This window comes from Condylura cristata, unplaced genomic scaffold (assembly GCF_000260355.1).
Source record: "Condylura cristata isolate star-nosed mole 26May11 unplaced genomic scaffold, ConCri1.0 scaffold00030, whole genome shotgun sequence".
NCBI lineage: Eukaryota > Metazoa > Chordata > Mammalia > Eulipotyphla > Talpidae > Condylura > Condylura cristata.
Genome location: NW_004567131.1, coordinates 1,796,631 through 1,868,719, shown reverse-complemented (window position 1 = coordinate 1,868,719; position 72,089 = coordinate 1,796,631). Strand labels below are relative to the sequence as shown.

At 41.7% G+C, this 72,089-nt stretch overlaps 1 protein-coding gene across 2 annotated transcripts; it reads left to right on the top strand.

Moving 5' to 3' along the window:
* Positions 1–44,374: 44,374 nt before the first annotated feature.
* On the top strand, positions 44,375–69,662 carry NTPCR (nucleoside-triphosphatase, cancer-related). Of its 2 annotated transcripts, none has more exons than XM_004691130.2 (5): positions 44,375–44,526; positions 48,820–48,982; positions 49,385–49,481; positions 62,899–63,108; positions 69,056–69,662. In XM_004691130.2, the coding sequence occupies exons 1-5, from the start codon at positions 44,493–44,495 to the stop codon at positions 69,122–69,124; spliced, it is 573 nt and encodes a 190-aa protein (XP_004691187.1). In that variant the 5' UTR covers positions 44,375–44,492; the 3' UTR covers positions 69,125–69,662. The 2 variants fall into 2 exon arrangements, with proteins under 2 accessions (XP_004691187.1, XP_012586859.1); XM_012731405.1 differs by lacking the exon at positions 69,056–69,662 and adding an exon at positions 63,675–63,859.
* The last annotated feature ends 2,427 nt before the right edge of the window (positions 69,663–72,089 follow it).

Genomic DNA, 72,089 nt, shown 5'->3' with positions numbered 1-72,089 from the left:
CCAGGAGGAAAACCAGAGGCTGAGGACTTGGCCTGAGTGATAAGCAGAAAAGCCATGTCCAGACTTACATGAGCTCCATAACTAGACTCCATCCTGACACACCTGATGCTTTCCCACTTCTGTTCACTTGCTAAACAACTTTTCTCCATCTGGAGAGGGTTTGTCTCTCAGCACCCACCTGCTACCACCTGAGCCAAATGCCGGAACTAGAGGATTGATTCCACCCTGGCACTGAGGGTCATTCAGGCACCTCCTGACCAGCAGTCCTGAGAAAAGTCACTTTCCTCTGCCTGGAGTCTTGGAAGGATATGACATCATGGCTTTCCCAGTGGGAAAGGAACTGCAACCTGTCAATTTTACACAGTCCTTGAGTGAGGTGGTCTGCAATTGGATCTTTTGGTGCAGGCACAAGGCAACTGGAAGCCACCCCCTCACTAGCCCGTGCAGGCAGGTGGGCCGTGCCTGATCATAAACTGATGAGAAGGGGGCTGTAGGCCTTGATCCCAACAACTGGCTTTCCGGGTCACTTTCCTTTATACTCTAATTCTGACAAAACCTGAAGAACCCCATCCTACCCATCCTGGGAAGTCATTGTTACAAACTCTAATTAAAGAGCTGAACTTTGTATAATCTTAGTGCCCAGAAATACCAAGATGGCTCATTTGGTCTATGCTCATTTAGTGAATGAGCAACTACCAGGAGCCTTAACCACAGTCAAATTTGACCTGACTCTTCATCAGGATCAGGGGATCCCTCTATCTCCTGGACTGCCAATTGACTCCAACCAGTGCCTCTGTACCCAAGATCAGATGACTCAAGAGAAAGGCACTGCTGACCTTGAGTGAGAAGGTGACATACAATGTGCTTGTATGATGTGACTTTCACCTCTGCCTATCCACATTTTACTTCAAACTCTCTAATGTCTAGCAGTTATCTTCAGTTTCATTTGTTTTTGCTTCCCCTGATCATGCCACTTACTTGGATGTAGCAGGAAATGCCCACATGTGATCTGCAGGTTGTGTAGGTAGATTTGAAGGACATCTGTAGGTGCTTTACACTGGAAAATGGCAAGCTACAGAGAGGCTTCCCAATCACCCCCTACCGAACCGAACCGCATGGACTGCCCTCTTGTGTCCTAGATCACTGTTCAGCCCAGTTAGACCTGAGGTCTGAGTCCCCCACATTCTCCACCATCACAGGGACTTTTCTCCCTGCATAGCTTTGTGCAGCTCTTTGCAATCATCTAAGTCTTTGCCCTGAGCAATGGGAGCTCTTGATCTGCTGTCAGTTAGCCCTCTTTCTATGTGACTGCTTCAAAGGAAGCTTTTGTCCCCTGGCTCCTACTGAAACAAGACTGCCTTCAGAGGTCCTTGCCTTCTCCTTAGCCCCCAAGTGGTATCTCCTTGTTTTTTACCCATCTCCTACTAATTGGACCTCGAGTAATAGAAGAGCCCTGCTGTCCTTCACTGCCACTTTCAGAACATTGCTTCCCTTTCCTCAAACACAAAAGCAAACCAACAGAACCAAACCGCCCAGTTCCTTGGCAGACGTGCCATCTGACTGGGCTTTCTGCCACTCTTCCATTTGTAGTCATTCACCACCATCCTATTCATAATGCCTTACACTTGGCCTGCTGTTCTCTCCCTGGGTTCCATTCTTCTTGGCAACTTCAAAATTCACAATGCCGCAGTGTCTCAGATCCTTCTCCTTACTCCTCTTCCATGCATTCTCCCAACTCATGGTCATAATCTATGTCTTCATTACCAAAAGCACATCAGCTCTAAAATCTTCATTTCCAAGATGCTGTTCTCTGACTACAGTTTCTCATCTTTTATGCTCATCCACCCGTGAGTGCCTCTTTGTTCTACTGGGACCTCTGATCAAGTGACTCATCAACTTTTCAGTGTCTGCCCAGCCTTCCCCCTCATATCTTCACCCTCTTACCTGGCTTAATTCATGGCTCATGATTATTACTTCAGCTCCCTTGTTACTCTCTTCTACTATCACACTCCCCAGGAAAATCCCAAATGTCGTTAAATCCATGGCACCTTAGATCTTCACCTGGGGCGATCGCTGTGCTACTGATGGACAAAGTAGCTTTTTCATCTAGACTCAGTACATGGAGTAATGACAGATTGTCATTAACAATAGTAGCAGAATAAACTTGGAGGGGAAGCACTGAAAAATCCATGAGCCCAGAAGAATATTTTGGAATAAATCATTTGGACCGCCCAATCAGGAGGGCAGGGAGATGGAGAGACACTGCCGCTAAGGCTCCCTTACCTAGAGTTGCACCCAGGTCCAGAAAAGCCTTGCACACTTCTTAGCCTTATAACACCGGAATTCTATTTCACATGGGAAAGGGTCACACCCATGAGACTAAAAGACATTTTCATTTTCCCCCACTGCAAAATTAAATCATCTCGCTGAGAAAGTTGAAGCCGACCATGACTTTGTGTGCCTCTTGTTAGACTGGTCCTCTGAACTCCCAGAGGTATAACTCTGGTTCTAGTAGCTTCCATCTCACTTGTAGGATTTGAGCTCTTCTCCTTCCTCCCCTTTCCTAGTGCAGAATGCCTGAATAAGAGAATCTTGGACATAAAACCTGAGACTCCAGTCTCTAGAAGGATCCCACAGAATCTCCTTCACCTTTTGGGAAAGTATAGAAATCCTCAAGGTGCAGCAAAGGCACCAGCTAAGGGGCTTGGAATAAAGAAAATCAAAATGAAAGGGAGAGAGGGGTTTGAATGGTGCCCTTTACTTCAAACCTGCAGTGTATGTAACCCTCTCTCATGATGTCCAAGGGAACTACAGTGGGTCATTTTACAACATCTGCTTAGAGCAGATGTTGGTTAGGAACTTTAAATCACCTCCATTGCAGTTGGCCAGCTACGGGGGTGTGGCAGACAGGGAAATGGCCAGGCAGCAGGCAACCAGGGAGGGAAGGTGCTGCTTATAGTCATTCTTAGTGGGGGAAGGCGTAGCTGGGTATGAAGTGATAAACTGTATTCCTCTGTCAGAGAACAGTGTAGTGTTAAGAAGATTCCAGAACTGCTGCTGATCCAAAGACTGTTGCAGAAAGTTAGAAAAAGGTGTCCCAAGTGGGGAGATCATTGGAGCCTGGATAGATGATGCAGCTCTAGCAATAGAGAGTGCTGGCTGGATTCCTGCCCCATTTGTGTAACCCCCAACTCTTGCTTGTTCCCTATAAATAACTGAGTATAGATAGAAAATGAGAAGCCCCTGTCAGCATTAGATTCTAATAATCAGAACTAGCTTTTTTTTTTAAAAGATTTATTTATTTATTTGTACAGAACTGGGGTACAGGCCAGAGATGCGGAGGGTGAGAGGATTCACCAGAGACAGAGTGGGGAGCAGAACAGGCAGATGATGAAGTACATTGCTGAGGGGAGCAGCGGGCGGGTCAGGAGAGGTCTGCCACGCCATATGGATTACCTCCGAGGCAGGGATCGAACTCATGCGGAAGTGGCTTTAGCTTCTTAGTGCTGTGCTTTAACCCGCTGTGCCAAAAGGGAGGACCAGAACTAGCTTTTTTGAGAGTGTCCTACAGGCCATGCACAAAACCAGCCTTCCCCCACACTACCTCATCAGTCCTCTCAATAAACAGGTTGTTCTTATCCTTTGCACCTATGCTTTGATAAGTGACCTGTTGCAGGACAAGTGGCTAGCATCGAGCTATCCCTGCTGATCAGCTGCTCTTTCCACAGACCTCTGCCTCCTTGCAGTCTCTGCTCTGGCAAGCTGATGCCTAGGTGTCTTGCTTGCTTTCCACTACTTTTAATTCAGCAGTTGTCATCCAACTGCCTCCAGATTTAGGTAAGGTCAGCCTGCTAGAAAATTGTAGTCCCCAAGCTCTGTCTCCTTAGCCTGGCCCTGCCCTCTCCCCTGCACTGCCTTGTTTCACTTTGTTCCTGCCCAGTTCTGGTGACCTAGCCAGTGCCATCCATTGGTGTGGTTGGGTAGGGCCAACCACAGGGCCATGCCCTCCTCCCTCCCTCACACCCTGGTCTGGCCTTGGCTCCCCTACTCTGGAGTGCAGCTGCTTTTCCTCCCAAACACTCCACTCTGTGTTCCCTGTGAGGTCTTTCATGTTAGTTTTACTCTCACCACTTTTGACCGTCGGAACTGGGGGGAGCCACAGACAGAAGCCACCTACTTTTCAGCTTCACTCCAGTTGGGTTGCTAGAACTTAAGTAGAGATGCTTCTCCTGAGTCCTTAATAACAAAGAAATAGTCACTGAGTTTTTTTTATTTTATGATCTCTAATCCCCCACTTTTTGGGAGGGGCACTTCCCTCTGGGAACTGTGGAACTGTGTGTGGCTTCCTGAAAACCCTATCAGTCTTTGTCTAGCGAGTGAACCATCAGAGAAGCAGGCATATATATGCACCTATGTCAGTTTGCATGTGCATGTGTGTTGCTTTCTACTGGTAAATATTATTAAACTGATGACTTTGTTTATGACACTTTAAATAAATACGTTATATAGATACTAAATTGGTAAAAATAATGCAGCTCCATAATTCCTTCCCAATTAGAAGGCAGAGTGACAAACCAAATTGTCTTTCACACCCTGCTCTCTTCTCCTGAGGGTGCATAATCCCACTGTCCTGGATTGTGGGGAACTTTGAGTCTCCTCAGCCTAGACCTGCAGGGCTCATGGTGTGATGAGTCTCTGGCCATGGGAAAAACATGCTGTATGTCTTTAAAAGTTCAGACACTTCTTGTCTCCTTGTGGTGTGTGCTTTCAGATTTAGAAAAAAGGAAACAAAGAGTATGGTGGTCAAAAAATCTAGTCAGGATGATTTATGTGTAACATTATGTTATTTAATGAGATGCAACTTTCATACAAATGCTAATTTTTAAAGGGCAGAAAAATCCATAGGAAAAGCAGAGTGATAGAAAGGAAGTGTTCTTCCTGGACAGGAGGGAGTTTTTCTAGGTGAACAGAGCCTCTGTGACTTGAGGGACCTCTCCTGCTCTGGGGGCTGAGGGAAAGCTGGCCACATGATTCTGAGGTGAGGCACCTGTGGAACTGACTGCAACCACCTTGATGGAAAACAGATTTAGCAAGCAAAAATATAGGACACCCAGCTAAGTTCTCCTTTTAACACACAACATGCTTTTAGTGTATATGTTCTTCGCAATATTAGGAACTGCTGACCCTACCAATGATTTACTATTGGAAATTCAAATTGAACTTGGTGTCACATTTTGTCTGTCAGCCCCACTAGGAAGGTTTATTCCCCACATGCCCATAATTATTAAGAGACAGGATAAGAGAGAGGTAATAAGGAAAATGTACCGGGAAAAGTGATGCCTTCTTTCTGGAGAGCTGAAGGTAAGGAATTCAAAAGGCTTTGATGTTAAAACGACCTTGGGGGAGGGAGAGTATTCAGAACTGAGTCCAGTCTAAGTTCAGTGGGCTTTCAACATAAAATATGGATCTTATTAAACTGAAATTTGTGTGTTTTTTTTTTTAAATAATGCAACAATTACATTAAATGCTGATCAGAAGATACTACATTGAAGCAGGAATTTCCCTGGTCCTTACTCCTCCCTCTTTCCCACCTGCTCTCTCTCCCTTCTCCATCTGTTTTCTTTAGTTTAAACTTTTTCTTTCCTTTTCTCACTTTCTTTCATTGAATAAATATTTTATTGAATAAAATGATTTGGGTTCAACTCTGTGAAAACAAATCTTTCAAATATTCATTTTTTCACTCTTACCCAATTACATCTGTCTTTAAGAGATGTTAAAACAATGAGAATCACATAAGTAAACTTCCATGTTACCCCGTGGGGCCTTGGAACCAAGGAACAAGGAATAAAAAAGCTGGTGTTGTTGATTCATACCAATCTTCACCAAGCAATAAGCTTCCTGCTCTTGTAATAATCTAACAGCGTTATCAACTACTAAAAGAACAGATGCAACTTTTTTCAAAGCAAAACTTTATAAAGTGTGTTAAGCTGTTTCCAAATTTCTCTTTGATACACCTCAACAAGAATGAGAAGCACCAACTTTTGTCACAGAAGAAGCAAAATTCCAACAATAGGGAAATATAGTTTGATTAATATACAATTAATTCTGGTGTGGCTGTGACTTTCAGAAGTAGTTTCTAATCAAACCTCCTATAATTACTAGCCATTAGAGAATTAGAAGATGTAGAGGGCAAATAAATGATAAAATTCTCTTTGCTTCTCTGTTTTACAAAATTTTGGTCCATATATTGGGTATATAATTTCCGATACCAGGGTCTCCTCACTTTGGGACACCCAGAGACAATACAACAATGTTGTCTGAAAATATTTATAACTAGTCTGCAAATACTCACCAACCAGCATCTGTATCACTTAAGAGCTCTGACTTCCCTAATTATTTAACTCCCACATTTACAGCTTCCTCACTATCTGTGGGTTAGCAGAGTTTGCTGGCTCTATTTTTAATATTTCACAAGCAGGTATTCGTCACCTTTTCCAGCCTCGTCTTCCCAGGCCCATCTCATTCTTCAAGGTGCTGTCTTCAGAGGCAGCCTCCAGTCAGTATCCTTCTGCTGTTTCTAGCTTGATCTATCTGAGGCTTGCACTTCAGCCCATTCCTCTGCATGAGAGAATGTTTCTGAGAAAGAGCATGTTTCCACCTTCACCCCTTTCTTCACATGGAAATTAGTTCCACGATGAAATCATTGGTTAACCTATAATTTGTTCTTTGCTGTGATCAGGTAGAAAACTGTACATTAAAAGAAAAGCCTGAATATGACAGCACCCAAGCTGAAATCCCCTGTTATTTCCCAAAGGGAACAAAAAAGCAAAAATGCATCAGAAAATATTGAGAACAAATTGAAGATTTTCATTAGTGTTAAATGGCCAGTTCAGCATTGCCAGAATTCCAACGACTATAATTTAGCTCCATGCTCATTCAATTGTATTAAATGCTTCCCTTTTGGCTCATTTTCATGCCCAGAGTGACTGCCTCCTATGTGTTTTCTGTGCAATTTTTCTTCAAATCCACAGCCTGCCATTTTGTTCCAGTTCACAGAGTCTTTTTGCCCAAAGATATGCTGTGAGTCCAAAGGAGACATTAAAAGTGATGTGTTTGAATGACAGTATGTTGTTTGCAAGGTCCTGAGATTGGTATTGGATGTGATAACTTTTCATTTCCTGCTCATGCCTATGGGGATTCATATATAGCCAGGACGTTCAACAGGGAAAATTATTTCATAGGTTAGCTATATCAGCAACAGCCAGAATGCTTCTAAAAGCCACATCAACCAACTCATCACTAGAGAAATTTTCAAAGATCATTTAATCTTGTTGATTACTTTTTAGATGAGGAAATTAAAGCCCAGGAAAATAAATTGGCAAAGAGCATGCACATGATTTTTGTTTGTTTCACTGGAAGTTTTTATCATTATTCAGCAACTACTTTCCATGGCACAATTGCGTTTTGTGCTTCTTTGTACCCCTTACAGAGACCAGCATAGAAGGTGGCCACACTCGGCAGTACACATGCATAATTAGAGGTTAAACGGTAATAATAGCTGCTCTTGTTAAGCACAGGTGATGACAAGTGGTCTGGGGTATCAGCTATTATTCTCCTAGCAGTTCTACCATGTATATAAAAACAGACATGTTACAGACGAAGAAACTGAGATTGAGAGTGTGTAAGTAGCTGACAAGGTTCACCTCATATAGGTAATACATCATAGAGATGGGTTTCAATTCAATTTTTCCAGCCTCAAAACTTTATGGTTTTTCCATAATAACATTCAGACTTGCCAGCATCGTAGTTTTTTAAGATACATTCAGAATTCTTGGGATTTCAATAGAAACTACCTAGTTTCAATTGTGCTTTCTACCAACAATTATGTAATTCACACTCCAATACTAGCTGGAGAAAGTTGAAGACTCGTAGCTTGTAAGCAGCTTGCAATGAAAGGGAAAAAAAAAAAGATGAACTTTAGTAAGTCTAGGCTCTGGCAGATTATGAATGTTGGAGAATAATACGATTTCTTCCATACTTGGGCAGGTAGTAATTCTCTTTCACTTGTGTTACTTAGAATATGGAAATCAAAATTAAATAAACTGAATACAAAATATATTAAAGCTTCTCTAGTATTTATAGCAGAGGCATCTTAACAACAATAAATTTTTTCTAACAATTAAAATTGCAAGTTTCACTACATAGAAGAAAGGAGTTCTCAAAACAAGTGTGCACTTGGTAGTATTCTATACAGAATAATGGTCTCCAAAAGTCTTCCTTTCCTGGAATCCATGGACAGATTAGGTTACATAGCAGAGGGGATATAACGTTGCAGATGGAGCTAAATTTGGTAATCAGATGACTTGGAGATGAAGAGATCATTCTGAAGAATAGGGGTGAGCCCAATGGAAGTCACAGGGTCTTAGTAGTGTAAGAGGGAGTCAGAAAAGGAGTGCCAGCAGGAGATGAGATGTTAGAAGAAAAGCTGGAGTGATGTGAGGTCTCAATCTGCCATTGCTGGTTTTGAAGAGGGAGTTTGGCTCTAGAGAGAGATGAAAAGCAGAGATGCTCTTGAAATAAAATAATGGGGCCCTCCTTGGTGATGCAAAGGTTTGGGACACAGCACTGCAAGCTAGCTGCAGCAGCTTCAATGCTAGTTCGATCTCCGGCTCTAGAGGTGATCCACATGGCGCAGTAGACCTCTCCTGTCACGCCTGCTGCTCCCCTCAGCAGTGTACTTTGTTGATCTGCCTACCAATTCTGCTCCCCACTCTGTCTCTGGTGAGGCCTCTAGCTGCCCCTGCACCTCTGGCCTATACCCCAGTTTTGTATGTATAAATAATTAAATCTTTTTTAAAAAAGAAATAAAATAATGGACAATCAAAATCTCTGTTCTTATTACTTTCCCCCTCATTTAATATATCAATCTACTCTTAAAAATCCCTGGGTCTCAAAACTTGGCAGGAGTGGAAACTTGGGGAGCCATTCCCAGGCTCAGGTTCAGCTTCAGCAATCTTGCTGGGTGAGACTCCCCACCTACATCTCTAATCTCTTTCCCCAGTTGCCAGGTTTCAGATAGACTTTCTCCTGATGAGAGAAGGAGAGCTTACCTGCAAACTGGCTGCCAAGCTCTGAATGTTTAGGTTAGGTTGATGAGAAATAGAATTGCCTGTCAAAACACTTAATTGCATTCAAGAAACCTTGTGTCCATCTCCCATTTTGACAGGAGTCTGGATTTCTTTTCCGAGGTCCTGTACTCTCAGCTGATGCTGGCTTCAGCCTGTGTGAGCGATGGACAAGCTGTCACTACCTATTAGATTTTGGATGGTACCTGGGGCCTCTACTAGGTCTGAGAAAAGTTGGCAATGGAAAAAAGAACATATGAGCAAGGAGTTGTCAGTGAAGTCCTGGGGTGAGTGAAATATAATTTATTCACACACCACTGTTCCCCCACAAAGAGGGGATTTCAGGTGACCTCCAAAAATATATGTATCACAGAATTTTTTAAACAATTCATGTGAAAGGAAATCAGGGACTAAAAGAAGTGGGCTAACTGGGAACAGTTTCCTTTTAGGCAAGTCAACTGGGAAAATACAGGCAATTTTCCGAGTCTCAGTATTTGTGAGACAAAATTCAATCAGATCTTCAGGAAAGAGCACTTCCTCCAACTAAGACTTTGAAACATGAACCATGTGTCTACCATTTTCTAACCCCCTCCTCACTGTTATAATAATGGGCAAACCATTTCTCAGTAATAAGAAACTCTAGTGAACGTTGGTTCACTAGAACGAATACACAGGAAAAGAGTAAATTTCAAGTATGTAGACTGCATCTATCCCATGCTGCTAATTTAGATGGTGAGATGCAAGTCAAAATAATGGCTGCCATTTTGTCTTCCAAAACATGGAAGCTGCCAGGACTAAGGGCCTGGAGCAGCCTCGCCATGTATCACTCCCAGGCATGTCTCTTCTCCAGTGTCTCTCCTTTCTCCTTTGTTCTGCTTCTAATATATTCATCAGTTTTGCCCCTTCTTCCTTCCAGTTTTATACCATTCAGGAAATTTGGTTCATGGCATGCTAGGAATTGCAATCCAAGGCAGTTACACTTAAGTGGGAGTGGGGGAAGTGACACTGATCCCAGAGCCACTGGTTTGTAATGCTCCCTTCCCTCTCACAGAGCTGTATCCCATAATATAAGCTGCCCTCATTTTGTCCAAAGCTAGAGTGGTGTGTGTCACTATCCTGATTATTAAAACTGCAGAGAGAGGCCCTCCCTGGTGGTGGTGGCTCAGCAGGTTAAAGCACAGCACTAAGAAGCTAAAGCCACTTCCACATGAGTTTGATTCCTGCCTGCCTGGGAGGAGATCCACATGGCGCAGCAGACCTCTCCTGACCTGCCCACTGCTCCCCTCAGCAGTGTACTTCACTGATATGCCTGTTCCACTCCCCGCTCTGTGTTTGGTGAATCCTTTCACCACCCCTGCACCCCAGTTCTGTATGCACAAATAAATAAATCTTTTTCTTTCTTTCTTTTTTAAATAAATAAATCTTTAAAAGAAAAACTGCAGAGAAAGAGAGAAGAAGAAAGGAAAAGAGAATGACAGACAAATCATTTCCTAGTAATAAGAAGATTTTACTTTAGAAAGAATGCACGAGAGAAGTAAATCTTAAACACCAAGGCTGCATGTATTCTATGCTGCTGATTTAGCAACAGAAAATCCTCAGTATCTGTACTTTCTGAGCCCCTTCAAGCTATTGTAACCCTTTCAGACATTACAAGCTGCATGTCTCTGACAGTGACAAGGGGGCCGGAAAATGTCACTTAAAAATACCACAGTCGGGCCTCCCTGGTGGCACAGGGGTTAAAAGTCTCAGAGCTATCAAACTATCACCAGCTACTCTGGCATGAGATTGATCCCTAGCCAGGGAGGTGACACCTATGGTGCAACAGACCTCTCCTGTCTCTCCCACTGCTCCCCTCAGTAGTGTATTTCAGTAGATCTGCCTGCTCTGCTCCTCATTCTGTCTCTAGTGAACCTCTCATCCCCCTATACCTCTGGCCTAGACCCCAGCTTTGCATGAATGCATAAATAAAATAAATCTTTCTAAAATTTGCCTCAGCTCCAGTCCCCTCTTTCTTGAAAATACAGGGAAGTGTCATCTCCAGCTACATGGACACAGTTCACCAGAGGATAATCACTGAGATACAGAACTGAGAAGAGAAAAAATGGAAATTTGGAAGGGCTGGTCTGGACTTCACATCTCCCTCAGTATTCAGTGACTCTTTGGTGAGAAAGGAAGGATGTCAACTAGGTAACCCCTTTTCCTTTAGTAATAAAATCTCTGAATCATACTAGCCCATATGACTACTGTTTACCTCAAACTAAGCAGCCAATTATTTCACCAGTCAAATGGGTTCATTCAGAAACAACAACCACTGAAAGCAACTTGGAATGTGTGATCTCAAGGGGAAAACACTCTCATGTTTTCTGGAGCAAAAACGAAATATACTTTTATGGGTTTTAGAGGAGCTGTTGTAAGAATCCACTGCAGGAAACGGGGAGTTCAAAGTACAGTTGCTTTACAGCTGTTGGGTCATGGTGTTCTCTCATTGGCTGAGCTGTTGCTGGGCAAAGGAGAACTTCCTCCTGCCTCCTGTTGTTGAGGCAGCAAAATTACATAACTTCCTGTAGGAAATGCATGGCCTATGTTTTGGATTCTGTAATATGCATGAGAATTCGCTTCCAGCCTCCAGACCTCATTCAAATCAGGTTTCTAATTTTCATATTATCTATTTCTCCAGTGTCTTTTGCTACTTTAAGGATCTGTGACTGAATTTCAGCTAATGGAATATAAACAACAGTAGTGTACATCTTCTTAAAAGGACCCTAAAACTGTAGAGGTATATCCTACTTTCCCCCTCCTTTCTCCTGTTATCTGGAGTGAGGTTGTGATTTATTAACTAGAGCTAAAAGAGGTACACTCCAACGACTTTGGGGTTGAGGGGTATGATTGATAAGGTGGCAAAATACAAGGACCTTAGATTACTGAGGATTTGAGGGAAGTGGAGGAAACACACCATATTGGAATTATCTGATTTCACATTTAATGTACGAGAAATAAGCTTCTATCTTATTTAAGATATTCTTACTGGCTGTTCAGTGGGAAAAGCAAAGAGAACAAGAGAGCCTTGGTGCTTGTTGGCACATCTGGCAGCTGCACCCATTTTGGATGACTTTCCTCCAAGCATCTGGGCAAAGAGATAGAGAATAACCCTCTGATTTAAGGCAGGAGAATCTGGTTATCTGTTACATGCTTTCAAACACATTCTTGAATTGTGACCTCCTAGTAGGATCCCATTTTCTTTGAGGCTAATGTCTTTTCATTGGGCTGAGACTTCCTGGAGGCCTCTATAGGCCCATTTCAGAGTTGTATGTTGAGTAAAGAAATGGCAGAGCTGAGACTTGTGCAAGTTTGCACAGGTGGGTAGTGGCAGTCAGAAGATTTGGGTGATCCTGTTGTGTCATTCCGTCACCACACAAAGCTTGTGAGAGTTAATAATCCAACTACACTCCAGGACCATCCAGAAAGCAGACTCCTGATCCTCTTCAGCCCTGATGAATCAGCACTGTCTGGCATGGGTGCTCAATTGAATTAGAGGAAGCCTAGTTTGGGAGACTTTGTTCTCAGTGACAGAATAGATTTTTCTAATTGTCATAATTTATCTATTGCCATATTTCTATTAGTCCATCCTATTGGTTGTAAACTCAGCAACAGTTTCCTTTCTTCTTTCCAGTCAGCACTCAGGTTTATGCTATCCCTTCCATGTTCAGTATCTTCCTTCTGGAGTGGCAGACTTCTCCCACATCCCAGCTTCAAAGAAAGGCCAATTGGATGTGAGGGCAGGATAGAGTCTAGACTGGTTATGTGATGACCAGTGAGAAGTGAGGGAAAGACTTCCACAGTTTCTCTCTCCTAGGAGAGAGAGTTAAGAAAATAGGCAAGCTTTTCCCTCCAGGCACTGCTGAGCCCGGATGCAGTATCTGGATCATCAGCAGTCATGTGGCTGCCAGTTTAGGGCACAGAGAGAAGTGAGGAACACCACTATGCCACTGAATCAGACAAGCCTGGAACACCTGCCCATTCAGCCCCCACATACATCACTTTGGAATTCCTGTTGAGAAAATAAATGTGAAGTGGGTTCAAGTTAAGTTTTTGTTTTGTTTTGTTTTTGCCCCAGAAGCATCCTAATTTATAGACTAACACATTTACTACCTGATGAAGTGACTTTTTCTCACTTTCAGTGAAATTCCCTTTTCTTGGAATATTTAACAAAGCCACAGCAGCACAGATGACAGACACAAATGGCTGCAAAGAACCTGCAGCTTCCTGGGAACAGGCCTTGGGCCTCTGGGCATTTCTTGGACCACTTTCTCAGAATGCTCATAACCAGAGGCATGTTGACTGCCTCCAAAATGAGGGGCGGGAAATATCCACTCCCCCGTGTTTATCCTTGCATTCCAAGGAATTTATTCAGGTGACCTGCTCCACAAATAAGATGGCTGCCACTGACAAGCTAATCTGTCATTCACAACTCCCAAGAGAAGGGAGCATGCCATCCATGAGAGCCCCTCCCCCACATAGAGAAATACCGAGATCAGTCTTGGAGAAGAGGAAGCAGAAAAACAGTAATAAAAATCTCTCTTGTGGCTTCCGTGGAAAGGAATGGGCAAGGCAGAATAAGCAGAGTAATTTGAATAATTTCAACAGATTCTGGGGCACAGGGTTATCCCTGTTTGTCTGTTATCTGACCCTGGGGTGATTATGGCAGAAGAGTAGGAACCCAGAATGAGAACCCCAGGGAGGAGGTGTTTGGGGTGTGGGCTCTGGATTGCTGAGTTGGCACATGAAAGACACATTCCCCAGGAATCATTTACCCTAGCAGGAAGTGGCTGGATCTGAGATGACTAGAATCAACCAGACCGTAGATGCCAAAGCATCAAATATAGAAATGAGGAAGTGTGGTTATTATAGAGAGACTAAATTTCCTTCTTGAGCAACTAGACTTGTCAAAAATTCACTTCCATCTCACCTCCCTTTGCTCATTCTGCCTCTCCCACAGGGCCTGTCAGATCGTTCTCCCACTGCACGAGATAGCCCAGGGGCACTGCGTCTCTGCATAGGGGCACTGCATCACTACTGGGCTGTGCCCACCCGCACACATTTCTTCCCTGTCCATTGTGAGCCTCTGGGAACTGGGCTGTGTCCATCACCTCTTTGTCCCTCCCAAGATCCACCAGGTATGACACAAAGGAACCTTCAGGAGGTGCTTGTGGAACTGATGAAAATCCTCAGCTGAGTGTTGGGCGGTGGAAGGGGGTGGTGCACGTGAGTGCCCCTGTCTACACTAACAGCAGGGTTTCCCTGGACTGTGGTAAATTCCAAGCAAAATCAGCTTACTCTTGCTAAGGCAATTCTCACTCAGTTAAGATAGTGCTGCTCTATTTCCCACTATTACACTTGAAATGCCCTGCAGTTTGGGGGGAAGACAATTTCATTAGAGAGTTTGGGAGCCAGGAGTTATTGTTCTTTGTTTACATGCATTTTGAGAATCTGCATTTAAGTGGGTGAAACCCACTATTTAATTTTGAATAAACCTGTATAGAAACAGCACACTTTTAAAAAAATCAGGGGTGGAGGTGGGGGTGGTTTGGGCCAGAAGAAGAATCATTCTATGGAAAATTTAGTCACAAATTAGATTTCCTTCTTTTTCTAGTACTTAATTGCTCCTCCTTTGCTTTTATTGTTTGACTTGAAGAAGCAGCTTTAAATGGTACTAATAATACGGCTAAGTTAACTGTTTCCTTTCCATTTGATTTTATCAATCATGATGGTGCTATTTTATTAGTAAATTAAACATTTCTAATAATTTAAGATGAGTCCCTTTTTCAACAGCTGCTTTATTATTTTCATATTTTTTCTTTGCAGCTCTTTAGAGCATTTTTGTCCCAATCAGATCAACATGTATTTTCTCTCCTCTCTCCCTCTATTTCTCCTCCTCATCTTTCTCTCTTTCCCCCATTTCTCCTTTCTCTCTCTCTGTCTCTCCCCATCTCTTTCTCTCAAGGGAAACCAACTTGAAGTGTTTTAACCTTCAAGTCTCAATAATGAAAACAAGGGTATGTTATCTGGGACAGCCTTTCCCAAAACTAATATTAAAACAGTTTCCTGTGTTCTGATGGCAGCCGGCAGGGTGAGTAGATACCAAGCTATGGGGACCACATCTTTCTGGTCTACTATCTGCCTACTCAGTCACTGAGGCTTTCATACAGGCAGCAGTGGAATCTTTCTTCTCTTAAAGACAGAAAGTGATGCCTTCTATCTTCTAAAATAACCAGTCAGGGACAAAATAGACCCAAGTCACCTAATTTTACCTTCTTGCTTTCTTTCCTTCTTCCTCAGAGGGAAAAGACCCTCCAAACACAATGGCAACCTTTGTGACTGGCCCTGTAGCCCAGGTGATCTGGGCCTGCATTGGTTGAGCAGCAGAGCACAGGAAGGACAGATCAACAGTGCAGCTACTTCACTTGGAAACCTGGAGATGGGGCTGGCACTCAGTAAGTCATTGCTGGGTTGGGTTACTGAAGTGAGTTGGTTCTCCCTCTAAGTAGGGTTTGAAATACCACTCCCATCACCACAGCACAGGGAGAAATAGAGATCTGGTATCAGATCATTACCTTTTTAAATAGACAGTAACATTTTCAAAGTATATTAGTGATAAGAAAACTTTCTGAAAATCAACTGGAAGAGACTCAGCTCATAAGGACTTTATTTTCAGGAAAGACAGATGCAAAGATAGAGTTGTAAAGGTAGACTGAAGCAACTGTCAGAACTCCTGGGGTCTATACCCACCCTGCTTTATTCTCAGTTCTCCTTGCTCCTTATTTCCATAAGAAAATGGAAATATCAGAAGAGAATTTTCATGCATCTTGCCATGAAACCCCCACTTGGTCTGCCTTCATATCCATTCTGTAGGTCCTAAGTGCAAAACCTGAATCCTTGATTCAGGGAAAGCATCCTTACTGTATTCATTTCTCCCTCTAAGGACAAATCTGTCCAAACAGCTCTCCTCTCCTGTAAACAACAACACAAGGGAGATGTTCCCATGGCTATATCTTTGCATCGCTCTGCAGCCACATCCCTAAAGAGTTACAACACCTTCGTGTTCCACGTCCTCTCTTCTCATAGTCTCGTAAATCTGCCCTGCCTGGACTTCATACCTACCATGTCTCTAACTCTGCTCTCATGCAGATAAGCCCTGAGCTCAACCATCAGTGTTTCAATCTTTGATAACTCTAATGAGAGCATTTTATTGTTCATATATTATACTATTTAACAAACTATGAATGAAATAACTGATGTCAAACAGAAAATGGAGCCACCCATTCAAAACACAGACCTGCTTTGGGGAAGTCAGACAACACCCAAATACACTTATGGACATAGTGATAAGCACAGCACTCCAGGGAACACATTAGGGGAACTTTCCATCTGAACACCAAGATATTGTGTGGAATTCAGAAGACAGGTCCAGGATGGAGGCAACAAACAAAAGAATGGCAACTGGACACCAAGCAAACCACAGACACATCTCTAGCCACTCAATGAGTTGCTGCTACTGGGTCCAGGCAGGGCTTAGAGAACCCTGCATCTCCAACTGCTGCTCAATGCTGGACATAACCCATGGGGATCCAGAAAACACCTTTGCCCAGACTGAATGAACATCTTCATTCACCTTGGAATTTTGTTTGTTACCAACTGACTATGTTTAGCAATGTTTGAGAAATTTCAACTTACAGGTACATGAAGGTGGTTGTCAGTCATTTGTACGCTGCTTGCTGTGGGGTTTATATGCTCCCAACTCTGACGATCAGGTTGGTGGGAGTTTACTTGTCACGGGTCATCTCTCATTTGACTGTTAGTTTGATAAGCTGCAAATAAACTGACATGGTAGAAAGACACAATTGTGTGTAGAACATTAGCTCTGTTCACAACATTCTCTCTTAGTCGCCTACTCCTTCTCAGCCTTTGTCTCATTTGCCTGTCTCTCCTTCTTCTTCTAGTTCCCAGCTCTGGCTTTCTGGGAATCCATTGTTCTTTGTTAAAGAGTCCTTTTCAATAAAGAGTCTTTTGTTCTTCTATGCTTACTTCCTGTCCCACAGTTTTAAAGGCACATAGAACAGGGAGACTTGGCATTTATGTCTCCGTCCTGGACCTGTCTTCTGAATTCCACACTCATATACTTGACATTTTCCCAAGGGTCAAATTTGATATATTCAAAACCAAACACATGATTTTTGTCCTTACACATGTTCTCTCTATAATCCTTTTCCATTTCAGTCAATGGAAAATTCCTCCGAGTTGCTAAGGTACAATTCCAGTCTCCATCTTCTTATGCCACTTTCTAACCATGAACAAATTCTGTCTATTGTGCTTCAAACTACATCCAGAATGTGATCACTCCCATAATCGGCACTCATCTCTGCAGGGATTATTGCTGTAGCTTTCTAACAAATCTCTCTGATTCTATAAGCTTCCTCTTCTTGACATTTGCTCTCAGTCAATGCTGGTCAGAGAGTTGAGATACTTTATAGCTGGATTTAATGAGGGTGACATACAGGGAAATTAAAAACACACCACTCCAGCTCACTTCTGACTTAAACACCAAGAGCAAAGTTGCTATGTTGTAAGTTTCCTATAACAAATGGTTCGATTTTCAGTTCCTCCTTCTTCACTCTCATTTTTGAGTCTCTAACCTGGTAAAAGGAAAGCTGTAGAAAAATACATCATTTCTTTCCTCCTTTTATCAGGGCCTAAGATTTTGAATATGGAGACATACAGTGTAGACAGGGAATGGAACAAATTGGAGAGTCCTTGTCTGGGTGACCAGGCAGAATACCCACCAGACACGCCACATGGCTATGGGTGATGTCTAAAGACACAGCCCCATGAGGTAGAACACAGATTTCTTGAGTTGTGACTTAGAAGAAAGACAAGAAATATTTGGAATTTTTCAAATTTAGGTTTTCAACAAAATTTTAAGGTGACTTCGCATCTGTAAACTTAGAGAAGACAACTTTCTGAAACTATGCAACATTTCATGAGATGACAGACATAATTCATACATAGAAAACAAAACAGGCCATGTTAAGGAGTGCCATCCAAGGGACCATCAACCAAAAGGAGAAGCACACCTAGAAGACATATACACAAAGGAAAATGAGAAGTACAATATGAGCAATACAGAAGAATCCCAGAAGAGAGTAAATACAAAAGAGAGAGAGATCATTAAACACTGGAAGAGTATTCTAAACAAAGGGAAGACTTCAACAGGAGTATCAAAGGGTTTATTGTGTACTAGGGGAAGAGAGACAGAGACTAATTTAGTCTTAACCCAGGGAAGAACTTGAATTTCAAGAATAAAGTTAAAAGGATTTATATATCCAGAGAAGATACCTAAGGTGATAAAATGAATAAAAGCCTACCTGCAAATGAACAGACTCCCTTTCAGCATCCTGGTCCAGAGCAATAGACTCTGTGCATCCACCTGTCTTATGTGTGAAGTTAGTAAGAAGACATTTCAAATCATGCAAGGATTCAGGAAATATATTATCCTTGTACTTTCTTCCAACCACCATCTTTTTCTACATACCAGCCAACTGATCAGTAAGCTACATGAACAAAAGATAAAAGACCTGTTAAGCAAACACTCATGAAAAAGGATTAGTCAATTGCAACCAATTCTTTAAAGTTGTCACTTCACACCAATGTCTATATAGAGATGCTGCAAAATTTTCAATTTTAAAATAATTTTGGTTGATTTTAGTCTATTGCTCAGATTGTGTTCAAAGTAAGGAAGGAAACACCAAGGTCAGGGATCTGGCTAAGCCGGAAGAGCTGCTCATGTCCCAGGAGCACTGCACAGAGGGCGGGGCATGTCATAAAAGATGCAATTTTCCATTCCTGGGTGCACAGTGAGGGTAATGGGCCCTAGGTAGAAGGAAGACACCCCCAAAACATGAGACAATGATGTTTTATGCCAGGGATTAGTAATAAAGAAAAAGTTATTTCTGATCTATTTCTTGACTATGAGCACTAATGGAATCAGAACAGAGGAATAGCTTTTAGATTCCTGGATGTAACGGCAGAAAAAGTTTCAGTAATTTTGCAAGAAGTGTCTACTGACTTCCATACAACAGGCTCTCATCTGAGTGTTGTTAGTTGCCACTTGAACCATGAGGCCACCTTGTGACTATATCCTTCCAGATTCCAGTAGCCTCTAAGGACAAACCTGGTGAACAGCACTCCTGCAAAACGTTACTTTAGCAAAATTCATTTCCATCAGGGGTTGCAGTAGTACTGGGTCCGAGACTAATCCAAGTCCACAGGTTTGTTTCTGCTCTTCTGGAGCAGGCATTGCCCAACTTTCTGGAAGTTGCAACATCCTGCTGTTTACTTGATTCTTGGACTTCCTCTCCAATCCCTTCCACCCAAATTAAACATGCTGTATTTATTTCAAATGTAATGGATGGGAACTTAAGCTGTTATTGTTTTGAAAAATTGTAGACTTTTATAATATCCTACATAATAGGCGCTATTCCTTAGGGTTGGGGGAGAAGAATCAAAGTACTCAAGAGACTGTGTGGAAAAAAAATCAACAGAGAACTCAGTCAATAAAAGACAATGGAGGGGCAGTGAATGTTATCCCTCAGAACTTGGGACTAGGGTTGGGGTTTATATTCACAGTAATGCCAAGGGAGCTATGTATACTGAATCCATTGATTCAGAAAGAAATAGTTTGAGGATTTGGGTATGTTTTAGGCATATTATTACAGGAAAAAAATCAAGACATATAACATAATGTTTATTCCTCTGCAAACTCCAAATCTATCGGGGAAAAGAACTGGTCAGAGACTGTTAGAGATCAGTTAACAACAATGCTCATTAAATCAGGACAGAAGTCAAAACCCTGTCTCATCAGGCTCCACCAGAATTAGGGTCCTTCTCTGTTCTCAATGCTGTTGGGTGACAGCAAGAACAGCTGCTCTATTTTAATTAACCTTGCTGTACAGAGCGCCTTGTGAATTTCTTGTGAAATAGAGTCCCCTGAGAGATGAACAAAGAGTGCCCAAGAGAGGCTTTTCTGAGGCGGGAAAGAATGTGCTTAAAGTGCTGCTGCTTAGCGTGCATTCACACCGATAAGGAAGGAGCAGGTGTTGGGAAGGGAAAGCCAGGAGCATCACATCCACAACAGCTCAGGTGATACTCTGATGTTAGCAAAAGATACTGGTAGTGTGGGAAGGATATTCAAGGTAAGTGGAAAGCTTTAGGTCCTAAATTTCATTTACCAAGGGTGTAGCACTCACCAAATGTTGACCTAGTTGTCCACAATGCAGGCTGAAGTACTTCCCCAGGTCGTAGATATGAGGCTCTTCTGAAACTTTGTTCAGACATGAGTTAGGCAGTAAATCACCCCACCTCCTAGAAGGATCCTGACCACGTGTTCCCACCACTGTCCTCATCACTTTCGAGTGATGCCCTTCAGGATCAGCCTTCACCCCACCACTCCCAGGGATGGTCAGACCTGTGTCTGAAGCTACTTCCCCCTTGGGAGTTTACCTTCTTTTGCTATTGATTCCTACTGGTAGAAAAACCACTTCTGTTCTCTACGTGGAGTCAGCTGCCATGAGCCAGAGGTAGCGTGCAGGCTTCTGCTTAGGCTCTCCAACTGTGTCTGCTGTGTCTGCTCAACAGCTCTTGTGACATGGCACGGAGGCTCCCAGCCACCTCTCCAGCGCAACTGTGAGCACCCTGCACCTCCTTTTCTTTAGGCAATGCCTCCCAATCTGTACTATAGCACTGAGAGCTGCTTGACCCAACTTTTAGACTTGTATCAGTCCTAAGGACTTCTGGTTTAGATGTGTCAACTATTTCCACAGAAAGAACCAGCAGTATCCTGTCACACTACACACCTTGCCCAATTTTCACTTCCCATATGCAAACTTTTAAGGTCTTTTTTTAAATAAATAAGGTAAAATCTTGAAGCTTCCAGGTTGGTGGACATGTGCAGATTTGGGGGAGAATGTGATCCTAGAGGGGACTTGGAAGCTCCATGCTTTCCCCCATAACTCGCCCTATGCATCTCTTCCATCTGGCTGTTGACACTTCTCTTTTGCAATAAATCAGTGACCTATTGTCTCTGGAAAACTGCAGTGAAACTTGTGCCCCTCTGGGCCAATGCGCCCTAGGAAGACTGACACTCAAGTGCCTGTGGAGGCACCTACGTAGCAACCACTCTACGATGGGATTCCTACGTGCACCCCGGTGCAGCCTACGCTAAACCTACAACTGTAAGACTGGCAGCAATGAGAGCTGAGACCACTGTTGCCTTATGGCAGACAAGCCTCAACAAGCCTGGATTTCCAAGTCAGTCTCTCTTCATGATCTCCTAGGGGTTTCCTTATGTAGGAGCCAATGTCTTTCTCTTTCTAGATTTACTCTTTTATTGTTTTGTTTTGTTTTGTTTTGTTTTTTTGAAGAAAGCCAAGTTGGAGTGGAAAACAAAATGGACTGTGGAACACAGGGATGCAAAGTCAAACTGCAGAAGGCAGACTACAGTTCTTTAATACAAGTTATAGAAGTCACCCATGCGTCCTCAGCAAAAACTATTGTGAGGATGCCTTCCAGGCAGATGCTGAGCTGTGTCCTCATGGTACCCCTCCATGTGAAGCTAAAATAAGTATTTCCATGGAGGACACAAAGTTTCTGTCTTTTGGAAGAGCAGCAAATCAGAAGAAAGACATGAGATGTCTGCCATGTCTATCCTGTGGCTGCTAATTACTAGTGGCTCTACGGTTTTTTTTGTTTGTTTGTTTGTTTTAAGATGTATTTATTTATTCATACAGAACTGGGATACAGACCAGAAATGTGGGGGTGGTGAGAGGACTCACCAGAGACAGAGTGGGGAGCAGAACAGGCAGATCAACAAAGTACCACTGCTGAGGAGAACAGCGGGGAGACAGAAGAGGTCTGCTGCGTGTGTGGGTCACCTCAGGCCAGGGATAGAAGTCGCATGGAAGTAGCTGTGGCTAGCTTACAGTGCTGCATCCTAACCTGTTGAGCCACCAGGGAGGGCCAGCTCCATCGTTTTTATCGCCCAGCCCACTACAGGGAGAAAAGGCTTCCTGTTCAGAGACCTAGGGGCTTGTTGGCAGACAGCTTCAAAACCAGAGTCCACTAGTCCTGCTGCTTGTCTGCTGGATTTCTCAAACACTTGGGAAACAAAAATGATACAGTTTCCCTATTTGGGAGTCAACTCACCCTTATGGCCACTATTCAATTGCATTTGTTTTAAAATCCTTGCAACCAATATATGCCATCTGGCATATAAACCAGGAAGTAAAATGGTGTTTAAGAAAGAAGTTTGTATGCATATGTTCTATATCCTGTTTTTTATTTTTCCTGGTGGATATGGTGGATATTTCATATTTCATATGGTGGATATTTTAAATTTTTGAAGACTCTTTTCCGTGGTGACTCTTTTCCAGTATATATTCCTAGAGAGGCACTATGTAATACATATAGAAAACACCATTGGTATTATAATCATTAAACTTGCTAAGAGACTAGACCTTAATTACACAAACCACCAAAAGAAATGATAATTATGTGATGGGATAAAGGTGCTAATTATGGCGATAGTGATAAAATTATACATATGTATATGTATGTATCATATCAACATTTTACATACTTTCATTTCACAACAGTGGTATATGTCAAATATATTTCAATAGAAATATATTTAAAGTCTTTATTCCTCATATGTAATGGAGTTTTGTCTGGGCATAGATTTCTATATTGAAAATTGTTTTCTCTCTAAATTTTGAAGGCATGTCTGTATGGATGGGAGAGGTTGGATATTATTTTTCTTTGAAAGAGTTTAGGATTTCTTTTTTTTTTTTTAGGATTTCTTTTTGTCCACCACATTCTTGGGTATAGTTATTGCTTTTTTTAGCCTTTTAACTGGACATTAGGAAGCTACTCTGAATTTCAGTTTCAGGGAGTTTTATTGAATAATTTTTTGGATGATTTCCTCCTGTACTTTCCCTCTGTAATGTTTTTCTGGAACTCTTAGTAATTGGATATGGATCTCCAGAGTAATCCTTTAACTTTCTTAGATTTTTCTATTTAAAACTTCTTTGCCATTTTATTCTCTACTTTCTTATTTTTCCCTACCAAATGCTCTGAAGAGTTTAATTTTCATTTTTATTGAAGTCTGACACACCAGCATAAGTACACAGCTTGATGGGTTATCTCCAAGTGAAGAGACCTTGTCAACATCATCCATGTCAAGAAATCCAACTGCTTTCCTACCCCAGTAATCTTGGATTTCCCTCAGGCACTGTGCTCCCCTTTACTCCAAAATTATTGGTCATCCTGATTTCTAAACCAGAGTTCAATTTTGCCTGTCACTGAACTTTATATAAATGAAGTCATACTGTGTGAAGAATTTTGTCCTGAGCATCAATCCTTCATTACTTATAAATGAGTCCACCCTTTCCCCAGTGCTCTGTAATAAAATACTGGTCAGAAAGGATTCACACCTGAGTGGATCTTTTTATGGATTCACTTTTTTGGTCTGTCAGTGCATTCATCTCTTCTTGGCCACTTTTTTAGCTTCCTGTAGGCCAGCCCAACAGTAATAGCCCACCCCACCTTCCAACTCTATAATTCTCCAAGATTCATCTTGGCAATGTTGGCCCTTTGCATTTTCATGCAAATTTTAGAATTGGCTACTAAAATTTCACAAAATCCTACTGGAGTGGTAATTGTGATGACTGGAGTTGTATTGAATGTAAAGAATTATTTTTTTTAAGTCCACGTATTTATAATATGCTATCTCCTACTTCTTGAATTTGGTTAATTTCTTCATTTACTTGGGTCTTCATTAATTTCTCTTAATAATGGTTTCTGTTTTCTTTTTGTTGTTGTTGTTGAAGTTCTGTACATCTTTCAACAGAGTTGTTCCTTTGATACAATTGTAAATGATTTCAATTTTAAGAGGTTTACTTTCTAGTCATTTCTAATTGTTTATGGTAGTTACTTAGGGACACAATTGAGCTTATGTTCACTGTTTTGCTACGTTCAAGCCTTCTATTTTAGCTGTAGCTCCTTGGGATTCCCTACATGAACAATCATGCCCTTGTGAGTAATGGCTTATTGATTTCTCTCTTCCCAATCTCTAAACCCTTGTTTATATTGCTGTTATCTTTTTGTGTCGCCCATTCCACCTCTATTTGCAATCCTGTTGATAAAGCAAAGAAAACTTTAAGGAGAATATTTCTTAAGAAAAGTTTCTCTCTAAGGTCTAGAGCAGAGCTGGCCTGATTTTCACAGATTAAACCTCCCATGAGGAATATTTCTCGAGAAAGACTCTAGGGAAAAATTCTTCTCTGGGGAAAATAAAGACCCCAATAAAGTAAATTCCAAATTTAGCTTTAGCTTCTAACTATTATTGACTGTAGTTTAAGGGCATCAGCACAACACAATTGTTATGTGTTGAACTGTGTGTCTCCCAAAACATATGTTAAAGTCCTAACCCACAGTGCCCCGAGAAAGTGACCTTATTTGGAAGCAGGATCACTGAAGTTGTGCTTAGTTAGGATGAGGTTGCTAAGGTAGGTTTTTATCAGATATATTTTGTTCTTATAAAAAGAGAAAAGTTGGACATAAAGACAAAAACACAGGAGAATACCATGGGGAGATGATGAAAGCTGAGTTTGGAGTGTTTCTACAAGCCAAGAAATATCAAAAGTTGTTAGAATCGAGGAGAGAAGTTTGGGACAAATCCTTCCCTCAGATTCACCCAAAGAAACAAACCCTGTTGACATCCTGATCTTGAACTTCTGGCTTCCAGAAATGTAAGACAATAAACTGTTGTTGTTTAAGCCACACAGCCTGTGGGTTTTTTTTTTTTTTTATGGAAGTAACTAATGCAATAATGTTTTAATTTGCTTTTTTTATTACTAATAATAATGTTACATGGTTTTATTTCCTGGTTGTAATTTAAAAGGTAACTTATGAGTCTTAAGAAGTCACTGAGATAACAAAATCATGAGTTTATAATGTGGTGTTGTACCTTGTAAATTTTGAAGAAGTGTCTTTATTACTTACCTGGGCTGCTTTAATGCCTGGGCCCCAACTGTGAGCTACACAGAGATTCTCTATAGAATCATAATCAAAATTGTGTCCCAGAAATATGCATCCTTATTCTGCTCCCCTGGTGATTCTGATGTACACTATAGTCGCAAACCATGCTCTAAAGGTGAACTTTTGGTCAGTGGTGAAGAGATATTTCTCACAAGGGGATTGTGCTTTAACAACTCAAATCACACTATGAGCTAATTCTAAGTGTCCACTTGGCTAGGCTATGGTGTCCAGATATTTGGTCAGGTAGTCACTGTGAAGGTTTTTTTAAAATGAGAATTACATTCAGCTAAGACAACTTTGAGTAAAGCAAATTCATGTGGGTGGGCCTCATCCAGTGCATTAAAGACTTAAAGATAAAAGGCTGACATTCCTAAAGGAGGAAGAAATTCTGCCTTCATATTGACTGACTGCAGTCTCAGGCTGCAATATCAGCTTCTTCCTGAGTCCTCAGCCTGCCTACCCACGCTGGAGGTTTCATCTTTGCCAACCCCTACAATCATGTGCATGAATTCCCTCTCTCTCTCTCTTCCTGTGTGTGTGCTCCATACACACATATATGTATTGCATATAGACATATATGTAATTTACTAGAAGTTGTATTAATATTACACAAACAAACCTGTCTGTGTTTTGGAGTCTCAATTTCACCTAATAGTAAAAGTAGCATTTACGATCACACGGGTTTAACGTGTCTGATGATTCTTTTGAAAGAGGAGTTTAAAAAGTCTCTCTCTCTCTCTCTCTTTTTTTTTTTTTTTGTGAAGAAACAATTATATTTACACATATAGAAAAAACAATAGAGACTTGAACTCATAAGCCAAATTGGTACAAATGAGTATGGCTTCCTATGTGGGAAGGGCTCTGAGAAGCTCTTAAGTTTTGAGGGCGATGGATCAGTTTTTGAGATCTCTCTGGGGCACTGATAAGTGGGGGAGGAACTAGAATGATGGGTGTCCCGTGATTGCCATCCCCAAAATTCTGCTTTTCATTTTGTGTACTAAATGAGCTTGGTTTCCAAAACTGTTGGAATTAGTGTTTGTGGCTGAAAGTCTTGTAGCTTTTATAAATAATATCCCAAGCGACTGGTCATGGCCATTAGTGTTGCTCCAACATTATGTTAGCATAAATTTTAATGAAGGATGGGATGTTGTTTACTGCAGTTGTTCCTTAATTTATGTTTGGAGTTGGCCTACTTACATCTTATTATGAACGGTTGAGACCATAAGAAATGTTGTTCCATTGGAGGAGAAGAATGAGAAAATACTCATTATAAAACAATATGATGACTCATGTTCTTATTTCCTAAAGAGCTGCCTCCCATGAGAAAAGGTGGAGGAGGTAAGTTATCAGGTCACCTGCTTTTATCCCATTATTAAAACTCTTCTTTGAAAAAAAAAAAAAGAGGAAGATTTATAATGCTTCCAATGGAGGTACCAATTAGCTCATGAAATTAGACTGCTTATTAAAGCATAAGAAACTACCAAAGGGGATAACTAGTAGGTATTCACAAAGGTGAAGGGGAGGAGTGATGAAGTCATAAAAATCTGAAATGATTTGCCTCCATAAACTTGCTTACAAATGTTACTCTTCTTATATAAAACCCAGACACAATAGTAATACCTTCCCAGATATAGAATGTGATGGAAAAATCTTGAGATCCATCTTTTAATTTTTCAGGAAGTAAAAATCCTGTAGTGTATATCTCATGCTCCACTAAAGATATAGAGATTAAAAACTAAATATATGAATTCTGACCTCAAGGGTTTAGAATTTTACTAAAGATATCGAGGGATGAGGTCTCTCATTTTACTAGATTACATTTACTAGGAATTCGTAGTTATTTGACTGTTTTGAATAAATTTGCCTGAAGACTTCATCAATGACTGAGTTGTTTTTAATTTTAATTTCCTGACTTGATTGGCTGTAAACTTAGTTGACCAAATGAATTCAAATTTTGGAACAAAATCTGATGGCAAATTCTGCAATACAATAGTAGATCATGCATTTCATTTGCACAGTAAAACAAGCTGGTTAGTACTTCAAGAGTTCTTGTTTTCTTTTTGTGAAAAACTAGTATCCTTAGAAGTATACTCTGGGGGATCTTCTATTTCAAAATGTTATGTGAAAGCACTTGACAAATCTTGAGTCACATTCCCTTGAAGTGGAAGGCTGGATCAGGAAGTAGAGCCAAGCAATGGAACATGCTAATTAACTCATTCAGATCATTCTTCTGGTCCAATTTGATAAATTGCTACTTAGGTCCCTTGGGTCCACAGGAGAACCTGACTCATTCAGTTTTGATGTCTGGTGAGAGTAAGCAGCAGGCTGGGAGGCAGAGTTTGTAAGAATATGATTCCATTTGAGTGGCAAAGTTATTTCCTGTGAAGACAGACAAGCATGACCAGCAGTTGGTTGATGCCCATGATCAGTACCAGTCAATGGATTTTAACCAAGTCCATTCCCTTTGCTTTCTCAGTCAAATAAGGTTTAATTCCTTTGTTCTCACCCCCAAAGAACAAAAAAATTTTAGCTCTCTTCCCCACCCAATGGTTACAAGGTTGCCCTGAACTGGCACTTCTTTGTTCTGGTTATAAAAAAAGGGAAGCTGGAACCAGACTCCTAGCCCTGGGATCTTGGAGCATCTCGCCTGCCCAGAGAGGTCTCCTAGGAAATCACCCTTCACTAATCCACAAATACTGACTCCTTGCCAGCCCTCACTGGTATCTATGGAGTTTTTCAATCTTGACCAGAGCAGGGTCTCTGGCCTACCCCTTCAGTTCCCAGTGGGCAGATCAGTGTACAGCTCCTGTGTGTACCCAGCTCAGCTGCCTTTGCTGCTGGAGATCAGTATCAGGCTGAGGGGCCCTGAGGCCACTCTTTATCCAAGACAGAAATATCGATGAGATAGACCAAGACTTATTTCATCAGTTAGGAAGCTAAAAGGGGCAAGGAAACAATTTGGCTCTACAGGGTGGAGATGGAATGGTTTCTTTCAATAGATTGCAAAGTTCTCCATTTAACAAAAGCCAAAGGGCAAGCCAGACTGAAAGCATCTTACAAACAGAATTCTTCCTTTCTGTAGACATCTGCGCTTGTTCAGTGGAGGCTGTGGGCCATCAGGGCCATGTGCTTGCAGCAGATGTTGCTGCTACTTGGAGATTTCCCTGTGATGTGGTTATTGTTCAATTCTCCCATAAAGAGGGGCTTGCTCAAATTCAACAGGACAGCTTCAATTCAAACCAGGGTGCAATGCCCCCTTGTGCTTTAGTTACAGTGGCACATCAAAGCTCTAAGAAAGGAGCTTGGGGTTTCTTCGAACCTTCCCAAGACACCCGAATCACTATACTGTGGTGAGTAGGAGAACCTGTGTCCCATTCTCAGATGCATGTATGTTCAACTTCGTCGCAGTACCATCTTATTGAGCCCATTGTGTATTTTGTTCAAAAGGCTAAACCTTACTTTAAAGAGAGCTGATAAAACACTCTGACAGTGGCCACGCAGGTAGGGCCCATGGCCTGAGCCTGAAGAGGGGCTGAGAAAAGCCAAATTCCTCATATCTGCCAGCTTCCTCACATGAGCAAAATGACTCATTCCAAGAAAGAGTATTGAGTAGCCAACTGGTGGAAGGAGAAAGGATTCCACTGTGACCCCTGTGTGCTGAGACTGAGAGGTAGATCAAATTAATCTGATTAACAAATATTTACTGAGAACCTTCCATGGGTGAGAAGCAAAAGACTGGACCATCTTTGCTCTCAAGAGGTGACTGTAATTTTATCCTGCTCTCTCATCACCTAGGTGATTAACCAGAACATGAACTTTTTAGTAGTTTAAGAATGAAGGTCAAACTAATATTTTAAGAAGAGTATTCAAGTGTAGTGATTCACTAAATGAACAGTTCATTCACCATGGGCCCAGAGAGGGAGAGTTTGGTTGGGCTGGTTTCAGATTTTGTGGTGGGAGGCACTTGGCCTGGACTTCATGGGTGATATCAGTTTCTCTATAGCCTCCTCTCTTACAAACAAGTAAGGTCTTAATAGTTTTGTTAAGGAGTTAAGAGCCACCTGTAACAGTCATTTCTTTCTGATAGGATCCAGTACCAACAAAAGAAAACACCTGTTTCACTATGGGGTGACCTTGTTCCTAAGTAGCAGTGGGGCCACGTAAAAGCGAATGTTCACGTCCGTGTAAGTAACCACACGGCTCTGTTAATCACCCTCCACAAAGCATGGTCTGGAAAGTGGATCTTGGTTCCCTTAGCAAACTCATAAAATGCCCAATTGGTTCCCAGGGTTTACTCCCAGAGTCTCCAGACCCTGCTCATGACCTGCAAGATAATGCCTCAGGTTCACAAAATGGACATGGACGTAGCTCTTGTCCCTCTGTGGAACTCATCTTTTCTACCTTGGGACAACTGGCAATAACCAGTCCCTTCCCAAACTTAGATCCCTTATTCATTTTTCTTTCTCAATTATATTTATGGAGCACCAGCCACATACCAGTCTAGTACTGTGCACGTTGCAGCAGATTCAATAATAATAATTAAAAAAACAAACATTAGAATCTATGATCAAGTGAAGGAATATGGATAAAGGGGCTAGCAAGACATTATGTTATGTGTAGTGTCCCTGACTAGGAGTATAAGGTACATATTACAAGAAGTAATGTCGAAGCTGAACCCGAGTGAGTAGACTATGACCAGGCAAGTGGCCAGAGGAGATGGCCAGACTGTATGCAAAAGGAGCTGGAGACTGGGAAGAGAGTGTGATACAGAAGCTCAAGTGTTGTTTCTGAGGACTGAGCAGAAGATGAGGCCAGGGAGATGAGCAGGGGTCAGACCTTTTAAGAATGCCAGGGGGTTTGACTCCAGGGAGCTAATGAAGACTTTTGTGCTCTTCTCTTCAGCATGACAAGCTCAGAGCAACTTGCCATTTAACACTCATTGGGCACTTTTGTCTCTCTCAGCATTTTAAAGAAATGACTACATCTCAAATGAAGCCTTAGGAGGCATGCAAAGGAGCAGAAGCTTTCTCATTTTACAGGTGAGGAAACTTGAGATTCATGGAGGTGACAAGACTTGCCAAGGTCACACGGGAGGCAAAAGTAGAAGATGAATACTCAGCGATGTCCACAGCAGGGGAGGAAATGTGATAAGGGCACAATGAATATACTATTCAAGTCAAACTGAGCTAATATACAATGTAGATGCTTTAAATGAAGAGGGGTAGGCCCTCCCTGGTGGCGCAGCGGGTTAAAACACAGCACTGAGAATCTAAAGCCGCTTCCGCATGAGTTCGATCCCCGCCTGCCCCGGAGATGACCACATGGCGTGGCAGACCTCTCCTGGCCCACCCGCTGCTCCCCTCAGCAGTGTACTTCGTCGATCTGCCTGTTCTGTTTCCCACTCTGTCTCTGGTGAAGCCTCTCGCCAACCCTGAGCCTCTGGCCTGTACCCCAGTTCTGTATGAATAAATAAATAAATCTTTAAAAAAAATAAAAAAAATAAATGAAGAGGGGTAAAAAAAAAAATAACCAAAACTCCTGCTTAGATCTTAATTAGGAATATATTGTAGAAGTCGGGACATTGAAAGTGAAGGCTTTGGAAGTACACTTCAAATGTCTGCCTCCTAGTGTACAGTCAGACCAAGAGTCATGTCCCCAGGCAGTGAATAAAGAGCAAAAGCCCCTGCTTTGAGAACGGTACGTGCCTCACTAACTGTGTAATAGTTGTGGATCAACTATAGTAAGTGGTTTCAGTTCTTGGGAGAGAAACAAAACAACTGTGTTGTCCTCAATCAAAAGCAGTTGGTTATGTTGTCAACAATGAGGGTTTATTTGGAAACAAGTCAAGAGAAGAGCGCAGAGTAGACAGGGCTTTCAGGGTGAGACTTGCATGAGTTTCCCCGAATCTAAGTCAAGCCACCCCTTCATAGCCTCTGGGACACCCTTCATTCCACTGGAGACGGAAAAACTGGGGGGACAGTTTGCTGATTTGCGCGAGTGTGGGCACCATGTAGTCTTCCAACCTCATTTAAGCAGGGCTCTGAATATTCACCATGATGTTAGTGACGTCGGATACCAGGGCATCGATCAGCCAAAGCCATGATCTGCTTCCTCCTGTGTAAAAGGATATAATCATGGCACCTCCCCTGCAGGCCTGCCGTGTGAAGCCCACGCAAATGAACCTACTAAGTACACAGAGCAGTGCCTGGCATGCAAGTGCCCAACTGACTAGCTGTCCTTTCTGCTGTGTCCCCCCCACCCAGACAGCCATGCTATAATTGTATCTTTTGGAGAACACCTCAGGGCAACATTCACCCTTAGGCAGAGGAGACTGCCATCCCACCTTCTCTAGTATTCACGTAAAGTTTTAGAGTGTGGGGTTCTGATGGGCGCATCACGAATAGGTGAGCATATTGACATGGGCAGCAGGCATCCACGTGTGAAGAGTGATCTCACAAAAAGCTAGAGGGTAGGGGGAAATTTTGATACATTGGTCAGTGGCTCCTGGACTAGAAGAGTGGGTAGAATCTGTACCTGGCAATGACTTCTCTACTATCTTTAATGATAAAATGTTATTACTATATTTCTGTTTTATAAATTGTTTCTAAATACTCCCCTCACTGGTTTCCCACTGGTGTGTGCACCTATAGGACTATGCTTCTGCATTTTCGGTTCATTTGATTGTTTCTCTTTGTTTATAGTGTCTGTAGGCAATAGATGAAACCAACCAGATCTCTGGAAACTTCATGCTTTCCTACCCAACTGTTCTGACCTCCTGGAGCCAGGTTTGTCCTCTGTGGTCCAAATTTAGCCAGAATGTTTTTGCATAATAATCTGGCTATATTAACTTTTCTGTGGCCTGTGCAGGTGTCAGTCCCTTTCATTTCATCAGCAAAGGGCTCAGTGAAATCCCAAAAGCATTCTGAATAGGCTGGCAGGACTCTTATTTTTCTCCCATTCAAAGTATAAGCCTCAGGTCTACAAACTTAATCAATGAAGACTTCAAGTTTCTAATATATCTACTAATGTTTGGTTTAAATTCAAGCACAGATAATAAATTCCAGAGTCAACATTCACTATCTAATAAAGGCTTTCTATTCAGATTATATAAAGAACCGCTAGAGCTCGGTAACAAGAAGATAAACAATCCCATAAAAATTGGAGGAAAACATCGAATAGACATTTCTCAAAAGAAGATATACAAATAATCATTATATGAAAAATGCACAACACTAATAGTAATTGGGGAATGCAAATTAAAGCAAGGTATTATTTCATGGATAGCATGTTAAAAGGAAAAAAAAAAAAAACCTGATGATGTTATTTACTGTCAAGGATATAGAGCAATTAAAACATTTTTGCTTTTCTTATAGCAATGTAAAATTTCACAGCATATTTTTTGTCAGTTTGTAATGAAGCTAACATACAGCTACCATACAACCCAGTCATTTCACTCAAGAGCAATGAAAGTATATGTTCAAAGATGGTTAAATAAATGTTGATAGTTTTTCTCTCCAGTAGCCCCAAATTGGAAACAACCCAAATATCATTCCATAATGAACAAACCCTGTGACCAAAACAATATTAAATCTATTAATTTACATTACATTAACACTCACTAACCACCCTCACATTATGTGACCATATAATAGAATACAATGCAGCAAGAATCGTTTTCAATGCTATAGTGTCCCTTCTTCCTCTTTTTGTTTTATCTTTATAACTACTTTTATGTGAATGGGCACCTCCTGTTCTAACTCATGGAAATCAACAACGTGGATGTTAGAAGTGAATATACTATGCAGATGTTTAGATAAGCCTCCCCCAGATGTTCAGAACAGGCCCACCCAAGATTGTCACTTTGACATGTGAATTATTATATTTTCAGCTAATATCAATCAAGAAACTGCATAGTCATAAAAAGCTTTTGCCACTCCTGTAACTACATAAAGGAATGAAAATTGAGGGTACTACCCAGAATTAGGGTTGGGCTAGAAATAACCTTTCTATCAGAGGACATATCACAAAGGAGGACAAGCATCTAATTAAGGAGCATCTGTTCTTTGTCAGATGAGTCACCGTCTCCTCATCATGCGTGTCCCTCCTTTCTCCTTGAAGCCCCAGGCCACAGCCCACTCCTTAGCTCCTTAGCTCAGGATGAATATCCTCATTTTGCCACAGTGACTTTAGAATCATATCCATGTAGATATTTCATATGTATATAATTAAATTTGTTCTTTTCTTCTACTAATCTGTCTGATATTTGATTTCTTGACCAGTAGAGAAGAACCAGATTGATAGAGGAAATTTTCTCTCTTCCCCTGCTATTACATGGCATAAAGAGCAAGAAAGGCTAATCTATTTTGATAGAAATTGAATCATAGGTTGCTTGGTGTGTGGGTGTGCAAGGGAGAGAGAGAAAGAATGAGCGAGCAAGAGAGAGAGGGGAGAGAGAAAAAGAGCATGTGTGTGCAGGTCTGTGTGGGACAGAACACAAGGGAATTTTCTGGGGGTGCTGAAAATGCTCTCTGCCGTGCACCTGTCAAGACAGATCAAAGAATCTTAAATCCTTTATTTTAAAAAATGCTGTCTCCATTGTGTTATGTGGGTTAAATGAGATGAAGCTTTTGTAGTATTAAATGGAGGCTAACAACTAACAGTTTGAATATTGAAAGTGCTATCCAGAAGCTTCTGGTTTCAAAATGGGAACCACAATGAGCTAGAGGAAAATACATATTATAAAAGTTTTCTCTTCCTTTTAAATTCTTCCCAAATACTTGGTACATTAGGAAAGCAAGCCTATGAATTTCAAGTGAAATGAATGAAGGGGAGAAAGAAGGAAAATAGCTTGTAAAAGAGATAAGAAAAGAAAGATTAATTTTCTTTCCAACTTAAAATAATTTCTTTGTGTAATTAAACTACCACTTACTTTAGCATCTAGTAGACAAGCAAAATGTGCACTTCAAGTTTTATAATTAAAAAAATATTTTAAATAAAGCAAGAAAAGCATTAATTAGAAGTTGTTGTTTCTAATTACAGTCAGGGACCATAAGGCAGTTAAGTAAAATCCTTATAAACAGGACTACAGTTTCCAAGTTCATGAGTAGCTTAAAAGTAATTTCTATCCATACAAATCTACACAGTAATTAGATACTGAAATCCAGAGACCACAGCAACAATTCAAATCTGACACAAAGGAAAACTAAGTCAGCCTTTCTAATGTGGAAAGGGGAGTTTGAGTGACCTCATTCAAAAAAGAACTCAGAGATTGAGAAAAGTGTACAAGTTTCTGTCACATTCCTTGGTATCAAAGTGGTTCTTTAAAATGAAGTCAGAAAGCTCTTCCTTGCTGAACCCTGAGCAATGTCAGCTGTGTGCCCTCTTTCTCCTTTTATTTTCTCTAGCTTTTATAGCTGGGTTTATGCACATGGGCCCCAAGATAAACCAAAGACCACCCCAGACTCTGAACCACCCCAGGCTTGATATTTTGTTATATTGTCAGATAATCCTGGGGAGCAGAGGATGCCTCCTGGGGTTCATCGGATGCACTTGGTGTCCCCTCACCAGTTGGGCATGGCCTGCACTGACAGGCTGGGCTCCTGCAAGGGGACAACACTCACAGCAGCAGGCCTAGCAGCCAGACTAGGAATTAGCAGTGCAGCAGGATCGCAATCCTGCTGGACTGCAAACTTGACATGTTGCACAGTGGGGGCTACCATATAAGAAAGCAGACTCATTGTTCCACTTACACAAACTGCTGAGGTGTATAGACCATGCACCTCTTCCTTTCCGTACATCCCCTACAGTGCATTTATTAGATCCCTCTTCAGGATTGATTGTCAGACACAGAGGATATTATGGTGAAGTTAGTTGCAAGGCAAAATGACATTGGGAACCATTGTCATTAAACTGGATTCCCTACATTCTCTGGGAATTTTGAGAGCCTGCGATGAGCGACACGTGGTCAAGGACAACAGAGGCCAAGCCATTCATTCATCAGACTAAAAAGTAATCAGACGAGTCTCATGTGAAATGTCTTTGTTGTTGGTCACGGAGTCCCTAGGACTGACATAGTTGGGCAGCTTCCTCGAGTCTTAATTTATATAAGCAGAAAAGCTCTACATCTGGTGAACAGAAGTCTGAATTGAGTCACCACAATAGACTGTTAACCCCTCAACCAGTTCCCAGGCTGGAGACCATTCAAGTCCAGATCAGAGCCAGGGCCAGAACTGAAGTGAAGCAGGACAGACCCCTTGGGCACAGGATTTAAGGAAGCACTCAGTCTTGGATTCATGCAGGACCAGCCGGGCAGGAACCTGAAAGAAATCACCCCCTTAAACTTTGTGCATGAGCTCCTCTCTGTTTTTCTTTCTTTTTTTCATTTTACAGTGCTTTCTCTATTTTATATTTTTAATTGTTATCGTGATTTTTGTGTGAAACGAAATAAAGTCACAAAGAAATGGAAACATATCCCATGCTCATAGATTGGAAGAATAATCATGTTAAAATTTCTCTATGACCCAAAGCAATTTACAGGTTCAGTGCAATACCTATCGCAATGCTAAGGACACTGAACAATCTAAATGTGCGTGGAAGCACAAAGGCCCCGGAGAGCTACAGCAATCCTGAGAGATGAAACACGCAGGACTCACCCTCTGTGAGTACCTACTTTCCTCACTCTACTCCAGTCAACAGAGTCCCTGCCATGAAAGGGAAGCAGCCCTCTAGAGGAAGACCCCTAGCACAGCAAATATTTATGCTATAAATCTTTCTCTAAAAGGGACATGTGGCCATTTGCTAGAGTGCCTGTATATTGAGGAAAGGGTAGTACTCAGTCCTGTCAGGGATTGCAGGATTACAACTCTAAACAGGCATTGACCTCTGGAGTCAAAACAGCACTGACCTCCACTGGTTGGAACAGGGCTTGTGAAGGGTGAGCTAACCAGTTCCCTTTGGACATAAGTCTACTTCATGGTGGACATAGTGGGTACCACACCACTTCTTGGTGACTTCCCCACTCTGGAATGCATAACTGAAATGAACAACAGGCAAAATCCCTACAGGGTTTCCTAGATCCAGCGTGAAGATGTGAAAAAGGGTCATCACTTCTATTAAATATTATTCCCACTCTCTACCCCCACTTCCAAGGAGAGGAGAGGGGCTGGAGATTGAGGCCCTTCAACAAAGGGTTTCCAGCTTCTCTGCCTATGTTGTCTCCTCCAAAGACTAAGTTTCCCGGACTTCATAATCATATGAACTGATTCCTTGAAATAAATCTCTCTCTTTTGGAATTAACTTTTGAATAATTATTATAATTATCTCATTAAAAAGTATGGTCATGGGCTCTCCCTGGTGGTGCAACAAGTTAAAGCACTGCATAAGGAGGGTCCCTGAAGCCACAACAGCACGAGTTCGATTCCTCACCAGGGAGCTGACCCACATGGCATGGCAGACCTCTCCTAACCCGCCCGCTGCTCCCCTCAGATGTATTTCAATACATCTGACTGTTCTGCTCCCCACTCTGTCTCTGGTGAATCCTCTCATCCACCACACCTTTGTCCTGCACCCCAGTTTTGTAAGCATAAATAAATAAATCTTAAAAAAAAAAATATGGTTACATTACAGTAGATTTGTGCTTTAAATTTAATTTGGTACATGTACACATTCTTCCATAAAGTATCATATAGTCCTCTTCTACTGCTCTCTATTACTCCAGCCTCCAGCTATTCGTTCTCATTCCTCAAGCCTGCCTCAGAGACTGCTTTCCACCTGCTGCAGATGCTTGCCCTCACATCTGCATTCCTTGCTCCCTTGTGTTCTTCAGGTCTTCACTTACGTGTGTCAACAGATGGGCTTTTTGTATCCTCCACTCTCCTAAAATTACAGCCCTTCCCTCAACTAGCTCCTCTTAGCTAAGACTCATCAGATAACAAAAGGTCAACTGCTCACTGCAAATTACATTTCTAAAGGTGGGAGATGCTAGGAGGAGTGACTGATCATGAGATTTTGCAATAATGTAAGAGGAATAATTACCCCAAATCATAAATTTATAGCTAAATAATTGCATTTCTAGTTCTCAGTCTCATTTCATAGCTATTTTAGAATCTGAAGTGTTCTAAAAATAGATCAATAATTGGTTTACATGCTAAAACATGTTTTATTTCTGTCAACAAGTTCTCACACAATGCTGATATCCTCTGATTATAAAAGTGATACACATTTGCTGCAGAAAACATGAAGATACAAAAAAAAAACATAAATGAGAATACTCAAAATCACTCATAATCTAATTACTCACAGATAACAAATACTAAGGTTTTAATAATTTACCTTTTAGGCTTATTTCTGTACATAATAATACATCTATATTCCAGAACAAATTTTTATCATTTTGAGTCCTTTCTCAAAACATTCAGCATATATCCCTATGCTTATTAAAATTCTTTCTAAGCGGAAGTTTTTCCTGTCTACATCAAAGAATAGTCCCTAGTATGACTGAGTCATCATTTACCTACTCATACCCTTATGGTAGGACATTTCAATTTTATCATACTCAAATTGCTGTCTAAAATGAGAATTCCTACTTCATGCCCTGTTCACGCATCAAATGATTTGTTTCTCTCAAAAGAAGCAAAACTCAGTTGTCACTCCTGTTCCTGTGGCAGGGAAGTGAGGCTGAAATACCCTCATTTTGCTTGTACAGGGCCAGAGTGTCACATCTGTGGGTGCAGGGAGGCAGTGGTCTTGCTGCTAAGCCTCAGGTCTGTGGGATGGCAGGGCCTGCTTTTGTCAGTGGTCTAGTGGGTTCTGTGTGTGGGTCTAGTTACATAAAACCCATTTGGCCCAATTTTGGGTCCACCAATTTTATTCCACCAATGAACTCAAGTGCCACCACACCCATTAGTCCTATTCATTCCAGTTTTCCTTTTGCCCTTGCTCCCCTGCCAAAGGAGTCTGCATGTTTGGGAGTATGGCACTCCAAGGACACCTGTGTGCCATTTAGACAATCTGACTAGAGGCAGCTGCAAGAAAGGAGCAAAATAGGGCTAAGGGGAATCCTGGATCTTTGAGCTATCTGTCTTGGAAGTCACAAGTTGGGCTTACTTGCTAGGGACACAGAGGGGATGTGCATCTCTTTGTCCTTACCAAGACTGTGGGGTCATATGTAGAGCCCTAGAACCATCCCTCTCTGGGCCTGGGATCCTCCCTAGGTCTTACTTGCAGGAGCAAGCTTCCCAGGAAGTGCTTTTCAACAAAAGCCCTTGCAACATCCATAGACTATCCACTTTTCAATTCTAGTCATTCTGTTGTAGTGAGGTCTCTTTCCCGACTCAACTTTTCATGCCTACCCACCCAAGTATGCCTCTTCCACAGCCCAGCTCAAGTCACACCTTCCCAAGACCCCCTCTTTGACTACGCCAGCCTTTAATGATCTACTTTAATTGGTATGAGTTTTTATATGTTGCCATTTTTTTAAAATAACTTTTAATTTTGGTAAAATAAACATAAAATGTAGTAGCTTAACCATTTTCAGTGTATTACTCAGTGCATTAAGTACATCCACAGTATTGCTCAACCATCACTTATTTCCAGATGTCTTTCATTCTGCAGAACTGAAACTCTGTCTTCACCAAACCATAACTCCTATTTTCCTATCTCCCCTGGTCCCTAACAACTACTATTCTATGTTCTGTCTCCATGACATTGACTATTCTAGATCTCTCATGTAAGTGGAAGCATATAGTATTGTTCCCAAGGCTTATTCATGTTATACTAGGTGTCATAAATTTTAAGATTGAGCAATATTAAAACTGAATAATATACACTGAATGGATAGACCACATTTTGCTTGTCCAAGCACCCATTGATGCTTCCATTGTTTGGTTTCTATGCTCTGGACATAGTGGAATGCCTATCATTTCAAGTCTCTGATTTTACTTCTTTTAGGAGTTAGGAATTCTTGTAGCTAACAATATTAATTGAATTCATAGATGCTGGGCATATAGTGGTGAGTAAATTGACTTAGTGCCTTGTCATGAAGTTTCATGACAGGACACTTAATAAATGTCATTTAATAAATTTAAATTACTAAACAAAATTAAATAATCTAAACAAAATTATGGTAAATGCAATGAAACAGAAGTCCTGGAAGCTAAAGGAAACTTGGAATATTCTTGGGGGATGATGAATAAGTGTTACACAGAGAAGAGGAAAGAACACAAAACAGAAACTGCTTCATTCCTAGCAGGAGCCCTGGGAAACTCAAGATTGATCTAACCCTCCCACACAAAATGTCATTGTTCCCACTCTCCTGCACCAATTGTCATGGGAGTATTCTTGATATCATGCTGGGCTACAACTATCTAGGCAACCAACTCTCCTCAGCTCTTCAAATGTAAGGGTCTATGGAACCATGAACAGGACCAGGGATTGAGTCTTTTCTCAGCAAGTCTTTATTCTGCTTCTGATTCAGCGGTGAGCATCATGTTGAAGTAATGAATGGAGGTAGTGTTTTTCACGTGTAACATGTTCCATCTGCCAACATTGCTACAAAAAATCATTCTATCTCACTCTGGGATAACTAAAAGCAAGAATCCAGATATCTGTTTCACTAACCAGTGTATGTGTTTCCTGAGAGAATAGAAGGAAAATACCTGCCTTAAATTGTCCTATATTATTTATACTTTGGAAGCAAATTTATGCTTTATACACTCAGCGCCACTGACTTTCAGACCTCACATGATGTTGGAAGGGGATGAAACTTAAACCACTTTCTGTGCTAGGCTGTAAAAGAGGGCATGTGAGCCAGTGATGACTGCCAAGGTTTCTGTGGGATGAATATGGATAATTAAAACCAATGACCTACTTTGCCTGTGCTACATTGTACAAACAATTCTGGGATGATATATTTTGACAAAATGAAAAAACAGCTTCCCCTATAGATGATTTATGGTGAAAGACAACAAATCTTGAATAAATGTGAGTTTATACCTAAATCAGAAGAGAGATCCTTCATGATGGGCGGTGCTGGAGAGAGTATGTCTCTGTGTCAGCAGAAACAAAGCCTGCAGCTTTATCCCTGAAGTGACTTCAGGGTGAGACGGTGTGTCTGCCAAACCCACTCCATTACTTATTGACTCAGGGATCCCACAAGTTAGCTGGTCTGTGAGGATATATGGGATAATAGTTATCACTCTGGAAAGCCCTAGGGAGAAGACCGAGATTAGAATCAGGCAGACAGGGCTCCTCCACTATCTCTGTGCCATCCTACTGTAAGAGCTACTTCAGAGCTGTTACCACACTGCAATGTGATTCTTATTTTCCTAGAAGAAGAGAAGTCAGCCCTCATATGACCCTTCTTGCTTTGTGATATTGTACAGTTTATTCTCAGGACAAAAGTTTAAAATCTGATGGCAAAGTAGGTGAGTTTGAACCATATATATGAAAATATATATGCACAGATGTACATTTATGCACACAGACATATGAATATGGATGTTTGTGTGGTGGCCTGAAGCAAGTCCCTTAGACTCTATAACTTAGTTTCTCTGCATATAAATTTTCTGTAAGTATATAGGAGTTAATATAATTGATAGTGCTCTGAGAGTAGAATTGCTCATAATAAACAATACATAAATGCTAGTTACTCTCATGTTAAAAATGACCAGATATAATTAAAAGGCTGGTGGCTAAAATGCAATAACAACTATCTTATGGCAATTTTTAGTCAATAATGAATCTAAAGTGGTGGAAAAGTGATTATTTTCCCCTGAAACTCAAATAAAGGCATTCTCATTTTGAATGAAAAGATGTTACAGTTTGTTTTTTTTTTTTTTTTTTTTTTTTTTTTTTAATTTGGACCTCAGATACAGAAGATTGCTTACCAGTGTTTTTCGTTATCCTTAGGATGTCATCCTGGATGTCAGAAGCTATTTCAAATTTACTATAGGGCATAGTGTGGAATAAAATAGGAGAGAAAAGGAAAGAAGGAAGCAGAAGAGAGAGGGCAAGAAAAAAGTAAGAGAGGAAGGGAAGAAGCAAAGGTATATTAAATCAATAGTTCTATTTATATCAGCTGTTGAATATTCATTATATACAGTGACTTTATTTTTTGGTTCCCACCCTTCAGAGTCAGATTCAGACCAGAACAAGTGCCATATTATCCTGCATACAATAGATTCTCCACTGTCAGCATCTGGGTGTAAGAAATGAATATGAACCTGAACGAAACAGAGATGTGCAGTGTTAGCATTCCCAAGGAAATGACATAAATCCAAACAGAAGCTCTGCTAACAGGCTTCCTTTCTCCCTGTGCCTCTCAGCTCATCGTAGGTAACCTTCACTTTTCACTCCCGTCATTTATTTAGGAGGCCAGAGAGAATTTCCTTTTCTGTGGATCCACCATTCTTCATGGAAACTGGTAGCATCTTGAGGGACTCTCACCTGTGCTAGCTCTCTGCATTCACTCTTACAATAGCCACACACAAAAAAGCTTACTCCTGCTAAGCTTAGTATCTATAAACTATTTTTTTTAAGATTTTATTTATTTGTACATACAGAACTGGGGTACAGGCCAGAGGCTCAGGGGTGGTGAGAGGCTTCATCAGAGACAGAGTGGGGAGCAGAACAGGCAGATCGACAAAGTACACTGGTGAGGGGAGAGCGGGCAGGTCAGGAGAGGTCTGTCACGCTGTGTGGTCACCTCCGGGGCAGGCAGGAATCGAACTCATGCAGAAGTGGCTTTAGCTTCTCAGTGCAGTGCTTTAACCTGCTGTGCCACCAGGGAGGGCCACTATAAACTAATTTTAACTGTTCTTAAAAAAATACTGGCCCTCCCTGGTGGCGCAGCGGGTTAAAGCACAGCACTGAGAATCTGAAGCCACTTCCGCATGAGTTGGATCCCCGCCTGCCGCCTGCCCCGGAGGAGACCACATGGCGAGCCAGACCTCTCCTGGCCCGTCCGCTGCTTCCCTCAGCAGTGTACTTCATCAATCTGCCTGTTCTGCTCCCCACTCTGTCTCTGGTGAAGCCTCTCACTGCCCCTGAGCCTCTGACCTGTACCCCAGTTCTGTATGCACAAATAAATAAATAAATCTTTAAAAAAAATACTAACTATAGAAACTCAATTAGAGGTTGACTGTAAATGAGCACAGTTCCAAGTTGTCAGAAAATTTTAGACAAATTCTGTGATTAAAGTCACTGCTTTTGAAGGCACTACTTTTCGTACTAATAGTTCTCTGTTTTGATTAGTTAAGTTAGTCAGAGTTTCCAAGGCTTGATTTATTTCACTATAAGGTAGAGTGGGTAAGACAGAGAATCTCGACCTCACAGGCTTCCAAGCATTTAGTGGGATAATTAATGGCAAGTATGTAGCTTACAAAGTGGAGGAGTGCCTATTTGAAGGTCTGTAAGTTTTAAAATATGTTCACAAATTCTTTAACAGTTATTTAGTTGAAAGGTAGTCTATGTCAATAGTTAAGCAAAAGATAGATTCAGCACAGTACCTTAATAACCTATTTTTTTTTTAAATGTGATTCTAACAATGCCCTCCTCTCGTGTTAATTTCTAATAAAAATTTTCTGGTAGGTAGTTATTGAGGTCTATAGCTCACAGAGCAAACTACAAATCGAAAGGTTCAACTCAATGAGTTATCATGAAGTAAAGACTCCTGTGTAGTCACCACCCCAAAAAATACTTTTTAGTGGAAAAGAATATCCAACTATGGAAGAAGAGTTAATTGTTCTGAGACATCAATTCTGGAGTCTCTGCGTTCTTTGAGCGACCTGACATCCTCTAAGAGCTACCAGAATTCCAGGGATAGCAAAAAAGAAAATAAGCTAACCAGGGTGAGCCTTGCAAGTATAAAATTTGTTTCAGTGATAGAAAATATTATATAATTAGCCTTAAAAATGAATGTTTTTGAGAGAAACACGTGTATGCATATGACGATGTACGACTTCTTCCTTTTGTAAGTCACTCCCATGTGGGGAAAAGTGTGTTGTTGTGGGGTAGAGAGAGGTTGGGGGAGGAGTTTGGGAATACTGGGCTACACCAGCTATTTTTTATTCCAATTTGAAAGAAGGTGAAATACAAATCTAGGTGTAAATTCATACATTACCGGCGATGCAGCGTTACAAAATGCTGCAGAATCAGCGGTGACAGCTACATCGTGCGCACCTAACTTTTTATTTTATTTTATTTTTAGGATGATTCCTTCCTGTACCGCCGGCTAAGGAGAGCCCTGCGGGTCCTGTGGAGGCACAGACCAATTAAGTTGAGCACTCACTGAAATTGCTTTCTCAGCCAGGATGGAGAATGATTGATCACAAGTCAAACTGTACACATGTTAGATTGAAAGAGTTTACAGGTATATCTGGCCCAAGGCCATTGACACTTCATTTTGCTGACTGAAACCATTCAAGTGGTTAAGTGAAGGGGAAAGTCACTCAATTTTTGGTACCGGAGTGCCTTTGGCTAGGTTGCGTTAGTACTGAGGAAAGAAGCTTGGTGGAAAGACGGCCTTAGCAGAGTCCCAAGCCCAGTGAACTTCAGAAATTGCTGGTGCGTTTAAACACAAAAACGCAAAATCCGGAGGCTCAAGAGTTGCCTAAGACTAAAGACAATGCATCCAAATTTCTGGAGATGGAGCCCAGACATTGAGCAGGTTTAACCAGGTAATTCTACTCTGCAGCTACGTTCGTGAACACCGGGTAAATATTTCGAATTCGCACCAAAGCTTCCTTTTTAAGGAAAGCTTCCAGAATCCAAATTTCCAGAAGTGCGGTTTCCGTGAAGGTGGGGGGATTACAGTTCTCAAATTTGCATCCCAGGGGCAGGAATGGGGGGGGTGATTGCGCTCACGTGGAGCAGAACAGGCTTTCTCACGCACGTTTCCTTGTGAACACAAAACGTAAGTACCGCACAGAGCCTTAAAACACGGACCGAGGGGACACGGGACCATTCCACTCCCGGCACCTGCGCCTTAGGCAGACGGTAGCACAGCTCCGCCACCATCTGAGGGCGCATGCGCAAACTCCCGACGGTCGGAGGCAAAGGGCGCACTGCGCTGAGAAGGAAGGCGCATGCGCAGGGGTAGGGCGATGCTTCCGGCAAGGGTGGCGCTTGCGGCGCGCCTGGGCGGGACCTGCATCGCAACACCCTATCCCATATTGCAACTGTGACCCCCAACTAAGGCCGCGACCCCCACTCCGTCCCAGCCTTATGGCCCGACACGTGTTTCTGACCGGGCCCCCAGGTAACTTTGCCTAAGTGTGGGCCTCCCGGACAGCCGAGGTTGGGGATATGCGGGGTTAGGACAGCCCCGAGATTTCGGGGAGGGGCGGCCAGCACTTGGACTCTATAAAGTTCTGAATTTAAATTTCCGGCTAGCTAAGCTGAAGCGTACATTTCTTGGAAGACATGGTTTTACGTACTTAGGATAGACCAGGTTGGAAATTAAGGCAACTATGTAAGAAAAAACAAACTGGTGCTGTGGTAATAATCTTTGTTAAGGTTTGAAATTGGAGCGTCCAGCGGCAGCAGTAACCGCTGTAGTTTTGAAGTTGTGATGTACTCAAAAGCTGTCTCATGCTGTCTGGCACAACTGTGACTCATATGGAGGTGTCTAGTAATAGTGTAGTTTCTGTTGATAGTCACACGCTGTCCTGTGCATCCTGGTCTACATTTATGATGAAAGTAAGTGCGGGGTTTTAGTTGATGGAGAGTGAAGCTAATGCTTCCCTTCGTCCCCATCCAAGGTCATTCATTCTCTGAACACCCTTCATAAATGAGACTGCGAGTTAAGAAATCTTAGTACCTACAGTACCCCACGCTTGGACCCAATGTTTGTGCCTGTCCTGTGTAATGCCTGCCCTTGGCCAAACCCCTCAGCCCTGTGTGCTGTGGAGTTCTCGCCAGTGATTTGGGATAATGTTCAGTCTAGCCAGAGACTAGAAGAGGAGATGCTTTTCAAACCACGTGCTGCACTTGTATCAGGCCCGACTAAGAGAGGTGGGAACTTGGTGGCAGCATCAGAGGAGCTAAAGAAGGAATATGGGTTTAGAGTGGAGAATGATTTCTTCAGCTTCTTTGCAACACAGATCTAATTTTCAAGTTAGCTATGAGTTCAGATGTCAGAATTGTTACCCTGAGCCTAGATTTTTTTTCACTTTATTTTAATGACTATGTTTAGCCTTAAGTAGCAAAGGTTACACATGATATTGCAGACTTGGAATATTGTTCTTACCAGGCAATAGGGGAATGGTGAGGGGAGGGTAGTCTGAGAAATTTTTAATATCCCAAAGTACTCCCTCATATTACAAAGAAATATTGTCTTCTGCAGGTTGATTTGTCAGTTCTTTATTTGAAACTTGGAATTCAGTTTTCTCAGCAGGCTGACCTCAAGGACATCTATGTGTTTCATAACAGTGGTGACCTGTTCTTGAGATTGTACCTCCTCAGTCCTGGAGATGGATGGGGTCAGAGGCTGGCCAGGCCAGTACAGGTTCTTCATGCTGTTTTCCTCTTTATAAAAAGTTTTATATCCAGGTAGTTGAAAAGATGCAGATAATTCTTCAGTGTTGTTCTGTTTAAACCTGTCTTCAAGCACATCCACCTCTTTTCTTCCTAATGCAGCTTTAATATGCTTTTCACTAATTCAATAGTCAGTTTTTATAGTATTGTGACAGTGTAAAAGCTAATCACAGAAGAACTAGGTAGTCATCTATAATTTCTTTTTCGTTTATGCACAGTCCCTTCCCACCCACCCACCTTTGGAATATTATGTTTTTGTTTTGTATTTGCTTATCCCCAGCTCCACCCCAAACTCTATGTTCCGAGAGGCAATGTAGGAGGTTCTACCATTTCTCAAAGAGGTTACCATTTATTGTCTGTGCTGTCAGTGCTCCATCCATGTCTCCTTTGCCCTTAGCATTTTTCTTGACTTCCACCATCTGGTGTGTGTGACCCATCTCGGAGGACTTTCTCTGGGCACTGGACCCCACTCAGCTTGCCGATCTGCAGGACTAAGGCCTACTCTGAAGGACCAGGGAGTTTCCATCCTGCCAAGAGCAGCCTCTAACTTGTGATAAATGGAAGTTCTGTCTATCACAGAATGAGCTCTGTTTTCTCAAAGTGGCTAATTCTGAGCCACATGTCCAGAACTCCTTGGAGGCCCCAGTATTATTAAACTCCAGCCATCCAACATTGTTACCATCCTACCAGCCTGTGTTGCAGATTAAATTTCCCAGATTAAATTTCCCATACTTGAGTATTTATCTTAGGGTCAGGTTTATGGGGAATCAAAACTGAAACAATTCTGGAGTTTCCTCACCTGTTTTTCTGTATGTGGAGCAGAGCAGAGCTGTCATTTTGGGGTCTCCTCCAGTGCAGGTCACTTAGCTGGTATAGATAACACTAAGGTAGCAGCTTAATTAGAGGAGATGAAAATGAACCGAGAGATTACTAGAGCTAAAGAGGAAAAAGGGGATTTTAGTGATTTTAGTCAAAGGCTTCCTCTAGTTTTATTACTTTCTACCTAATATGCATGACACACTGTTTTCTTTTTTCATAGCTGCTTCATTTCTCCCTTTTCAAAATGTGAACAGCTTTGTTTTTCCTTACATTAAAAGTAATATCCATTCACTGTGAGACCCCTCAACAAATAAATTAAGGGTGTTTTAGAGAAGAAAGTAAGTCATAGGATGCCAACATATAGAAATAAGTGCTATAAATATTTCTTTATTCTTTTGGACATATTCTTTTATAAGTGCATACATACTTCATTTTTAAAACCATATGGGATAATATTGTATGTATCTGCTCATTCTTAACCTGTTATTTTTACATGTTGTGATCTGTTTTCCATAATAATTATAGGTAAGGAGTATTCTTTTTAATGACTGCATGGTATTCCTGTGTATTTATGTGTCATTATATACATGGTACCATAATTGACCATTCCTTTACTGGTCAGCATTTAAATTGTTTTCAGTGTTTTGCTACTATAAAAACTGCTGAGGGGAACATCCTATTCCGTATATCTTTCTATTGTTGTTGGATTTTTTTTTTTTTATTAAGAATGAATTCCTGGTCATAAAATTGTGCTGAGGAAAGCACATTGAAAATGTCCTTCAGAAAAGTACCATCTTCCATATCCACTAATATCTCTTGCTATATTAGATTCTTCAGTGACTCTCCTAAAGCAGCAGTTACTGAGGTTCAGAGCTGGCATCAGAAACCTACACCATTCTCTTAACCACAGTGAACATGTGGAATGGGTCCTCTTGGGGTGCTGTTTATGTTCCAAAAGACTGGATGCCATTGTTATTGTGATGTTTGAAAGAGAAATATGTTAAATAAAAATAACAAATCTTACTTCAAGGAAACTTAAAAGAATTTGTGGGGAATCCCAGTGACTCTGTGTGGGCAGCCATAGAAAGAATATGATTTACAGTTCTCTACGTTTGTGACAGAACTCCTTGAAGTTTGCCCTGTTTTTCCACTTTTGGGTAATTATAATGTCATTGACTTAGATCTACATGAGAACAATGGTCACATAAAGTCATTGTGACAAAGAGAGGCCCCTGTAAGAGTATGACCCTTACTAGTCATGAGAACTTGTATAAGTTGCCTCATCATTATGCCCACTTTTCTTCATCTGTAAAATAAGGGCCAAAATGGTAACTGCCCCAGAGAGTGGAAGTGAGGATTTAACAAAGAAAATGGTTGTGAAATATGCTAGGATAGCGCTTGACACCAGGATGTCAGTGGTTAATGTCATATATTAGGTACCAGCTTTGGTGCTTGTATCCACCGAAGAGTTCAGGCCAGGCTAAGAGGAAAGGATTGGGTCACAGAAGTGTAAGGAGGGGTTGGAGACAAGCCAGAGAAGGCTTAGCATCCCTGGAGGGAGTAGTGAGGGGTTTGCCCCTTTGATGAGATTGCCCTCATGAGAAAGTTGAAAAATGCCATTGCTAGTGGTATTTAGTGGGACTAAGAGACACATTTTCCAGAGATGGCAATGTAAGTCTATGGAGGAGTGAAGGAATTTCTCCACCGTTGAATACAGGTAGGAATGTCTGTAGGATAAAAGTCAAGTTTTAAGTGCTCGGCCATCCTTCAACCCCAAGCATGACAAGTTTTACATCTGAGGTGGAAAAGTTTAGCAACCCAAAGAAGAGAGTAACCTAGGACAAAACTTTTGTTTCTATTTTGCCTTTCTGTTGGATGCAGATTGCACTTGAGATTATCATCAGAAAATCACTCAGTTGGTTCTGAGATTATGTACATGACAAAAGTAATGTTTCAGAATTTAAAAATCAACTTTAAGATATCATTCATAGTTTTATTACACTTGCTTATTATTTAAAATTAAAACTTTTAACGCCTGTAGCAACCAAAATTCAAGTGAAGTTTAGTGAAAAATTCATTTTCATTTCATTTCTCTGCTCTCCATGTTGTTCTTGAAGTCAGCAAGTGCAGCGCACCCTGTGTGCTCTAGCAAGGGAATGGTTCTTAATGTTTGTTATTTGTTTGGTTGGTTTTTTAGGAGTTGGAAAAACAACACTGATCCAAAAAGCCAGTGAAGTTCTAAAGTCCTCTGGTCTGCCTGTTGATGGATTTTATACAGAAGAAGTCAGACAAGGGGGGAGAAGAATAGGATTTGATGTTGTCACATTATCTGGAATGCGGGGACCTCTGTCTAGAGCTGGGTACTTACACTTTATTTTCACAGTATTTTATTCTCCTTGGGCACAGGGTGAAGCTAAACAATTCTTCTGTCTCGAAAAATCTTGAACTGTTACTGATTTCTCATAGACAGAGATTGAAACCATCCTATGAAAAACAAAGTATAAAAACACATTTCACCATAAAATTTATTTTATTGAGCCATAAGCTCTTATTACTTTGTAATTTGTAGCTCTTTCCTCACACCATTTTTCAAAGATTGGTCGTATATTAACTCCCCGGATGTGCTTTGCACGCCTCCACTTTTTGTGTAGGTGATTTTAAAGGATAATTTGGCATATGTGGGTGGTCAGAGGCTCATTGGAGCTGCAAAGAGAAACCAGTGCAGAAGTCTTTCAACAAGAACATGCTTGCTTTTTATTCAGGTCAGAACTGCTGCCTGGGAAACGTGAACACCGAGTTGGGCAATACGTGGTGGATCTCACTTCCTTCGAGCAGTTAGCACTTCCGGTCTTAAAGAACGTGAGTGTATGGTTTCTTGAACCTGTCTGTCCTTAGTGCATTGTGAGAACTGATGACCTGGGGAACAGTGTCCTTTTCTCCTAAAGAGAGGCTAGTTTTGCATTTTACAGTTTGGAAGTCTTCAGGCGATTGAATCTTAATAGGGGTATACAACATAATTTGTTGTCTCTCTGAATTAAGAGAAAATTGCTTGTCACATAAATTCAGCACATGTATGTATTTTATTTAGAGTTCAAATGCCTAGCTACCAAGTTCCCCCAAAAGAACTTTCCTCTCCCTTCTTTTTGTTGATATCTTATTGGTATTTTCATAGTGCAACAAATAAACATTTAGGAACAGAAAACAAGGACATTATATAAACATAATGGTAAGCATTTAATAGATTCTATTACTGTATACTTGCTATTTTTTTAAAAACAGCTTTATTAAGCTATCATTCACATACTGTACAACTCACCCATTTAAAATGTACAGTTCAGTTTTTTCTAGTATAGTCATAGGGTTTGTGCAACCAGTGATCAGTGTCTAATTTTAGAATATTTTTTGTCATTCCCCAAAAGCAATACATACCCATTGAGTCTGCTGAGTGTTTTATATGTAAGAGGTGTTGGATTTTTTTCAAGTCTTTTTCTACATCTACATAGGTGATAGTATGATTTTTGTTCATTATTATATGTATCATGTATTACACTCATTGATATTTGAATATTAAACCAATCTTGCCTTCTCGGTCATAGTGTATAGTCTGTTTTATATATTGCTGGATTCAGTTTGCTATTATTTTGTGAGGAGTCCTGCATGTGTAGTTGTAAGGGATGTGGTCTTACTGTGACACCTGTGCGCATTCGGTCTGGTCACCGCTCAACAGACCAGGCCCAAGCCCCTTCAGCCCTATCCCAGCCTCCCTCACAACATAGGCAGATAAGTTAGAAGCAAACCAGTTACTGTTTGCTGCTCTACCCATTTGGAGTTGGAGGGATGAGCGGAGATACCCATTTCCAAACTGGAGAAAGGGTCTTGAAAAGAGGACTCCACAAGCACTGATGCGGGCAGGCAAGGAGTCTGTTTTTTTTTTTTTTTTTTTGGCTAGTGAAGAGAAAGAGCTCTGGGGGGACTTCCCTGGGCCTGAGAGACTCCAGGGTGGCAGGGGTAGAGGTCAAGATAGGTGTCAGGGTTGAGGTCTGAGCACAAAGGAATTAATCAATTAATCTTCATTAATCTTCATTGGTGGAGAAAACCAGGAGAGTGCACTTGGCTGCAGTCCCTTTACTGTGCTGATTGTGGGCAGCCAGCAGCCACAGCTCAGTGGCTGTGCGGGGCTGTGACTGTCTCCGAGGAGGATGCCTCCTGGTGGCTGTGTGCCTGCAGCTCCAGTTTGAACAGGCCCCATCTGTAACGCTTTTCTTCTGGGTCTGTAACTCCTTTTTTTCCCACAGCAGCCAACTTGATAAGCTGTGGAGAGATATCTCAGGAGTGCCCAGGTTGGGAGCATTAGTGGTAAGAAAGATGGGCCAGCGGGATTTCTGGCAGTGGATCACCTTGCCCAGGAGGTTTGCAGCCTCCTGTTTACCAGCCTGTGGGAGCAGCAACATTTTTTTCCTTGAGATCTGTCCCATACTTGTCCTGGGACCTCTCCTGTCTCACTCTCATAGAATAGGGAAGCATTTCTTCTCTAAATTTTTTAACAGTTTTGTGAAGGGTTGGTATTACTTTTTCTTTGAATGTTTGTTAGAATTCACCAGTAAAGCCATATGACTTGAGCTTTTGTTCATGGAAGTTTTTTTTTTAATTACAGATGTAATTTAATTTCTTACTGTAGGTCTACTGACTTATTTTTTGTTGAGTTACTTGCGGTAATTTATTATTTTTTTTAATTATTTTTTTTTAAAGATTTTTGTTTATTTATACAGAACTGGGGTACAGGCCAGAGATGCGGAGGGTGAGAGGATTCACCAGAGACAGAGTGGGGAGCAGAACAGGCAGATCGACGAAGTACACTGCTGAGGGGAGCAGCGGGCGGGTCAGGAGAGGTCTGCCACGCCATGTGGTCACCTCCGGGGCAGGCGGGAATCGAACTCATGAGGAAGCGGCTTTAGATTCTCAGTGCTGTGCTTTAACCCACTGTGCCACCAGGGAGGGCCACTTGCGGTAATTTATATCTTAGTAATTTGTTGGTTGACAGTTGTTCATCTGTCGCCTGTAATTCCTTTTATACTTAAGTTCTATTTTCCTTTTTTTTTTAAGATTTATTTATTCATACAGAACTGGCGTACAGGCCAGAGATACAGAGGGTGAGAGGATTCACCAGAGACAGAGCGGGGAGCAGAACAGGCAGATCGACGAAGTACACTGCTAAAGGGAGCAGCGGGCAGGTCAGGAGAGGTCTGCCTGACCATGTGGATCTCCTCCCAGGCAGGTGGGAATTGAACTCATGCAGAAATGGCTCAAGCCTCTCAGTGCTGTGCTTTAACCCGCTGCACCACCAGGGAGGGCCCTATTTTCCCTTTTTTAATGTCATATTTTAGTTATAGAAGTATTCTATTTTGGTTAGCCATTTTTGCCAAAGGCTAAATTCAGTTAATTTTTTCAAAGAACCAGCTTTTGGCTTTGTTGATTATTTATTATTTGTGGGTTTTTTTTTTGATTGATTCAGCAAATATTTATTGAATCCTACATATATAGTCATGAATAAAACACATGTTTTCCTTCTGAAAATCTCAGCTTAGTGATAAATGTAAACACTAAGCAAATAAGTATATAGTAAATACTGCATATGTATTGCAAAGGAAAGTAGCAGGGACCAATGAAAGAAAGGTAACTGACTTGAGATCAGGTGACAGAAAAGAGCTCTGAGGAACTAACACTTAAATTGAAATGAAAAGATGAGAAAGTACGGTCACTTCAGATCGAGATTCCTGTGTGTGTGCGCATGTGCTCTGGGAAGGATACGTGTATGTATATGATATTGCGGGGTGGGGGGAGAGATGGCAGCAACAGTTCACCGAAACCCCAGAGCTCTGGGGTGGGGGGGGGCATAACAGGTGAAGAAGATAAAGTTGGTGAGGTCGTGATGCCAAGTTTTTGTGGACTATATTAAGGAATGAGTTTCATTTAATTTATTGTATACTTACTACTTTGATTTATTTTCATGGAAGTCGAATGGTGCAGACCTGTCATAGAACACAGTTTTGAGCCTTCAAGGGGTTGCATTGCACCAGCAATACAGTTGAAGCAATACAGTTGACCTTTCCTAAGGCCGGGGAGGGGAGGCCCTGTGCTGTCTGGCCTGCTGTTCTCTGGCCTCTCCTTCCCACCCTCCGGCCAGACTAGCTCAGACGCATTCCTCACATATGCCAGGGCCAAGGCTAGCATGGCCCTTGGCTCTTGGTGTGTGTTTGGTTGGCATGGGTCTGTCTTTGCTTCTCTGCTCTTTTTTTTGACACTCAGGGCTCAGCTGAAATGCGTGGTAGAGGTTTTTAATACTTGCCCAAGGCTCCTGAAAATCTTAATTGTAGCCTGCCTTGCGCAGTTCTTAATTTCAGAAGCTAGCAGCATCTTGTGCTGTTTTGGTAGGGGCAGCTGCCCCCAGAGCCTTTTCCCCTTTTGCTTCCATACCCCCATCTGCTCCTGTAACCTCCTTTCCTAATTCCTGCCGCTTGGAACTTTTCCTCATTTCCTGTGCTGGAGACTTTTGTGGCTTTTATGTTCTGTGGGAGTGCTCAGAACACATGGTATTTTTCTCTAGTTCTTTCCCATCAGATCCAAACCTCTCCACTTACATGTTCAAAAGGCAAGTGAAATACTTCAAATGAAATTCTAGGTGAAGAGTCCACCTTTGGGCACTAGATCAATACAAGGAGTTGATTTTTTCACTCTTGCTTGAAGCAGACTAAGTCTTTGGAGAGCAGCAAGCACAAACGTGCTTAACGTCCGTCTGCAAGATTATATAAGAAGTTGTATACTAACTGGAATAAGAGCTTCAATCACTCTCTTTTTAATTAAAAAATAAAGACTGACTTTTTGTACTTTGATTATCAAACCCAGCTATTCACATTCCCTATAGGAAAAGTTCCTGGTTCTGTGGATTCTTTCTTAGTCAAGGTCATGGATTTCTCTTCTGAAGGAGAAATTTCTCTCATAGCTCATATATTTTATTGGGTTGGAGAAGCAAAAAGAAATTACTGCTTTGCCTTCACACAACCAAAAAAGCCAAAAAGAAAGAGAAAAAGTTAAAGTTTACTTAGTGATAAAAAAATAGAGAAAGAGATTCTTTAAAATTAGCAGTTGAAAAAACCAGCTAAAATAAGTTAAAAGCTTTAAAGAAAACCACATTTAGGCAGGTGGAAGATTGCACAGATAGGCAGCAAGTTAGGTCCATAGTACCTGTGATGGTTGAAAGCCAGAACTCTGACAGTCAGTTAAGAATTATCTATTAAGTGCCTGCTGTGTTAAGAAATTACACTATAGGTGAAAAATACTTTAAGCTTTTTTTTTTTTAATGCAATGGGAAGCATAAGAGAAACAATTCTGTGACAGCCTGTCAGAATGTCTGCTGCGCACTGGGAAATAAGAATGTGGCTGGGGTTGGGGGCATGGTGCTTGGGTTAACAGAAAGGCCTGGGGGAGGGTCCAGGCCTGACCCTGTCCCCATCCTGTGCTGGCACCCTGGTTTCATTTCCTTGGGCAGGAATGGAGATTGATGGATTGTTAGGGGCACCTGTGAGAAATAAAGAGAAATGGAGTGACCTTGGTGAAATTCCTAGACTCAGTAAGGTTTTTAGAAAGCTCTTTGTAGCATTGACTGTTGCAGATTTTTGTTCAATGGATGACATATTTTTTCCTGCCAAAATTTTCTTGAATATGAAAGTTATCCATCCTTGAAATAAAAAACAAAAATGTAGTTTTAGCACTGGGTTGACCACTTGTAGCATATTTTGTTCTTGATTTAGTCACCCCAACCTGGAGAAAATGCAGTCTACAATTTTGTTTTTTTAAGACTTGGGCTTTTTTCTTATAATGTGGTTGAGTGACATGGAAGTACTTTCACAAAATGATTTTTCAAGACTATGACAATTTTGCAGAGTTATTTCATGGTCTGGATTTTCACCTTGGATTTAACCACTATTCCCACAAGTGTTTGTCACTTAGGTTGTTACCACAGTTATAAGTACCCGTGTAACAAACACCCTTTATACATTAGTCTTAGTTACTTTATCAGAACCATTTGTTAAATAACCTATTTTCAGTAGTTTACTATGCTCATGAACTATATTTAAAATAAGTTATAATATATATATGCACATATAATTTTATTGTTCTGTTCTCATCCATTAATTTGCTTGAGCCTTCATTTATTATTCTTAAAAAACAAAACAAAACAGAACTACCTAATGTTGATTGTTCAGCATTGCAAATCGAGGCAGTATTGCTGGAAATAATGGCAGTGGGGGTAATAGCAGTTAACGGCTTTTGAGTGCTATGTGCCAGGAGCCAACTCATTTAACCTTCAACAGATTATCACTCTATTCCTATAGGTCAGGAAACGGAGGCATTGTATAGCAAATAAGTTTACCAGGAACAGCTGACTTATTAGTGGTAGAGCTGACTTGAATTGTAGAACCAAAAGTATATCATCCATTATAAAAAGTCTTACAGGGAGTAATTTGAACCATGTAAAACTTAGTTATTTTGCTATAAAGAATATCTTAATTTTTCAGATAATCTCTTTTCTTCAACAAAAAACATAATCTTTTACACTAAATTTTTTTGGTAAAGCTTTCATGGGTTGCTTTTATTTTCTGAGGCTACTATAAGTAGGATTTTTTTTTCTGTTTTTTAATGAACACGGCTGATAGGATGACATTGTCCTTTTCCATAATGATCTTTTTGACAGCTACACCAAATGCTTTATTAGATTTTGATGCACTGTAGGATTTAACATTTTGTCAGTTCTCAATATACTACTCACAGAGAACGGTAACAGTAGATTTTAGTGTTTTAAAGAATAGTAGACATCTATTTAGAGCTCTGTTTCCTAGGCTAGACAGTGTCATTTTTTTAATAAAAAAATCCATGGAAAGAATAGCAAGCTAGACACCCAGAGAAAATCAATATTGTTTGAACCTTTTATTTCCTTGTTTTGATCAAAAAAAGGCTTTCAATGTGTATTTGTTTTTGAGAGCAGAACCTGCTTTTGATTCTGAGATAAAACTCAGCTTCAAATTTTTGAAACTTCATTTGAAGGTGAGAGAACAACTGTCTAGGGAAAGGTTATTCTTTTTTATCACTTGACCTAGAAGTGCCTCTTAGTACTTTGAGGCCATTGGGCTTTAGAAAGGATTTAGAAAAATGGACGTCTAGCTGGAATTCATTCTTGAAAGGTTGACAAAAGTCCAAACACTGGTTAGAATTTCCTTTATTACTAGCAGATATGACTTTTGTTTCTTTGTTCTTCCTCAGTTTTATTTCTATACCTCACAATCACATATATATTACAAGATCAGCCAGGCAATTAAAAACTATTTGGTACATGCTTAACAATTAATTTTTAAAATGTCAGTGCGAGGATTCCTGCAGTAAATCAAAATAGGAAAATGAATCGGAAATTAAATTTACGGTTCACTCTGCACTTCACCTTGTAGGGTTTGTCATAACCCTCACTTGTCCTCTTCCTCACCCCTCTGGGCTGATGCTTTCATTATTTTATGCTACTGGCCTTGGTGAGGTTCTGTGAACTTAGATAATGAGCAGGCTTCTACCCTATATTTTGATTGTTAATTTTATTATTATTTTAAATTGAGGTAACATTGGTTTACAACTTCGTATATGACTCAGAAGTATAGGGTCCCCCTCTTCAGACGCATGTTTCCACACCACACCCACCACCAAAACAGACTCCATAGTTCATTGGGCACCCTATACTTTTTTTCAATTATTTTTTTTCTCATTTTCAAAAATTTTCATACATATATATTACATCTGTCTTTTTTTGTACACTTTTTCATCTCAGTTGTAATCTCCGTGGACTTCCCACCACCACTTCACCTCTGTGCCATCACCATAGTCCTGTGTGCTCTTCCTGCCCCAGTTTGATACTGTACCACTCTGGGCACCCGTCACTTTTGACCGCCACCATCCTTTTCTCCCTTTGGTAGCCTCAATTCTGCAGTAAAATTTCTAGATTTTGTTATTGATTTGGTTTTATCTGACCCTGTGTTTTGATTTCTATATGCCACATATAAGTGATACTATTGGTATTTGATCTTTTTACTCCTGACTTAATTTCATTTAGTGTCATTCCCCTCCAGTTTCATCCCTGTAGTTGCAAATGGCAAAAATCTTTTTTTAAAGATTTATTTATTTGTGCCAGAGTGGGGAGCAGAACAAGCAGATCGACCAAGTACACTGCTGAGGGGAGCAGCGGGCGGGTCAGGAGAGGTCTGCCGCGCCATGTGTTCACCTCCGGGGCAGGCGGGAATTGAACTCATGCGGAAGTGGCTCTAGATTCTCAGTGCTGTGCTCTGACCCGCTGCGCGACCAGGGAGGGCCACCACCCATGTGTTCTTAATCTACTTCTCTGTTCTTGGCCACTGAAGTTATTTCCATATCTTGGCTTTTGTGAACAGTGCTGCAGTGAATATAGGAGTCAGTGGGATTCTTTTTGCAATCTCCTCCAAAGAAATATGGTAAAGGTATATACACACTGTTGCCTTCCTCCCATTTAGTCACTGGGAGTTGTCCAATTTCCAGCATAGCCTTGACGCTCCCCATATACATCTGTCTAAAGCCCTCCATTCCTTCTGCTTATAAACAAGTTATTTTTTTGAATACGATACAAGAACATATACATGTGAGCCTTTTTTTTAGTTTTGATTCTAATTTTTTTTAACTTTATTTCAGTGTAGATTTAACTCTTAGAGGAAATAATAGTAAAAGGTGCAAGACCACTTTCCTATTACTTGATGCTGAGCGTAACGTATTTTTCACGTCTTACTGTTTGTTTACTCTGTATGTATGTGTGTATTTAACTATATAATTTTACATTGTAGGGGAGGAACCACTTGAAAGTATGTTGCAGTCATCAGGGAACCTAAGTGTTCAGTATGTTTTTCTTAATAGTAAGATATGCTCCTATTTAACCAGTATAACCTCAGTGGTCAGCTTCAGTAAATTTTGCACTGAGAAATGCTTTGATCTAATCTACCATTCTACCATTCTTAAGCCAGTTTGTCAACTGATTTAACAGCATCCTCTGTTACATTTCTTTTCCTCCAGTCTAAGTCATGTTATGTTTAGTCATCATATCTATATGGCTTCCTTGAATCTGAAGCTCTTTCTTAGCCATTCTTTGTCTTGTTTGACATTGACATTTTTGAAGAATACACTTCTCTTTTAAGACACTACTGTTTGGGGGTTTCTAATGGTTATCCATGACTAGATTCAGCTGGAATGCTGAATAAATGCTGATGCATTTTAGCCCTCTCCTGTGGGAGCAAGTGGTGTTAGGTGGCTTGCTGTCCTCACCAAGTAATACTTCAGCCTTTTCACTGTATATTCATTATTTGTTTGAGTAGGGAAATACTTGCAGACCATGCACATGCTACGCATCAAAATTTCTCCCAGTTCTGATTTCTTTACACTGTATTAGATCATCTGAAGATAAAAAAATCTTCTCCTGAGGCTTTAACAGAAAGCAAATTTACTGCTTTTTGAAATACTTACTGAAATATAACAATAACTAACAATCCTAATATCTACATTCAAAATCGGAACTAGGAAAGCCATAATATGTACACGAATAGATCCTATGTTAACCTGAGACTTGTATGTTCTGTCAGTTAAACTTCAACTTAAAAAGACCCTTCATAGTTAATCTAAGCTGCATGCCTCTTTTTGTATCCAGTTATATTGTTAATTAAAAGTAGTATCATCACCATTTTACATAGGAAAAAAAGCATCACTTTTCTGTCCTCCAGGCAGTTTCTAGTAAAAGGATATTAGAATTCCTAGATAACCAAACCTTTATCAAATGCTTAAGTACTAATTAAAATTTACACCTAAGCAAGTAAAATTAAAAAAAAAAAAGATAAACACTGCCAGCTGGTAAGGAAGTGGCAGGAGTTGGTACAAACTGGTGTCCCTGGCTCTGTTACCTGCGCTGTGTGTGTCTGGTCCAGGACCCTTCACTTGCAGTCACATCTGCCCACCATTATCAAGTTGACCTTATCAAGTTCTCTGTGCTTGATAAAATGATGTTGTGATATTAATTGTTCAAGACTCCAAATACGTAACTAGTGAAAGTCATAGGATTAATATTTTCTTTAAACTAGGGTTTTCATGGTTAGGTCTTATAGCCCCCCAGAAACTAAAGTACTGTCCCTTTCATTGGAAGGAAAAGTTGTTTCTCGATGGTTAGGAAATTTATTAGGTTCCTTCATATTGAGAATGTACAGGTGGTGCGGCACATGGAGTGGAGGAGAGACCTTACTCTTAAGATGATCCTGAGTTTGATGCCCACCTCTGTCACTTGGGTATATCGCTTGATCTCTGATATCCGTTCTTTCTATCTAAAACAGAGATGAGCCTGAAATTATTGAAGCTGAATGCCATAATACTTGTCAGGTCCAGTTGTTCCTGCCCGCTAAGAGGTGTAAACATAGGAATAGTTCTGGTTACTTTTCCTGAGAAACTGAGAGAAGTGATAAGTTTCGGTATCTTGAAAGTACCCTTCTATCAGCAGTCTCGTGTGTTTGCTAAGAACCTGGGGACCAGAGTGAGTAGAAATTCTGTCATGGGACCCATGACAGCCAGCCCTAGAATTAATCCTTTTAGCTTAGAAAATAGCAGGGTGTTCTGTGGTCAGGTGCTCATGTGATGAGTCCTGGGGGCGACAGTGAGGACATTCAGGGGGACACATCAGAACTAATCTGCTGACCTGGAGCAGGATTCCTGGCATGTGGAGGGGCAGCTTCCGCCCAGAGTGTATCCTAATTGGGGAAGGGCTGGGTCGCAGGGTGAGTCGGGCAGTCTAGACATCTTGTCCTGGCTGCCAGCCTGTGCTTTTACTCCCTGGGGACACAGCATACCACCAGACTATTAAGGAATTCTGAAGCTTTTGGACTTGGCATAAGTACACATAAAGGTCAAATTGGGGCACTGCATTTTTAGCTAATACCTAAAGAAGGTCAGTTGTGGGCTTGCAAGGCTGTGGCTGCCGTTGTCACCATTGGCCTTTCTTGATTCCCCAGTGCTTGTGGCTATTTTGGGGGAGACTTCAGTTCTGCTGCCTGACTTTGGGCAGATATCCCTGCCCCTTCTCCCCCATGACTTTTGGTATTTGCTCTCCTAGGCAGGACAGACAGCAAGTTTGTGTGTTGTAGATGAACAAACAAACAAAAAAAAAGACAATACCTTCAAAGACACTTTTTATGTAAATAATTCAGAATTATGCAAAGGCTACTTTAGTTAGCTTTTCTACATCCACTGTTTTGGTTAAATGAAATTACTTATTTTAGGTTTGTTTTCTTGGTAGTCTTAAAAGTATACCCAAAGATTAAATGAAGAACAGAGGGATCACACTGTTTTCAAGTCTCTGGCATAACTGGTATAAAGATATTTTGTTGTTCTAAATCGATTTAGTTTTCTGGAAAGCAAACTAGCTGAGTGCAACCAAAGCTATAAAATTATTCATAGCTTCTCTCACCCCTGGCTGGTCAATTTAGGATTCCATCCTAAGGAAATATCTTCTCCCTTAGAACAAAGGAACTAAAATAGACTTTGCACAGAGCTGTTTTTCTCACCCCTTATGACAGTGAAAATGTGTGACCTACTCAAATGTAAGCCTAAAAGAGGGGTGCAGCGAGTCTTTAGTAATGATGCTGCATGTTGTCCCAGTGGAGAAGGGGATGATGGAGAAAGGCTGCACCCCGATAGTATACTCAGAGCCTGAAGTTCTTTACACACCCCTCATCCCTGTCTTAGCTGTAGCTCCTTATTGCTTACCCAGATGCTGTGTCCTGGTGGCTTCAAACTTGAGCCGTAAGGCTGTCTTGATCAGCTTGGAAGACAAATCAGAACAGTGTAAACAGTCATGTTTGTTTACTGCTTTACAGTTTGTTACCTTATAAAATTGCTTAATTTATATAAAAATAAAAGAATTTTTAACACAATAGTAGTTCTTTTAAGTTCTTGATCTATGTTCATTTGTTATTTAGGAAAACAAGCAAAGTATTTATAGGCTTGTAAGTACCTTAGCATCTGCTGTCTCTCAAAAGAGCAACAATAGCTTTATTTTCTATCCCAGACTTGTTTTTTTATTCCTAGAGTTTCTGGTTAAAAAATGTTCCTCCTTCTGTACCACATAGAGATTTTATTTAAGCCAAAGATTTCAAACAAGCATTTCCAGTTAGTGGAAAATAATGCTTGTGGCCGGCTATGTGCAAAAGATTCAGTAATGCCCATGACCGCTCATCAGAGAGTGGCAGGAAGGGCAGTTGAGGGCCCTGTGCTTTGTATTTGTACCCACTTATGTATTTGCATCTGTGCCCACTGCATTTGCCTACTTGGGCACACTTGCTGCTTCTCTTTGTCTAAAATGACTGCTTTCAAAACTTTCATTTTGATGTGCCAGAGTCGATCTGGAAGCCAGGAATAGGTTTAGTGGGATGGGTCAGCCTCAAGGTCAGTTGTTGGCTGGGCGGCTGTCGCTGAGGCCAGACCAGAAAGGCCACGCATCTACTCAGCTCGTGGTTGTTGGGCCCTTGGCACATGGGCCTCGCCCGCCTGCCTGTGTCCTCACAGCAGGGCAGCGGTATTCTGGAGTGAGTGGTTCAGAGAAGAGATGAAGACCAAGCTGGAAACAGTCGTCTTTGTTTTTCATTGGAGTAGCATGGTTTATACCACATTATATATGTTATATATGTGTTTCTTTGTGAATTAACATTGTATGCTACAGTATGTTCCCTGCTAAGCCTAGTTTCTATTCTTCTCCATACAATTGATATCTTTTATCCAAGTTACCCCCCTTTCTTTTCTGATAACCACTGTTTTCTTATGAGTGAAATCAGTTTGTCTTTATCCATCTGATTTATTTTACTTAGTGTAATTTTTTCTGGGTTCCTACTGTTGCACATGGCAAGCGTTCATCTTTTTGTTAAATAACTGAATAATAATCTTTATCTAGTTGTGGGTAAATGGGCACTTGTATTGTTTCCAGCTCTTGGTTATTATGAATAATGCTGTGGTGAATTATGGGGGTGTGTCTATCCCTTTGAATTCATGTTCATAGGGTAAATACCCAGAAATGGGATAATGGATCATATGGAATTTCTATTTTATTTTTTGATGAACCTCCATAAAGAAATAGTCTTTTTATTTTTTTTAACCTAATCTTAGAATCAGTTCTGCTCTATTCTAGGGCCACAGAGACCAATTCAGTTGGTACTGTGGGGAGGGGTCTACACAGAGTGCGAATCTTGAGCTGAGCACTGTTAACCCTCTTGGAGTCTTGTGGCTTTCCTGTTCCTATGGGGTTTTCAAGGAAGAAATGTCCATGAATGGGTGTCAGTCATTAAGAAGGGATTCTGGCCCTCCCTGGTGGCACAGCAGGTTAAAGCACAGCACTAAGAAGCTAAAGCCACTTCAGCTTGAGTTCGATTCCTGTCCCGGAGGTGATCCACGTGGCTCAGCAGACTTTTCCTGACCCACCTGCTGCTCCTCTCAGCAGTTTACTTATTCAGTCAGCCTGTTCTGCTCCCCACTCTGTCTCTGGTGAATCCTCTCACTGTCCCTGTTCTTCTGGCCTGTACCCCAGTTCTGTATGCATAAATAAATGAAGTTTTTAAAAGGAATTCTAAAACTTAAAGGGCAAAATCCTGCTTGCTATTTTTTTTAACTTTTTTAGAATATCTTTTAATTTTCACTTATTTTTTCTTTCCCTCATATTGAAGGTTATGAAACACACAGGTATCTGCCTATAGTAGTTACCTCTTCCCAGAAGATAGAGAGTCGTATATGACTCAGAATTGATGTGGGCTGGGGGAAGGTAGTATTAATAAAAAGAGTTCCCAGGCCAGTTGTCTTATTTCTTTCACACCTGAGGCATTTGGGCCCTACTTTTTTCACCAGGTGTACAGAAATATAAAGCTTAGTTATGTTAGAACCAATTCTAGAGTGGGAACAATTGTCAGAAAAACTGGAGGGCTCAGGGAATTGAATTTGCTGGATGCTGCCCTCTCCACAGGAGTCCTTCCAGATTAGTTTGCTAATCAGTTGTTCCATGTGGATTGTGTGACTGACTTCCAAAGTGTAGTTCACTCACCTTGGTATGACTGTTGGTTGGTGAGTGATTGGGACGAGGGCCTCTGGGCTTTGTCTAATGTGACTCTACTGTCCTAATTTATGTCTTTGTCACCTGCAGGCAGGTTCCAGAAGTGGCTCTGAGTATGGAGTGTGTGTCATCGATGAGATTGGGAAGATGGAGCTCTTCAGTCAGCCTTTCATTCAGGCTGTTCGTCAGACACTGTCCACCCCAGGGACTGTAGTCCTCGGCACCATCCCAATACCAAAAGGAAAACCTCTGGACCTTGTGGAAGAAATCCGAAACAGAAACGACATTAAAGTATTCAATGTGAGTACAGTTGAAACTGAGCAAACCCAGGGGACCTGGGTTGACCCAGGCCTCACCCATGTGCTTAAGAATGCAGAATTCCCAAAGCAGTCAGAAACAATAACAGTGTTTATTCATATGGGGTGAAGAAAAAGAAGAGGAGAGAGAGAGAAAAAAAGAACAATCTCACAGGCCACTATGTGGCCAGGTACTGTCTCTGTCCTTCCCCAGACAGCATAAAGAAAGCCCACCTGTGTGGTGAGCTGGTGACCCGTCCACAGACACCCCTCCTCACCAGTGGTTTAACTGCCAAAACTCCAGTAGCTTGACTGCTAAAAGCCTTAATTAGCTTTGCCGGTTTTCCCATGAACCCACACTCAGGAGGGTGGACACTAGAAAGCTCCACCTTCTACCAGTGAGGTGGCTGTGAGCGCCACCCAGTGGCTCAGAGGTTGCTCCTTACTCTTCCCCTTACACAGCCAGTCTCCCATAACTGTCAGCTCAGCAGCTCTGCCTGTCTGCCTCTGCTTCCCCCATCAGACTTGCCTAGCAGCGGGTTCTCTTGCCTAACCCAATCTCTCCCTATGGTATGACCATGTTGGGATGTAGGAGAGAAGAGGCTGTGATTACAGTTTTCAGCAGAGCTTCCAGATACTGGAGGGTAGCTCTGTCCAATAGTACCTTACATAGTCATGGAAATGTACTGTCTGCGTTGTACAAATGCAATAGTCATTAGCTACATGTGTGTCTTTATCTTTCATTTAAATAAAGTTACATTAAATTAAGTGAAAAATTTAGTTTCTTGGTCATCTGGCTATATTTCAGGAACTCAGTAGCTACATAAACAACACAGTCTTGCTACCCGCCTCACTCAGGAGTTTGAAAAAACATGCAGTGCTATAGGCCCACCTTGACTTAATGAGTTGGATTCTCTGGCCAGCGGCCCAGTAATCTTTTAATCTGTTTAATCAGCTCTCTAGTGAGTTTTAGGCCCCTTCGAGTTGGAGAAGCCTGCTGGGAGACCATGTGTGACAGTTGAGTAGTTCTGTGGTATTAACCAGTGGTGCTGTCTGAGCAGTTGTAAGGGTCTCTGCTGACACTGTACTGAAACATTTGCCTTTTTCTTCCCTGTTTTTTCTGTCCTTAATTAGATATTGTCTTGTTTTCCTCTACCTTAGATTTTTGTATCAGTGATATAAATATCACATATAAGTATCCTTGACTGAGTACTGCTCACATCCCTCATGCCTCTTCTCTGCCCCTGACACTCTCTTCCCCCTCCCTCCCTTTCCATACTTCCCCCCAGTTTAAAAGCTCACTTTCCTTGCAAGTGCCAAGGAAACTGACTAGTCAGTCTGGTAAAGTCATTCCTGTCAGGACAAGTAGGGAGTGAACACTAACAAAAGTACCAATGAACCTGACACCACGGCCTGCTGAACTTAGTGGGACATCCATATGCCATCACCACAGTGTTATGGGGTACTTTGAGGAAAATAAATAAACATTAGAGTTAGAGAAGCCTGACTTGGAAGAATGTGTTTCTGTGTAACTTCATTTATTCTTTCATTCATTTGGTAAATATTGTTCCATAAATGGTGTCATTCTAAGTCTTGGTGATAAACAAGACTGGTCAAGTATTTGCCTTCATGAAGTGGACATTAGTATCAGGACCAGAAAACAAAATCTAAGCAAACATGTAAGAAGATGAGGCACATATACATGATGGAAAGCTATTCAGCTGTAAAAAATGAATGAGCCCTTGCCCTTTAGACTACATGAATGGACCCAGAGGGGATAAACCAAGTGAAATAAGGCAGAGGAAGAAAGACAAAGACCAGTTCATTTCACTCATGTGGAATATAGAGAAATAACACAAACTGACAGAGCAAACCCTAGAAATATCACTGCAGAATTCAGGCTGCTACAGAGGGAGTAAAGGGTTGTGGAAACAGAGTGAGGAGGGACCCAGTGGTGTAAGTACAGGACAGTGGGTGCGATGTTGTTGGCTGGAGTGTGGTGACATACATCTGAGGAGGTGTGTCCCCATTTCCCCCAATCACACCGTGTTGCAAACCAGTGCTATAAACAAACAAACTACTAAACTAAACTTCTGTGCTCTAGGAAATAGGAATAAATGTTTGTAAACCAGCTATCTGCCAACAATAAGAAGGAATGAAGTAGTGATAAACACGCTACAGCATCAAGGAGTTGCTGAATCTGCATTATGTTCAGTGAGAGAAGCCCATCACAGAGGTTACATATTGTATAATCCCATTCATACGTTCAGAACAGGCAAATTTTTAGAGACAGAAAATAGTGGTTGTCAAAGACCTGGGGGGAGGAGGTGGGAAGATGTGCAGTGAATGAGAATGAAGATGATGGGAGTGGTGGTGGAAATATTCTACGCAGAGGATTCTGATTGCATAATTGTGAACATAATAAAGCCCCCTGAATTATGCCCGATTAGGGGTTGAAGTTTATGGTATATGAATTATGTCTAAATTAAACAATTTTCTGTATACAATTTTCCTTCTTCAGGGAGATGTGGTATGGTGGCTTCAGTTCTGGGTTTTGAAGAAACCCAAGTAATTCTTAGTTTAGAAATTTCCACTCTCAAGAAAAAGTAGGATTCGTGAATGATCCTAGGTTCAAAACAGACTAAAGATAACTTGCTGTATGTTCACAATAATAAACAAAGTATTGTCACATTCATTCTTTTCGTAATCGCTTAGAAACTTTTGTGGCTCCTTCCCACAGTTTCAGGGAAATGAGGGTGATTTTGTTTTACTTTCTTGCACAGTATATATTCAGAGAGGCATGTTTCCCTCTGTCCGGATGTTTACAGCTGTCCTGAATTTATGGCCAGAGTTTTTAACATTGGACTCATTCTTGCATCTTTCTGGGTCCCCTGGAGGCACAGAGCAACTTGGATGCTTAAGATGATCAGTCTTTGTAATCTTTATCCACTCAGCTGTAAAGACCCCCCTCAGCTTAGAATTTAATAAACATTTATCAAGTACCCACTCTGCCTGAAGAGACGAATAAGATGCAGTTCTGGTCCCGCCCTGTCCCCATGGAGCATGGGGTCTGTCTAATCTCTTCTCCACCCGCAGAACGCTGGGTTACCCCTCTCCTGCAGCCTCTGCATCAGGCAATTCACTGGACTTTCCCTCTCCTAGGGCTACAGTGCAGAAGGGAGGGGACAGGGCAACTTTGTTCCTTTCTGCAGCCTTCCTTGCCTCCTTTTAGAGTTCCCAACCCCACTTTCCTTGTTTTATTAGCCACTCAGGAAAGACTTTCTAAGCCCAAATTGTGGTGACCGAATAAAAAGTAACCTGGAATTTTACAGAAAGGAAAGTGTCCCTGAGGTTGACGGATGATGCTTACTCTTGTCTTTGAGATACAAAAATACTGACACGGTAGTCGTTTCGCATAGACATCTCACTGCATGCTTTTCAGAAATAATCTTAGGGAGGTAACAGGCGGGTAGCAAAATATTAATGGTATTGTGCATTCTGTTCTCTTATTTTTAATGAAAATATGTTCTGAGGATGTCTTTTCCAGTTCTTCTATTTATTCTTTTCATGTCCAACTGAGGCCTGAAAAATGTGTTGGGGGCAGTTGGCACTGTTCCTTCTGTACCACCCTTAGCCCCCAGCAGTTACTGAGGAGGAAGGGAGGTGAACTTGGCAGGGCGAGGACTGCCTCACCAGGACCCCTGGGTGATGCCCATCAGCCTTTGGCAAGCTCTTGTCTTCTTGTGCGTAGTCTTGTGTGAAACAGGGATAATTGCCACAGGCCCAGTGTGAAACTGAAATGAAACAAGATAGGGTCTTCAGAGCTCTGTGTCGAATCCAGGGCTGTAGCGTGAGTGTGATGTTTTTGTTGACCGAAACATCTCCCTGCAGTGTGGCTGAGGCTGCGTGGCGTGTCAGGGCTGTTTGGACTCCTGTTTCATTATCTCTGATGCCTCGTACCAGTTAAATCGGATTTCTCACAAGCCTTGGCTATGCCCCCTCTCATAGTTGGTATTGTGGGTAATGGAGTTTTCAGCCTTCTCACCCTTGGCTTCCCTTCATATACCCCCAAGCCATTCCATCACAGGATTTAGGGAGCTGGATAAAAACAAAGACTTGGTAATGACTCATAGGAAGAGAGCTTCCCTTTTTCCATCTTCATTGCAGATGGCTGATTCTGTTACTGTAAATTACAGCTGGTATAATTTACATTTACAGTGGGGCAGCAGCAGAAGTTCCCGTGCAGAACTGGTAAGGTCAGGTAAAGGCTCAGGATCCACCTGTTGCAGCTCCTGTTGATAGTGGGCTAGAGAAGTGTCTCCCTCAGGAGGCAATGACTCCACTGACCCCAGGGAGCACTGACCCCAGGGAGCAGTGACTCCGGGAGCAGTGCTATGCTCCCATCACTCCCCCTTGCAATTTAGGGTTAATTCTTCCATCTGGAAGGAATCGGTGTTTCCTTCCCTTCTTCCTCCCTTCCCCCACTTCTGTTTTGCTCTTCTTCCCTCTCTACATCCCTCCTCTCTGTTCAACAGCTTGCCCTTTGCCTTTTAAAGGAGGTGAAAATAAATCAGTGTTTAGAGAAAAGGAAGTGACCCCAGATATCCTTCATCTCTGAAGTTTCCACTTGAGGAGTACCATGTACTCACAGACTCCAAAGGCAGAATCGAGTGGCTTCTTGGTGAAGTCAGTGTGGAGGGCGGGCAACCCCGGGCTCAGGGTCACGCTGCCTGTCCTTTTCCACTTGTTGCTGAAGCCACATGTGTCTCCCCAACCAGCCTTCTGAGTTCCATCACTGCCTACTTTCCTCCTCTTCGCACCAGGATTTCCTTGATTGCAAACAGCAGACATGGGCCTTAGTTAATTTAAGCAAAGTACCTGCGGAGAACTTTCTAAGATGGTGAGGTTTCTCTTCCAGCAGAAGGCAAAGCTGATATTCTTCATTTCACTGGCGCCCCAATGGCCCGGGAGTGATGTGGCTAGTGGATGGCGTCCTCAGACTGGGGATTGTCAGGGGGTCAGCCTCAGCCCTTTGCTGCTCTGCACTTCTTTCAGAATTCGTATTCTTGGGGAGCTTTCCAGGGCCCAGTTCGTACTCCTTACCCAAGGGCTAGTTTCCTAGTTGATTGCCTCCCAAAAGAAACTCTCATAAGGAGGAGTGGATGCTGGAGAACACAAAGTGGTGAATGGTGCTATGCACTTAATCATCAGACGTTTATTTGGCACCCACTGTGTGCCAGGTGTGGTCGGACTCGGGTGTGATGTGTACAGGGATTAGGCCCTTTGCTCCCAGAAATATAGGTGTGGATTCTGGCCAGTGAGTGGGGTGCTCTTAGTGAGTCCAGCTGCAAGGCAGCCCTACTCCTGGCTTCTCAGCCACCTCCTCTGACCTGTACCCCATCTTCCAGCCCAGAGGGTCTCAGATAAGACTCAAGTCATAACTCCTTTCATGGTGAAAATCCACTGTCTTCAGAACCTCCTAGCACACTTGAGGAGTGGTTGTTTTTTAGCAGCTGGTGTAGGATTTCAGCAGCCCCATCCTACTCTTTAAAAAAAAAAAAAAAGATTTATGTATACATATAAGAACTGGGGCTCAAGCGGTGAGAGGATTCACCAGAGACAGACTGGGGAGCAGAACAGGCAGACTGACTGAAACACTGTGAAGGGGAGCAGCGGGCGTGTCAGGAGAGATCTTTTGCGCCATGTGGGTCAGCTCTCTGGCTGGGGATCGAACTCATGCTGCAGTGGGTGCAGTAGTTTCATAGTGCTGCGCTTTAACTTGTTGTACCACTAGGGAGTGCCCTGCTTCTTGCTCTTGAACTGGGCTTCCTCATGGGCCTCCAACATACCTCACATCTGCTGGCCTCCCAGACTCTTCTTTCAGAATATTATCAGTGGATGGAAGAGAAAGGTAGCAACTCTGAAGCCCTACCTCTTGCTTCCTCCCACAGGTCACCAAAGAAAACAGAAACCACCTTTTGCCAGATATTGTGACGTGGGTACAGAGCAGCAGGAAGTGACAGATTGCATTCCTGGTTTCCGGCACGTGAAGAAATGTCTGTTCGAGAGGTGCCCATTCAGTGGCCTGTCCAGCTTTTATGCCTGTGGGTCTATGAAAGCTTGTGGGCTTTGCCAAAGGAAACCTGACAGCTGGTTTCCATGAAATGTTTAAAAGATCAAATTAGCCTTAATGTGAGATTGACTACAAGATCAGCAATCCATTGTGCCTTATTTATGCCCAGAGATTTCTGTTTATTTCCTCTTGCAGTTGTGCGTATGATTGGGATAAATTACAACATGAAAAATAGTTTTCACAGTATTAGACAGGATTGCCCCCTTGAAGTTTATGAAAGTGCTCAGGAGGAGGAGGCCGGAGACCTCACTACTTAATCAACTTTGCATGTCATGAAAATGAGATTCCTCTCCAGATGCAGTGTAGTCTTATGCAAATAACAGTGATAACAGTTACTTTGTTTCAAAAGAACGCCATTTCAGATTTTCCCCTTACTGTTTATGTGTTTACTTATTGCCTAATAAACTGAGGAGGAATATAACGGTGATTGGCAGAGTTCTTCTGTGGGAGGGACAAACAAGTGTTTAGAAATGTCCACAGAGTTGGACATGCAGAACATGCAGCCCCCTCTTTGGCCACATTCCCTTAGACATATACCTCATTTCCCTCCAGCCAAAGGGGCAATTGAGTGTGATCTGAGTAGGTGAAACCACACATGGAAGGAAGCGGCTACCTGCCCTCTGCATGGCCCCTGCAGAGTGCCTGATGTCGGTGTCAGACCAGGCTGTCAGGAGGTTCAGCCTACAGCAGGTCAGTACAGAGAAGACTTCCAAGACTCCAGAATTCAAAGAGGATAAAAAGTGACCTCTTCGTAGTGATAAGGTCAATAATCAGTGATTTTAGGGCATTTTTTATTAACTATGAATTTTTAGGATATTTTAGTAACTCTCCTTAGATACAAACCCAGCTGGAGTGCCCGTCAGTAACCATGGCCATTCCCGCCCTGTGTGGAGTGAGGTGAACTGTGGGCTAGTTCCTGGACACAGAGAGTGCAGGGAGCTCTCCCAATTCTGCACCAAGACAGGGTCTGTGGTCCTGATAGGCTCTTAGGTTAGTGTTGCCTCAGCTCTTTATCCCAAGGTAAATTTATGAAGCTTGAGCTGGATTTGCAAAACCTTTAAGGGATCACAACTGGAAGGCCTAATAGATCATGAACAAATCTTTCAAAAGGGTGACTGTCCTATATGACAAAGAGGCATCTCTTTCCCACTGCCCCTGGCAGGTTGGGTTCTTCAGAGGGGCTGAGTTCATGATGCCTGGTAGCCCCTGTGACTTCACCATTCACTGGGACAGAGGAGCACTGAGCACCAGAATCCGTGAGCTTCCTGTGGAACAAGCACTGCCTCTGTAGTGGGAGAGCTTCTCATTAAGACTTAGAACCTCAACTTCTTACCTCACTCGAACACCATGAGTGAGCCCCATTCAGCCCTCAGGAGAAAGAGAGAAGTAGGGAGGCACGCTGAGGAAATGCCGTCCTTGTATTCCTTGAAGGCCAGCACCCAAACCTGGTGCAGCTGAAGTGGGGCCCTCTAAATATGGAGCCTTTGCTGGCACACACAGAAAAGTGCTTTGTGTCTACAGGATTCACTGCTCTGAAGTAAGAAAGGGCCCTTCCTTTTGCTTTCCTTTGAATTCTGTGTTTTCAGTCATGAGTATTTAATAGACTGATTTTGTCTCAGTATTCAAAAGGTAAAATAGCTCATTTGAAAGAACATAGAGCTGAAGCCAAATGAACTTATGGAGGAGTTGGAGGGTAGAATCTTCTCAGTTGTTGCCCACGTGGACCTGAGATTCAGTCAGACTCCTAACATTTGAAGGCTGTGGAGATTCTGCACACTCTGGCAAAGAAGCAAGTTTGGTAGAGCGCCTGTAGGACTGGCCCAAGTCCCTGTGGCTCTGGAGACCTCTGCTCTTCCCAGTACACCCACTGTGGCCTTGTCGAAGCTTTTCAGTATACAATATGAGTTCACCTGGACATTTAGCAATGATAAACTGGAGTTGCTCTCAACTGAAGAACATTTCGTATCAGCTGTGGCAAAATCCTGAGATAATTACTGCATTACCTTGTCAAAATAACAATCAGCTTGTCATAAAAATGTCAAACACAGTGCTGTATTTTTTGAACTAAAATTAAGTAAAGAATAATGTTACGGTCTGAATGTTTGCATTCCTGCCAGATTCACGTGCTGAAATGTGACCAGTGTGATGGTATGTAGGGGTGGGTATTTTGTGAGGTGATTTGTTCATGAAGATGGGGTTCTTACGAAGGGGGCTAGTGCCCTTATAAAATAGGCCCCAGAGACCTCTCTCACTCCTTTTGTCCCGTAAAGACACAGGGGAGTCTTCTGAGAGACTCACTAGACATCAAACCCTCTAGCACCTTGATCTGGGATTTCCTGTCTTCTAGAACTATAAGAAATAAATATTCGCATATCAACCACTCAGTCTGTGATATCAATTAAGATAAATTTACAAGTAACTCCCAACTCAGAGCCAGGTGTGCACAGCCTATAGAACGAGCACTCTGCTGTGGCTAAAGTTGGGGGGATGCTGAGGCCAGTGGCTGGCTAAGGCCTTTCGCTCGCTGAGCACAAACCAGGACTAGAGGTGGAGACTGAGCACTGCCTGCGTTGGTGCCACGAGTCAGACCGGGAACCCACAGAGAGAGGAGCAGCAGCTGGGGTAGGCTGACATCAGGAATTCTCTCTTACACCTTAGTTTGAAGTGCCTCTTTCAACAAATCCAGTACCTAGTAGGTAGAAGTACTGGTTCCAGAAAATACTCAAAGAGTGCAAAATTGACATAAAAATTCTGTGTAAAACAGAATTTGCTAGAATAACATGGCTGAGACAAAGCAGAACCGACTATAGAGTTTGCAAAATCTTTCTTCTTCCCATTAGCAGATGGTAGCA

Excerpts from the sequence above, each read along its gene's own strand:
- NTPCR (XM_004691130.2), top strand. The coding sequence starts at position 44,493 with ATGGCCCGACACGTGTTTCTGACCGGGCCCCCAG. Across the intron at positions 48,983-49,384 it reads GGACCTCTGTCTAGAGCTGG|GTCAGAACTGCTGCCTGGGA; the intron begins GTACTTACACTT and ends CTTTTTATTCAG. Across the intron at positions 63,109-69,055 it reads ACGACATTAAAGTATTCAAT|GTCACCAAAGAAAACAGAAA; the intron begins GTGAGTACAGTT and ends TTCCTCCCACAG.